The sequence below is a fragment of the Phyllobates terribilis genome, unplaced genomic scaffold (genome assembly GCF_046119375.1).
Source record: "Phyllobates terribilis strain yellow unplaced genomic scaffold, ASM4611937v1 Scaffold_11__3_contigs__length_659146591, whole genome shotgun sequence".
Classification (NCBI taxonomy): Eukaryota; Metazoa; Chordata; class Amphibia; order Anura; family Dendrobatidae; genus Phyllobates; species Phyllobates terribilis.
In genome coordinates, this window is record NW_027362771.1 from 479,537,921 (window position 1) to 479,608,294 (window position 70,374).

Genomic DNA, 70,374 nt, shown 5'->3' on the forward strand with positions numbered 1-70,374 from the left:
AAAGCGTCAAGACCGTAAACTTAAAGCAATATGTCTCCAAAACAGGAAATGCAGAACAAAACAAATGAGGAATGAATGGGAGGAAACTGGAGTCAATGTCTGTGACCGAACTGTAAGAAACCGCCTAAAGGAAATGGGATTTACATACAGAAAAGCTAAACAAAAGCCATCATTAACATCTAAACAGAAAAAAACAAGGTTACAATGGGCTAAGGAAAAGCAATCGTGGACTGTGGATGACTGGATGAAAGTCATATTCAGTGATGAATTGCGAATCTGCATTGGGCAAGGTGATGATGCTGGAACTTTTGTTTGGTGCCATTCCAATGAGATTTATAAAGATGACTGCATGAAGAGAACATGCAAATTTCCACAGTCGTTGATGATATGGGGCTGCATGTCAAGTAAAGGCACTGGGGAGATGGCTGTCATTACATCTTCAATAAATGCCCAAGTTTACATTGATATTTTGGACAGTTTTCTTATCCCATCAATTGAAAGGATGTTTGGGGATGATGACATCATTTTTCAAGATGATAATGCATCCTGCCATAGAGCAAAAACTGTGAAAACATTTCTTGAAAGAAGACACATAAGGTCAATGTCATGGCCTGCAAATAGTCCGGATCTCAATAAAATTGAAAATCTTTGGTGCAAGTTGAAAAAAATGGTCCATGACAAGGCTCCAACCTGCAAAGCTGATCTAGCAACAGCAATCAGAGAAAGTTGGAGCCAGATTGATGAAGAGTACAGTTTGTCACTCATTAAGTCCATGCCTCAGAGACTGCAAGCTGTTATTAAAGCCAGAGGTGGTGCAACAAAATACTAGTGATGTATTCTTTTGTGTGTTTGTTTTTCATGATCCCATAATTTTTTCCTCAGAATTGAGTGATTTCATAATTTTTTCCCTCTGCTTGGTCTGAAAAAAATTACCCTTACTGAGTACCACATTTTTTGTCTTGATTTCTTTTAGTGTTTCTTTAAGCCCTAAAGTTGCCATTTGAAATGACTTTAGCTTTGTGCCATGTCTGTGATCTGCTTTTTTTTAACAACATTAAACAACTGAATGAACATCCTCCGAGCCTGGTGATTCCATATTTTTTGTCAGGGGTTGTACAATATACTGCAATACAACATTATTGCAGTATATAATATAAATTGCGGTCTCCTCTGAAGCTCAGCCTATAGCTCAGCTTCAGAGGAGCACAATATGGCAGCAATGGGGGACTTTAGCAGGCCTCTGGGTGCCATGGTAACCCATTGGTCCCATACGACCTACACTGAGCACATGTAGTAGAAATCGTGCTATTTAAATGCTGCTGTCATTAATTGACAGCGAAATTTAAATAGTTAAAGAAGCACTCCTCCCATCAAAGTTTTTATCCTCTTAATATATTGCAGTCATCAAATTATATAGCACTGTGTACTTACAATTGCTCATTTTGCCTTTCTACCCAGTTAACTCTTCTCTTTTCTCTGCTCTATGTAGAAACTCTTTTCCCTGCATGAGTCATCCCCCTCTTCAACTCCTGACCCAGCTGCTATCTCCTTTCCCCTGCCATGGACTTTGCAGTGACTTTTGACCCATACAGGGAAAATTGACCTCCTGTTTCTATATAGAGCTTAGAAGGATTCAGCTAGTTGGTTTTTAATCACGTGATGTCTTGACCTAATGGAAAACAGGGTAGAAAGGCAAAATGAGCAATTGTAAGTGCTATATAATATGATGATTGCAATATATTAAGAGAATGAAAACTTTGATGGGAGGAGGAGTGCTTCTTTACACTGCTGTGATCACTGCTAGTGCTGATCACTTCTGTTACTGGCAGATGCTAACTATGTAGGACAGCCAACATGTTTCCAGTATGCAGCGGGCACAGCTCCTGAGCCCGCTCCATACTTGTGCACCCACGCCATGATGTACATGTATGGCAGGGTGTTTGAAGGGGTTAGAATTTATGATCATTGATATGTAATATGTGAATATGATAACTCTCTATTACAGCGTGCACCACTGCTCATCCAACCATTCTGGCAATAATACACTAATTGTAGACAAATATTTTATATCCTCCTCTCACTTATCTGTTCTAACACAACTTCCCTCCAACAGTAAAAAAAGAACATACGACTCTCCTTTCTTTAGTTGGGCGATACGACATGACTGCTGTAAAATTCCCAATGCTCATAACATGATATAAAGTGGACAAAGTGACTCTACATAAAAATACGTAGAGTGAAAGAGCATATAGAATTTAGGTTTCTTAGATACATTGTTCGTGACTGCTTTATATGATGCAGAGCTGAAGTGGACTGTGCCTTTAAGACCTTTTTTCTTTAATTTTGAGGTCTTCTCCTTTTTCAGGAGACTCAGGGGCATCCAATGAGAATGAGCAAGAGGATAACATAAATGAGCCTATCGTCCTTAGGGTATTTGCACACTTTCATCTTTTTTCAGGCAGCAGAGCTCCTGAGTTATTGTGCGTGAAGCCGCTTTAGGAAACTTCCAGCAATCTTTTTCCTGAAGCGGTTTTGTTGGTTGGTTCACTCAGCAGCTATTAGTCATTTACAGGACCCATTTACAGTTTCCTATGTTACAAAATTGCAATATATCTGTAAAAATCGCATGGTATACCATGCCATTCGATTTTTTTTTGTGCACCTGTAGTAGAGGCGAGAGAGTCTTTAAGAGAACTCTTACATGATGCTTCAAAGATGGAGAGAGACTGCCATCTGCTGGCCAGACACAGTCAAGCGGAACCAAGATATACAAGAGAAGTTGAAGGGAGAGTAGATTTAGACGCTGTACCCGGTCAGGTGACTTCCAGGAAGGAGTTCCTGGAGATAAGAGGCCAGCGCGCCAAGCCTGAGGAGTTTTGGGCGCCAAGCAGCAGAGAGGAGCAGACATGCTCCCTGCATGCTGAGAATCCCCGCGTGGCAGGCCTAAGCCGGAGGCCTGCGAGGTACCACAGCCGGGCGCCGGTGGATGAGCTCTGGATCCCTCACAGATGTGACCCGAGTGCTGTACCTACTGAGGAAAGTCGGAACCTGCTTGCGGTGCTGAGTGAGTTTGCGGAACCCGACATTGCCCACCGACAGATGAGGTCTGGACCCCCCTATCCCCGGCTTGAGAGACTGCCTCCAACGGCCAGGAAGAGAGGAGTTGAGAGACTGCTGAGCCAGGAAAGTCACGCCAGTGAAAGCAGAAGAGCTGCATACGTGAACAGGGCCGTCACTTCTTCTGTTCACTCACGGCACCTGGGCCAGTTGGGTTTAGGTACTCAGGTTGGGAGGGGAACAGTTGGGGCGGAAGAAGCTAAACTTGCTTTAATTGATCTTGTAAGGAAAAGACTTGCGGCCTAGCGGGAATAACCGGTGACCCCCGCTAGAGCCATATACAGAGATAAAGAACTATGTGGTGACTCCCCTGACTGGGTGCACCACATTACTTTGAGAGACTTCGTATTTTGCTAATATTTCAAATTACCGTTCAATACCCTTGTTTTTATCCCCTTGTTCAAAATACCTGTTTTATATATACATAAACTGTTTATAATCATCTCCGACTGTCCCTGCCTTGTGTCTCTGTGCGTTGCATTCCGGCACCTGCATTACATTTGGCGTAGTCGGCAGGATGCCACATTCAGACGCAGAGATGGCAGATCAGCCTGGTGCTGGGTCTGGCCGGAACCATATACCCCTGGGGGCTATGCTCAATCATCTTCCCAAATTCACGGGGAATGGCATGTCACTGTGGGACTGGGTAGAAAGACTGAGAAGTATGCTACGTATATATCCCCTCGATCCCCCAGCCCAGGCGGAACTGGCCCTCCTAACCCTTGATGGGGAGGCCCGGCAAACTGTGATGTACCGCCCACCTGGGGACCGTGACACCGTGGACAAAGTGATAAAAATCCTAGAGGACATGCACGGTGACACCACAGATCTGGGACACTTGCGCCTACGGTTGTTTCAGCGGGTCCAAGGGGAAAATGAGACCATAAATCAGTATGTTAATGCATTACAGGAAGTGACGGCCCATATCACTAAGAAGGCTCGAGATGGGAACCGAGGACTGGGACCATTGGATGAAGTGTTGCGTGACCAACTGATTGCTGGCTTGAAAGACCCTTCCCTGAGGCAGATCTTGAAGGAGTGGCTGCGTTTGAGCCCTGATCTGGGCTTCTTGAGGTAGGGGCTGAAGCTAGAGTCCTGGAAAAAGAAGTTCCTGTTCTCAAAGCCACAATTAGAAGTCATGAGGCAATTACCCCTGGATTCACCAACAAGGAGCCTGATTGGGTACGGGAGATACGTCAGGAAATTCGAGATATTCGGGGTGAGCTGAACACTATTAGAAAGGCCCCTGCTGCCTCCTTGCCGATGCATCCTACTGCCCAATGTGGGCGGAGACCAGAGCGAGAAAGACGTTCCTACCAGGCCCCAACACGTCATGTACCCGACCTATCGGTAGAACGAGGACCAGAGTGTTGGACCTGCGATGGTAGGGGGCATATCTCCAAAGACTGTCCAAACCGAGAAAGGAGGAGGCGGGGGCAGCCGTTAAACTAAGATGCTCCACGGTTGTGGAGCATACCGTGGGGTCTCGAGCTTCAGAGAGTAGAAGAAGGAGCTCTGAAGACATTGACTCTGAGAGGCCCATTAACTGGGCTGAATTTAATGGGCAGAGGATCTGCTGCCTAATGGACACTGGGTCTTAGGTGACCACTATGCCTGAGGCGTATTTCCAAAGCCACTTTCCTGAAGTTGCTCGTTCCTGGCAGGAACCCACTGTCAAGCTGGTGGCTGCTAATCAACTACATATCCCAGTAGCGGGAGTAGTATGGATGTCTGTCTGGGCATGTGGAAAGGACCTCGGTCGGAAGGGGATAGTACTGACCACAGGGCCCGAAGGCGATGGGCCCATTGTAACCCTGGGCATGAATGTGCTGAAGGAGGTCGGACAGTTCCTGGCCGAGGGCTGTAACAAAAACAACTGGACCCGCGCCACTCGTGACCCAGCTAACAAGAGAGTATTCCAGCATCTCGTGCGGGTCAGTCAAATTCAAAAATTGTCCGCTACCCTCTCAGTACCTTGGTAAGGTATCGATACCACCCGAAGCCACAATGACACTGCCAGTGGGACAGACTGTACTCACTTTACCGGTGCTGGCACATGTGTCCTTAGAGGGCGTGGACATTCAAATTGAACCAATGGAGGGAGAGGAAGCGCCCTCAGGGCTCTTGGTTGCTCGGACCCTGGCCACCGTGCGGCAGGGTCGAGTGCCCGTGCGCTGCATCAATCTAAGTGGCAAGAGTTTACAGTTGTTGCCCCGACAAGAGGTGGCGCGAGTCTGTATAATGCCAGAGGCCCTTACTAGAGCTGACGCTATAGGGCTGGCACCTGTGGAAGGAGAGCCATGGACCCTGGAAGTGTCCCTCAACAGCCAAGATAATGGAAGAGAACCGTTGGCTGGGCGTCACCTCTTGGAGTAAATGGAGGCTAATCTTACCGAGTTTTCTGCTGGACAAGTAAGGCAGATCGAACAACTTCTACAGCGATATCAGGGAGTGTTTGCACAACATGAAGACGACTTTGGGTGCACTCAGCACGAAATACCCATCGGAAATACTGCTCCCATTCGAGAGAGATATCGGCAGATCCCGCCTCAAATGTACCAGGAGGTGAAAGAGCTGTTGGCCCACATGTTGCGGAACGGCGTGATCCGCGAAAGTCAGAGTCCTTGGGCGGCTCCTATCGTGCTGGTCTGGAAGAAGGATGGTACCCTGAGATTCTGTGTAGACTATCGGAAGCTGAATTCCTGTACAGTACGGGACTCCTATCCACTCCCCCGAATTGAAGAGTCTCTATCTGCGCTAGGAAGTGCCAAATTCTTCTCTTCCCTCGACCTGGCCAGAGGCTATTGGCAGGTCCCAGTAGCTGAGAAGGATCATCCGAATACAGCTTTTGTTCTCCCTATGGGCCTGTTTGAGTTCAATCGGATGCCGTTCGGGCTAACAAATGCGCCACGAACCTTCCAAAGACTGATGGAGAGATGCTTGGGGGACCTCAACTTTGAAGCCACTTTAATATATCTGGACAATATCATTATCTATTCCGCTATGTTTGAAGATGATCTCCGCCGACACTAACAAGTGTTAGAACGGCTTCGGAGGCACGGTCTGAAGATTAAGCCTCGTAAGTGTTGTCTCTTCAAGCGGGAAATTGAATATCTGGGGCACACTGTGTCCAGTGAGGGAGTGCAACCCACTGAAGAGAAAGTATCTGCCGTGCAGAAGTGGCCCACCCCCACCAATCTAAGAGAACTGAGAGCATTCCTGGGGCTCGCTGGATACTACCGCAGATTCATTAAAGACTTCGCTAAGATTGCGATCCCGCTCAATGAATTGCTGAGAGGAACGGCTGGAGGAGCCAAGCGGCAGCCCATTCAGTGGGGCCCACGACAAGAAGAGGCATTCCGAGCATTGAAAATGGCGCTAACGGATGCCCCAATTCTGGCCTACGCTGACTTTTCGCAGCCTTTCGTGTTGTACACTGATGGAAGCTTGCATGGACTGGGAGCAGTGCTGGCTCAAGTGCAAGGAGGAAAAGAGCGGGTGACTGCGTATGCCAGCAGGTCGCTCCGCGATACGGAGAAGAATCCGGACAACTACAGTTCGTTCAAGCTGGAGCTACTGGCACTGGTGTGGGCCATGACCGAGAAATTTGCTGAGTACTTGTCAGGGTCAGAAGTGCAAGTGCGGACAGATAACAACCCTTTGGCCCACTTGAAGAACTCCAAGCCGGGCGCGCTAGAGCAGTGGTGGGTCTCAAGGATGTCCAAATACCAGTATAAGATCGCCTATCGGTCCAAGGCTCTGAACACTCATGCAGATGCCCTGTCCTGGGTTACTCAGACGGGCCCGAAGAGGGATAGAGATGAGGAGCTAGAAGGTGACGAGATTCCAGATTTCAGCCAGTTTGCCGCTGCTGTGGTCGACGCCCAGGATACCAGAGAGGAGCCGAGGCCCACTCAAATCCTGGGCCGCTCAAGAGACGAGTGGATACATTTGCAACAATCTGACCCAGAGCTGGCAAAGCTGAGAGAATGGGTAGCCCTTGGTCAAAGACCCGACCAGGAGGCCAGGGCCGCTTCCCTTCCAACTACCCTACAAATCCTAGGCCAGTGGGAGAGGCTCTTCCTGAAGGATGGCTTGCTATGCCGAAGAATCCAGCTACCTCGAGAGTTTGATGTTACCTGGCAGGTAGTAGTTCCAGAGGTGCTGGTAATGCAGCTAGCCCAGGAGGCTCATAGAAGAGGTGCTCACTTCGGTGTGGAGAAGTCCTTTCGGTGGTTGCAACAGCTGGTGTATTGGCCTCAACTGCGGCAAGAAGTTGAAGGGGTCTGCCGAACATGTCGCCAGTGTGAGTTGAACAAACCCCCGGAACAAAGGGCTCCCATTCGGGCCATCCGAACTTCTGCACCCTTGGAAGTCCTGATGATTGACTATCTGATGATCGGAACTTCATACAATGGTTACGGACACTGTTTGGTAATGACTGATCACTTTACCAAGTTCGCAGTAGTGACGCCTACCAAAGACCAGACAGCAGAAGCCGCAGCTAAGGCCATCTGTCAGGATTTCATCCGGATTTATGGGTGTCCGAAGCGAAAACATTCTGACCAAGGGGCCTGCTTCCAAGGACGAGTGATGGATGAACTATACCGTATCTATGGGATCGACTGATCCCGAACAACGCCCTACCACCCTCAAGGGAACGGCGCATGCGAGCGCTTCAACCGAACCCTGTTGCAAATGTTGCAAACGCTGGAAGCGGACAAAAAGATGAAGTGGCCCGAATTTGTGTCCGAGCTGGTGTGGGTGTATAATAATCGAGTTCATGCGACTACTGGCTACACCCCTTACATGTTGCTGTTTGGAAGGAGTGGACGAGAAATTACTGAACTAGAGCTAGACTTAGAAGACTCCGGCCCGGGCAGTAGCCCGAGTACCTGGATTCGAGAGCACAAGCGCCGGCTTCATACAGTGAGAAGATTGGTCGCTCAGAAGTTTCAGGAAGTAGAGCATGCAGATCGGCCCCCGACCTCAGGTGGATCACTCCAGCTAGGAGACCGTGTGCTGGTCAGGGCCAAACGATTTGGGAGTAAACTGGACCATCGTTGGGAGGCGATACCATATCGGGTGGTGAAGAAGATTCACCCCGACAACCCAGTCTACGAGGTCAGGCCCGAAGGGGATGACGCCCCGACACCCAGGGTGTTGCACCGTAATATGCTGTGATCTTGCTCTTCTGAAGCAGAGGCCTGTAACGAAGTTGGGCCTTCAAACAAATTGGCTGAGGTGCCGCATACAGGAACCTTGGGGGATGAAGGATGGGCCACAATGCAGTTGGGTCTGTCAGAACCGTCGATGCCAACCCCGAGTGGGACCCAGAATGAATCAAGAAGTGACTTGCAATCCCCAGAGGTTGATTCATCGGATATCCCGGAGTCACCTCCGCAGGAGGAGCCCCGCAGAACTGAGCGGGCTAATGCCGGAATTCCTCCTAACCGGTATGCTCAAGAAGAGTTTATCTGGTCTCAGATCCAACAGAAAACGGAGGAGTGTGCCCAATTCCTGTTTGAGCTTGCATTGCCTAGAAAGAGATGTCAATCCTGCAAGAAATCCACTCGCCCGAGGACTGGCGAACAAAAAAGAGGGAGGAATGTAGTAGAGGTGTAGCATCTGCATCTCTGCCCCCTGCCCGGCAGAGACGCCATCCCTCTCACCGCCCGGCGTCCTCCAGCGCTCCTCTTCCTGCTGCTGCCGGCGCGCGCAGCTTCCTGGGCTCTGTGCTTAGGGCGCGCGCTCCCTCCCTCTTACAGGGGCCGTGCGCACCGTCCTAAGGAGTCCCCGGCCAATTGCCGGAGGTCCTCCCATATATAAGGCACCTCCTCCAAAATGGAGGTGCCCGAGCAATAGTTGTTGCACAGTGTACTTACCTCTGCTTCAGCCCTCAGGTCCCGCTGCTAGCCTGACTACTAGTCCTGCCCGCCAGCCTGACTACCAGTCCAGTCCGCCAGCCTGACTACTCTCCAGCCCGACAGTCTGTCTTCCGTTCAGTCCGCCAGTCTGTCTATGGGCTTTGCCCATCTGCTTACCTGAAAGCACCTGCCCGCTACCTGCCGTGCCTACCTGGAGGCTCCTGCTTGCTATCTGCCGTGCCTACCTAGAGGCTCCTGCCTGTCACTTGCCGTGATCACCTGTCAGCCTACCTGGAGGCTCCTGCCTGTCACTTGCCGTGACCACCTGACAGCCTACCTAGAGGATCCTGCCCGTCACTTGCCGTGACCACCTGACGGCCTACCTAGAGGCTCCCGCCTGTCGCCTGCGGTGTCTGCCAGTCCATCCACCCGGATCACTCGTCAGCCTGCCTGCTGTGCCCATCTGCTATACCGGTCAGTACCTGTCATCTGTACCTTGGGAGTCACCTGCTACCTTACAAAGTCGTCCCTTGAGTAGCACCTGGTCCCTCTGCTCGGATCCTCCCTGGTCACGGAGTCGATTGAGCCGCCGTACGACCTAGGTCGCTCCGAGTTGATACCTAGTTATGCCCCTCTGTGTCCCTCCTTGCACCGCAGCACAGAGGTTCCACCATCCGGATCCATAACAAGAGGCGAGAGAGCCTTTAAGAGAACTCTTACATGATGCTTCAAAGATGGAGAGAGACTGCCATCTGCTGGCCAGACACAGTCAAGCGAAACCAAGATATACAAGAGAAGTTGAAGGGAGAGCAGATTTAGACGCTGGACCCGGTCAGGTGACTTCCAGGAAGGAGTTCCTGGAGATAAGAGGCCAGCGCGCCAAGCCTGAGGAGTTTTTGGTGCCAAGCAGCAGAGAGGAACAGACGTGCTCCCTGCATGCTGAGAATCCCCGCGTGGCGGGCCTAAGCCAGAGGCCTGTGAGGTGCCACAGCCGGGCGTCGGTGGATGAGCTCCGGATCCCTCACAGATGTGACCCGAGTGCTGTACTTACTGAGGAGAGTCGGAACCTGCTTGTGGTGCTGAGTGAGTTCGCGGAACCCGACATTGCCCGCCGACAGACGAGGTCTGGACCCCCCTATCCCCGGCTTGAGAGACTGCCTCCCAACGGCCAGGAAGAGAGGAGTTGAGAGACTGCTGAGCCAGGAAAGTCACGCCAGTGAAAGCAGAAGAGCTGCATACGTGAACAGGGCCGTCACTTCTTCTGTTCCCTCACGGTACCGGGTTTAGGTACTCAGGTTGGGAGGGGAACAGTTGGGGCGGAAGAAGCTAAACTTACTTTAATTGATTTTGTCTGGAAAAGACTTGCGGCCTAGCGGGAATAACCGGTGACCCCCGCTAGAGCCATATACAGAGATAAAGAACTACGTGGTGACTCCCCTGACTGGGTGCACCACATTACTTTGAGAGACTTCGTATTTTGCTAATATTTCAAATTACCATTCAATACCCTTGTTGTTATCCCCTTGTTCAAAATACCTGTTTTATAAACTGTTTATAATCATCTCCGACTGTCCCTGCCTTGTGTCTCTGTGCGTTGCATTCCGGCACCAGCATTACACACCCATAGACTTCAATTGGTGAGTTTCATCTTATTTACTGAAGAAATTAATGCATGCCGCAACTTTTTTTTAACACGCATATTTGGTCAGTTAAAAAAAAAGATCGCTCATCAGCACTGCCACATTGAATAACATTGGTTCGAGGGCTGTCCGTTTTTTTTTTTATGCACAGCACTCGGTCTGAAATTACAGTTGTGTGAATGAGCCCTTATAGTGACAAACGATTTCCTAGCAGAAGACACTCAAAGAATGAGTGTGCAACTTTTATTCACTTCAAGATTTCTGAACCCTGAAGAGGTTAAAAGAAGTAACAAAAGACTGAAAATATGCACAGCAATGTCGTTTCTACATTACTGTACACTATGTTCATTTTATAAGGCAGCTTTGCAGCATCTTTTCTGGTATTTGAAAAAGACGTTGTGTGCACATACCCTTAGTAGTACTTGCCTACTTTTCAGATTATAGAGGAGTCTAACAATACAGGTGTACTCCTGATGGAGATGGCAGGTCTCCTGGCAGGTGCCAATAAGGAAAGCATTCTGCAAATGTATATACTGTACATGGTTTTCATATAGGAGTTGTATAAATATTAGTGTTGAGCGAGTATGTTCTATTAACCCTTTCGCCGAGTATGCTCGGGCCGAGCTCCGAGTATTTACAGCTGCTCGGTGATATGGTTGAATCGCTCCCGTGTGCATGATTTGCAACTGTTTGACCGTTTTAGTACATATGAGGAATGTGTAAGAAATAGACATTCCTCACATGTAATAAAGCTGTCAAACAGTTGCAAATCATGCACAGGGAGCAATTTAACCTTATCACCGAGCAGCTGTAAATACTCGGAGCTCGGCCCGAGCATACTCGGACAGAACATACTCGCTCAACCCTAATAAATATCTATGCCCTGAGCTCCTCTCAGGATTTTATCACTGTATCCTGGTTTACAGCCCAGAAAATTATTGGCTGCTGTAAATGTAAAAGTGCTGTGTTTCTAGAGTACACTCTGTTGGCGCTGTCAGGGCATGTGCCCATGGCGAATATGCAGTATATTAACCTCCCATCTCTACCGGAAGGAAAATCCACTGTGTATTATAGTAGCAATGTTGTGAATGAGATTTAAAGAAATCCCTGGCTCACAATGCAGAGGAAATCCACAGCATAAATTGACCGAATTTAAAATACAGCACATGGCAATTTATAGTGCGGATCTAGTTTTGGATTTCATTATTTGCAATGTAAAGGATAAAGTGGCAGAAGTATTTACCACTGCAGACTTTCTATTATTATTATTATTATTTTTTATTATTATATTTATAGTGCCATTTATTCCCTGGCGCATTACATGTGAAAAAGTGGTGTACATAGCAAACAACAAGTACAATAATTTGAACAAAAACAAGTCACCGACTGGTAGAGGAGGAGAGAGGACCCTGCCCGCAAGGGCTCACAGTCTACAAGACTGTGGAAATTCCCAGTGTGCATGTACCTCAAATGCGAAACAAACTGCTAGCAGTAATGCTTATTGAGCGCCGGGGTCTGCTGGGTATGACTGTGAGCCACTTCGATGACTCTATTGTTTATGGGGGTATTTGGTTGTTTGGTTTAATCTGCCAATACTGTTTATGGGGGGCACTCTACTGGCATTGTGAAGAGCCACAAAAATCACACTGGCGATGCTTCAGGCTGCGTTCACGAGATACATTTTTTTTTCTGCAATGTGTGAACACAGCCTCAAAGCATTTTAAATGTCATCAGAGGTGAATGACCTACACTGGTGACTGGATTTAGACAGAGAAACAATTTCCATGGCATGCAAAGCCTACTTGTAAATGATTCTTAAAGGTCGGCAAATATGCTATTAAAGTGGCTGTACAAGATTAGAAAGACATGCCACAACTGCCCTCAGGTTATGTGTGATATTTCATATCAGTCCAATTAAAGAAACACTCCCAGTAAGTTTTTTTATTAATTAAATGTGTGTATAATTGCATGTACTGTAGTGTGAGTGTGTTAATATACTCACCTACCGCTGCCTTCTCTGGTGTCCAGCGCTGTTCTGCTCCTCTTCTCAGTAATGTCACCGCTCTTCAGACTCTCCGGATCACTCTATTTTCTATGTGTGATCCAGAAGTCTCTTTTACAGTGTAAGTCTATGGGGCCTCATTCTGACTTTCCATAGACTTACATAGTAAAAGCCACTTCTGGGTCACGCGGAGCGCAGCGTGACCTGGAAACTCTGTAGAGTGGTGATGTCACTGAGAAAAGGAGCAGAACAGCGTTGGACACCAGAGAGAGCAGCGGTAGGTGAGTAAATTAATAAACTCACACTACATTACATATACATATACACAATTAATGAATGAAAAAAAACTTAGTGGGAGTGCTTCTTCAGACTGATATGAAATATTACACATAACCTGAGGGCAGTTGTGGCATGCCTTTCTAATCTTGTACAGCCGCTTTAATAGCATATTTGCCAACCTTTAAGAATAGTTTTCAAGCAGGCTTTGCATGCCATGGAAATTGTTTCTCTGTCAAAATTCAGTGGCCAGCGTTTCTTTAATTTCAAAGGAGCTGGACCACATTTCTAGACACACACAACCTGTGGACAGTTGTTGTGCTGCTTTTGGAAAATCTAAATTTTTTTACATCCCATACAATCACATTAATCAATTAGATTATTTATTTAGATGGCTCCATAGGATTTTTTTCTAATTTTTTTTCCAAGTCAGTGGTCAACTACTAGCTGAGACCTAAGGGTAAGTTTATGTAACATACCTGGTGGCGTCCTTGCATAGTGGTCCATCTCCCACTGTGCAAGAGTGTGCACTTGATTTCCAGTCCAGACTGCCACTCTGGCTTCTTTCCATACTGTCTGCTTTGCTCTGCTCTGGCTGCTTAGGGCGACGCCCGCCGAACTTCTTGTTTCTTGTAGCTGCTGCAGACACACCCCTAATGCGTCCTCAGTCTATTGCTGTCTGTCACCTGGTATTTAAACCAGCTCCTCCTTGGAATCCATGCCTGAGCATCTTGTTCTGTCAGTTGGCTTCTAGTCACTGATGTGCCAGGTTCTGTCTATGTTTCCTGCCTTGCGGTATCAGTTCCCGTGTCTGAACTGCATCCTGTCTGTGCACTCTAGCCAGCTGTCTTTCTGCCTTTCCTGGAGGCTGTATTTCCAGGCCCGTGTGAACACGCTCTTAGCCTGTTCGTCCCGCCCTCTGGGGGCCGCATACCCAGACTCGCTCCAGTATCTCGCTACAGTAACAGTTCCTGTCTGAACTGTCTCCTACCTGCTTCCTGTTTTTCTCTATGCCCGTACCTTCCCTTTCTCCTGCATTGTCTGAACCAGCACTTGGCTTTACCTTGGCTCGTTCCTGTATTTGTTGCAGTAACGGTTCCTGTCTGAACTGTGTCCTAACCTGTCTCCTGTTTTTCTCTATGTCCGTACCTTCCCTTTTTCTGCAGAGTCTGAACCTGCACCTAACTCCTACTTGTTGTCGCTGTACTTCCGTTTGTGAGTTTAGAGTCCACTCGCTACTTCATTGCAAGTATCTTGTGTGTATCTGGTTCTGCCTTTCCCTTCCTGTCTGTTCCGTGTGAACAGAGTCCTGTTGCCTGCTCTGCCTTGCCCACCGCTCCGGCGGTTCTTGCCTGCTCTGCCTTGCTCACCGCTCCTGCGGTTTCCGCTCTGCTCTGACCCTTTGCTCACTGCTCCGGCAGCCTCGCTCTGCTCTGACCCTTTGCTCACTGCTCCGGCAGCCTCGCTCTGCTCTGACCCTTTGCTCACTGCTCCGGCAGCCTCGCTCTGCTCTGACCCTTTGCTCACTGCTCCGGCAGCCTCGCTCTGCTCTTGCTCACCGCTCTTGGCGGCCTCACTCTGCTGTGTTTGCCCACCGCATCTGCGGTTCTGTTCGTGAGTCCCAGTCTGTACTGGGTCCTATCCATTCTGTGCTCCAACCTGTCGTACCTGTCAGTACCTCCCTGCCTGCATACCAGTCGTGCTTACCAGCATCTACCCGTCTGCATACCAGCCGTGTCTGCCTATACCCACCAGTCTGTGTGCCAGCCTAACCTGCCTGTTCCTGTATTCCCCGGTGTGGGTCAACAGCCGTGTCCGGGGTCTGACCTGGAGTAGCACCGGGTCCCTCTGCTCGGTTCCTCCTTGGTGCACTGGCGTCGTATGCCGTCGTGCGACCTTGGTCGAATCGGGTGGATAATTAGTTACGCCCCTCCAGGCATTCACTCTCCGGTACGGTCCAGTGGAATCACTACATATACACGCACACGCCAGTCAGTCCAGGCGCGTGCATTACAGTTTACACTACGTTTGTTTTTTTACAGCAGTCAAACATGTTTTTCAAGCAAAAACAGCTTTAGGAAATGCCAATGACTTTTTTTTTTATCATAAATTGTTTTTGATACCATTTCCTTGTGTTGTTTTGTTCTGTTTTGTCTTTTTTGGCATTTTTTAGACATTTTTTTTTTTTTTTAAATCCACTAAAGCAATGAATAAAAGGCTAGTATTTTTGAGCCAAAAACACAAAATGCTCAAAAAGTCCTACAGGAGTGTTCCAGGCAGTTGTTAGCCTTCCAATGGAATTCTATTGTAAAGTATGGAACATCTTCCAACCGGAAAACACCTGCAGAATTTATGTCGCTTCTTTTAAATGCTTGGCCTGAAAGCTTAAAAGACATTCAAAAGTCTAAACATATGAACAGAAAGTTGATTTTCCATATAGAAGAATAGGAAGGTTCTTATGTGCGTTTGTCAGCCCTTTTTCCGGAGTTCTACGGAAAGGACCTCCTCAAAAAACGCAGAGTAAAATACGTAATGTTGACATTCCCTAAGGTTATGTGCACATAGTCTTTTTGCTGAGGTTTTGGAGTGGAAACTGAGCAAAAACGCCAAAATTTTTGAGTTTTTGAGGAGGATATGAAGAATTTCTGCTCAGTAGTTTCTGCTCCAAAATGTCCTCACATACTCAGAAGGCTAAATTCACACAACTTTTTCAGCCGAATCCGCCTGAAGAGGCGCCACAAAAACATCCCATAAAATAAACATAATGTGTACATGTTCACCAACTTTTAACCGCTTCAGGGTTCAGAAACCTTGAAGAGGTTAAAAGAAGAGACATGCTCATTCTACGGGCGGCTTCCATAGAGTAAAAGATTTCAGCAGCAGAGCCGCCGTAAGAACGACAGCAGTATCACCGGTGAAGCCGCTTCAGGAAAATGACCTCCTAAAAGATGTCGTGTGCACATAGCCTTAGCAAATGTTCACACATTACGTTTTTTGCAGCTTTTTGAGAGTTTTTTTTTGCGTTATTCTTTGAAAGACATTCATAAAACTATTCAGGAATTGTTAAAAAAATCTTTTAAAAAAACTGCTTCTGGATTAAAAAAAAAAAAGAACACCAGCATTTCCTGAAGCAGTTTCCACCTGAAAAATGTTTTGTGTTCACTGGCCTGAAAAATAGAAACTTTGTGTGAATATAACTTAAGGGTATATGCACACAAAGTCTTTTTCAGGCGGATTCCTATAAAAAAAGAATGAACATAAAGTATAAATTAGGCAGGGTCCACACTGAATCTGTGCCCAGTGTCAGGTTCATATGCTCAGGAGGTATGCGCCCGACGTAGACCACAGTCAGGATGGATGCTGAGACACGTCTCCATCATAGGGTCCCACTATAAAGAAACGTATGCCACATGTATACGTTTCATTGCAGTGGCCCTCTGTACAATATACAGGCTCATACTGGCCAGACAAAGGCAGAAAGAACACAATGTTGTCTCCGCCTGGTGAATGTTGACCAAAGGCAATGTTACAGTATAGTTAGTAAAAGCTCCTGATGTATATAGTAGGCTAAGTGTAGGGACGCAATGTGCGCCTATCCTTAGGGTATGTGCACACATCTTTTTCAGGTGGATTTTCCACCTGGAATCTGCCTGAAAGGGATGCTTCAGGGTTCGGAAACAGTGAAGTGGTTAAAAGAAGTAGCAAGTTCATAGATTATAGATAAAATACAAAGGCGGCAGAGCCGCTGCAACAGGAATGATGGCAGAGGGACATTGCCTAGAAAAAGCTCGGTGGGTGCGCTGGCATTTTATGGACGTCATACCCTTATAATCTGAATTTTTCCCCAGAAACATCAGCACTCTGTGAACTACATGAATGAGGCAGAGCTGCAGTAACACTCACAAACCAAGGAGATGGGATGAAGTTATTGTTTTTTTTTTTTATTTCTGGTGTTCACCTTAATAGATGGCATAACTTTATACTACATTACAACATGTGTATTTTACTGTCTTGGTTTTTTCTTTTATTTTATCAAATAAAAATAATTTATTTTTAGATAAAATGTTTATTTTTTTTGTATCCTTGTAGTAGAGTTTTCACCAATCCTGGTCTTTTTGAGGGAATGTTACTATGATTTAGGTCATGTTGACACGTTGAGTATTTGGTCAGTATTTTACCTCAGTATTTGTAGCCAAAATCAGGAGTGGAACAATCAGAGGAAAAGTATAATAGAAACACGTCACCACTTCTGGATTTATCACCCACTCCTAAGGCTGTGTGCCCACTATGCGTTTTTTAAGCGTTTCCACAGCGGCAATTCCTCTGCAGAAAAGCTTAAAAAACGCTTGGTAGAAGGCCTGCCATGTTCCCCAATGATAATCCGCATGTGCTGTGCACATGCTGCGGAAATTTCCGCTGCGGATTATCATTGCGGAAAAATCCGCAGCACTACCAAATATTTTGCGGAATCGTGGCGTTTTCGCCGCCATTGACTTGCATTGGAACGCATAATATCCGCATCACTGCATCTGCAGATGCGGATTCCATGCATTTCAATGTGCGGATGGTACCCGGGTCTGGAGAAGAGGAGACTCTCCTCCAGACCCGGGTACCATAGGACCTGTAAAAAAAAGAATAAAATAAAAAATAAATATTATACTTACCTTCTGATGGCCCCTGGTGTCCTTGTCTTGGCTCACAGTAGACTAAAGGACCTGCGGTGACGTTATTTAGTCATGTGACGGGTCACGTGACTGCTGACGTCGGCAGGTCCTTTAGTCTACCGCGAGCTGCCAGCAAGCCAAAACAGGGACACCAGGGGCCATCAGAAGGTAAGTATAATATTTTTTTATTTTTTGACATTCTCTCGGGTCACACTATATAAATCCATACCGTTTGCATGGATTTATATAGTGTGACCTAGTTGTCAAGCACTTTCCAAGTGATGCTAACATCGCTTGGAAAGTGCTTGACAACCCGCATGCGGAAATGCAAGTGAAGAACGCTTCACATCCACTTGTCCCTGGCAGGAAAACGCATGTACAATCCGCATGTACAATCCACATGAGTTTTTTCTGCCAGGGAGATGCAGAAACACTCAGGAAAAATCCGGAGCATTTCTGCATCGTGGGCACGTAGCCTAATTTTAACTTAAAAATACTGATGTAAAATACTGACCAAATACTGAACGCGTCCTAACTGTTAACCCCTTCGCGACATGCACCATATATATACGGAACTGCGGGAGTAGCATTTCTGCAAAGCGCCGCGATAGCACTGGCTCAAGCCCCACTGCAACGTCAACGATCAATTGCGGGCATTTAACCCCTGTGATGCCACTGTCAATAGTGGCAACAACATTGCAGGGCATCGCACAGGGAGTGAGCTCCCTGTCTCCTTCCATCAGAACAACGCAATGTGATCGCGTTATGCTGATGGTCTCCATGGTGACCCATCGTCCCAAGATGGCCGCAGGGTCCTTCAGGGTCCTGCAGGAAGGTGGCCTGTCGCCGCCTGCTCAGAGAGCAGGAGCTGAGACGCCTCCTTCTTGTCTGCCAAACGCTGATCTGATGCTCTGCAGTGCAGATGCACTAAAGAGTATTAGATCAGTGATCAGGGCAGTGTATAGTGGGACAATGTCATAAAGTAAAAAAAAAATGTTAATAAAAATTATGAAAATATAAAAAAAAATAAAAAAAGAACCCTCACAAAATAAAGAGAAAAAATAATCCAATAAATACATTTAGCAGTGTGTAAAAAAAAAAAAAAACTCGACCTATAAAACTGTCACGCTAGTTAACCCCTTCACTGAACACTGTAAAAAAAATAAATGAAAAACAAGGCAAAAAATGATGCTTTATCATCATACCACCGAACAAAAAGTGGAATAAAACGCGATCTAAAAGACAAATGTAAATAAAAATGATATCGCTGAAAACGTCAGCTTGTCCTGCCAAAAACAAGCCACCATACAGCTCCGTCAGTAGAATAGTCACAGCTCTCAGAATAAAGCGATGCAAAAATAATTATTTTTTCTATAAAATAGTTTTTATTGTTTAAAAGCGCCAAAACATAAAAAAAACATATAAATGTAGTATCACTGTAATCGTATTGACCCGAAGAATAAAGCTGGCTTATCAATTTTACCACACTCGGAACGCAATAAAAAAACAATTCCTGAATTGCTGGTTTTTGTTCATTCTGTTTCCCAAAAAACAGAATACACTGTGTTCCAAATTATTATGCAAATAATATTTTCTCAGATTTTCCCAAATTACCTATATGAATTGCAGTCATTGTAATTTTCCAGTCAAATAACTATTAGAGTACAATTGAAAGGTTTTTGTACAAACTGCCTATGATAACAGTATATTTTTAAAAAAATAAAAAACTCAGACTGCACTCAAAATACATGTTCCAAATTATTATGCACTGCAGAGTTTTCAACCTTTTCATTTTAATAAAGAACAAAAAAATGGTCATTTTTGAAATTATAAGCATTAGCAGGTTATTACAAACTGAAATCAAACAGTTTTCAACTCAAAACTTTATTCTAGGTGATGTTACATTTTCACATAGGACCCCTTGTTCGAAAGGAGCTTCTGAACTCTCTCGTCCATTGAATTTGTCAGGTTTTGGATGGTTTCTGCTTTAATTGTTTTGCATGAGGACAGAATACCCTCCCAGAGCTGTTGCTTAGATGTGAACTGCCACCCGCCATCATAGACACTCCTTTTGATGATGCTCCAGTGGTTCTCAATGGGGTTGAGGTCAGGGGAGCATGGGTGCCACACCATAAGTTTGTCCCCTTTTATGCCCATAGCAGCCAGAGATGCAGATGTGTTATGTGCAGCATGAGACGGGGCATTATCATGCATGAAAATAATCTTGCTGCGGAATGTACGGTTCTTCTTCTTGAACCATGGAAGGAAGTGCTGTTTGAGAAACTCAACATACATTATAGAGTTCATCTTTACCCCTTCAGGGATCCTAAAAGGGCCGACAATCTCTCTCCCCATGATTCCAGCCCAAAACATTACTGCACCACCTCCTTGTTAGCGCCGTAGCCATGTTTGCATGGGGTGTCCATCAACCAACCATCCTCCACTCCATCCATCTGGACCATCGAGCGTTGCACGGCACTCATCGGTGAACAAAACAGTTCGATGGTCCAGATGGATGGAGTGGGCATAAAAGAGGACAAACTTATGGTGTGGCCCCCATGCTCCCCTGACCTCAACCCCATTGAGAACCTCTGGAGCATCATCAAAAGGAGTGTCTATGATGGCGGGAGGCAGTTCACATCTAAGCAACAGCTCTGGGAGGGTATTCTGTCCTCATGCAAAACAATTGAAGCAGAAACCATCCAAAACCTGACAAATTCAATGGACGAAAGAGTTCAGAAGCTCCTTTCGAACAAGGGGTCCTATGTGCAAATGTAACATCACCTAGAATAAAGTTTTGAGGTGAAAACTGTTTGATTTCAGTTTGTAATAACCTGCTAATGCTTATAATTGCAAAAATGACAATTTTTTTGTTCTTTATTAAAATGAAAAGGTTGAAAACTCTGCAGTGCATAATAATTTGGAACATGCATTTTGAGTGCAGTTTGAGTATTTTATTTTTTTTAAAATATACTGTTATCATAGGCAGTTCGTACAAAAACCTTTCAATTGTACTCTAATAGTTATTAGACTGGAAAATTACAATGACTGCAATTCATATAGGTAATTTGGGAAAATCTGAGAAAATATTATTGGCATAATAATTTGGAACACAGTGTAGAAAGCGATCAAAAATGTCATTTGTCTGAAAATGGTACCAATAAAAACGTCAACTTGTCCTGCAAAAAACAAGCTGTCACATGACTCTGTTGGCAGAAATATGGAAAAAATTATAATTATCAAAATATGGCAATGCAAAAACTTGGTTTTACAATTAAAAGCGTCTTTTAGTGTGTGACAACAGCCAAACATAAAAACCTGATATGAATCTGATATCGCTGTAATTGCACCGACCCGAAGAATAAAGTCGTCAAATCACTTATACCGCATGAGGAACGGCGCAAAAAATAAATAAAACCAATTGTTCACCTGCTGTTGATCTGTTCATTCTGCCTCCCAAAGTTTGCAGTAAGGCTCAGCTCACATTTATCCAGAGCTATACTCTGAGCGCTTACATCGGGGTTTCCGTGCAAATCTCTGAGATACATGATTCAGATGGAACGCCTGGCGGAAGATTTCCTATAATGAGGCAGATGGAGGCACTGTGGACGCCATCTGCCCTGTGATCCGGCGGTGTCCGTCTTTTTATTAGGAGTGCATAAAAGTGCCATCGGCCACAGTTTTGTGCACTTCTGAAAAGAAGGAAGATGCTGAACAGAGACCAGACGAAGTCCAGAATATCTCTGCTGCCTCATTATAGTGAATGGATCCCTCAGGGGTTTCATCTGAATCACGTCACTTGGAGATTTAGATGGAAACCCCGATACAAGTGCTCAGCGTAGAGCGCAGGATAACTGTGATCCCAAATGTTAAGTAAAATGTTCCCAATAAAAGCTTTAACTACATTCACAAAAAAAGCAAGTCCCCACTCAGGTCCGTCATCTGTTATTGAAATATAGGGGCTTCCATGTTACTGGTAGCACAAAGGCTCTGGAAAAGAGAAATGGCTCCTCGCCCTCCAAAAGAAATCCAGCGAATTCTGCACTCCCAAATCCAAATGCCCACCTCACTTCTGAGCTCCACACTGTGCCTAAACCGCAGTTAGCGTCCACATGTTTGGCTTTTCTGTAGCGATGAGAGCCAGCCTAATTTACGGGTGCATGTCTCCAGAACATGAGCTGGGCATAACGTACTGGTCACTAAAGCGTACTGGTCACTGCAAGGGCAGTTTGCAATCTTCACTTAGCAACATCCACTGCTACTTGTTTCTGGAAAACACACATGGAGTCAAAATCATCACTACACCTGCCTGTAGATAAATTCACAAAGGGGTATATTTAAAAAATGGGGTCACTTGAGGGGGGATTCTGCTATTCTAGCACTTAGGGGCTGTATAGGGAGTCCGCAAACTATTCTAGGAAAATCTGCGCTCCAGGAGGCAAAAAGTGACCCGCCCCTCCTGAGTCTCGCCATATGGCTAAGCAGTAATGCACAGACACATATGGGATATTTCTAAATTCAGCAGAAATTGTGGGACAAATTATGGTGCAATTTTTACCCATTTCTCAGTGTGAAAATGTGAAATCTGGGGCTAAAACAATTTTGGTGGTAAAAATTTAATTTTTTTTTCTTCACTGTCCAATGGTATAAAATGCTGTGACACACCTGTGGTGTCAATCTGATCCCCTAGATCAGTGTTCCTCAACTCCCATCCTCAAGGCCAACCAACAGATCATGATTTCAGCATTTCCTTAGTATTGCACACGTGATGGAATTATTGCCTGTGCAGGTGTTGTAATTATCACCTGTGCAATACTAAGGAAATCCTGAAAACATTACCTATTGGTGGGCCTTGAGGACTGGAGTTGGGGAACACTCCCTGGATGAATTCATTGAGAGGTGTAGTTTTTAAAATGGGGTCACTTAAGGGGGGTTTGGCTGATCTGGCACATCAGGGGCTCTACCAATGTGACCTGGCACCCTTAAACCAGTCCAGCAAAATCTGAACTCCAATTTGGCGCTTCTTCCCTTCCGAGCTTTGCACTATGCCTTAAAAGTAGTTTTCTACCACATATGGGGTATCTGTGTACTCAGGAGAAATTGCACATCAAATTTTAGGGTCCATTTTCTCCTGTTACCCTTGGGAAAATGCAACATTTGGGGCTAAAAATTATTCTTGTGGGAAAATGTGATTTTTTTTTATTTTCATGGCTCAACATTATAAGCTTCTGTGAAGCACCTGGGGTTTCAAGGTGCTCACCACACATCTAGATAAGTTCCCTGAGGGGTCTACTTTCCAAAATGGTGTCACTTGGGGGGGGTTTCCACTGTTTAGGCACATCAGAGGCTCTCCAAATGTGACATGGCGTTCGCTAATTATTCATGCAAATTTTACATTCAAAAAGTTAAATGGCTCTCCTTCCCTTCCGAGCCCTGCCGTGCGCCCAAGCAGTAGTTTTCCTCCACATATTGGGTATCTGCATACTCAGAAGAAATTGCACAACAAATTGTATGGTGCAATTTTTCCTGTTACCCTAGTGAAAATGCAAGATATGGGGCTAAAATATTTTTTTTGTGGAAAAATGTGATTTCTTTATTTTTATGGCTCAACTTTATAAACTTCTCTGAAGCACCTGGGGGTTCAAGGTGCTCACCACACATCTAAATAAATTCCTCGAGGAATCTAATTTTCAAAATGGGGTCACTTGTGGTGGGTTTCCACTGTTTAGGCACATCAGCTGCTCTCCAAACACGATATGGGGTCCGCTAATTATTCAAGCAAATTTTACATTCAAATAGTCAAATGGCGCTCCTTCCCTTCCGAGCCCTGCCGTGCGCCCAAACTGTGGTTTTCCCCTACATATTGGGTATCTGCGTTCTCAGGAGAAATTGCATAAGAAATTTCGGGGTCCATTTTCTCCTGTTAACATTGTGAAAGTAAAAAAATGGGTCTAAAATAAATTTTTTGTGAAAAAAAGTTAAATGTTTATTTTTTTCCCACATTCCATTAATCACACCTAAAGGGTTAAGAAACTTCTTGAACTTCTGTCGACACACAGGAAATGTAAACATGTACTGATGGAAATGTAAAAACGATCCAGATCTCAGAAAATGGCTACAAAAAAAACTATTTTTTTTTTTTTGCAAACCTCTGAGTTTTTCCCCCCCCACCACTTAAGTAAAAAAAAATATATATATACATATGCAAATTTCGTATTGCCATCATCACACTGACCTGGAAATTCAGGTTTCCTGGTTATATGTACCATAAAATGAATGCCATAAAAACAAAACCCAACGAACAGTGGCGGAGTTTCATATTTTTCCCTATTTCACCCCATTTGGAATTTTTTTTCCGTTATTCGGTACATTGCACAGTAAAATTAATGGTGTCATTCAAAACTGCAATTCGTCTCACAAAAAAACAAACCCTCGTAGAGCAGTCGACAAAAAATAAATTTAAAAAAAAGTCATGGCTTTTGGAAGACGATAAGGTAACAAAAGCGCAAAAATGAAAATTTGCCCGGGAGTGAAGGGGATAAGATATTTATAATATTCAGTTTTGGGGAATCATATAGATTTCCCACTGGATTACCTTTTGCTGCACAACTCACTTCACGGCATGAATCGCAAGGCAGAAAAAAAGATGAAAATCAGTGTAGGAAATGGAATAAAGAGTTTTTATGGCAATCAGCAGCTGCAGTTTCTGGTATTGGCATCAGCGCTTCATCTGCCCGTATTTACTGCATTTCTCATCATCCCATGATCTGTCCATAGTATGGGGAGTTTAGCCTTGATAAAATGCTGAACAGGCAGAACATACCCTCATGTCTTACTCTGTCCTGCTGACTGATATCCTGTTTCCCTTCATATCTTATACCTTCAGCACTGCTGGCCACCCGCCCATTGTTTGATCAGAAATAGTATTACGTAGGCTGAGTTGACAATGGTAGTTTTTGCAAACTTTTATTTAACCACTTAAAGGGGTAATCCACTATCTGGCCAACTCCTTTTCAAATGAAGTCGTCCACCTTGTAAAATAAAAACACCATATTCTCACCTCTGGCACTGGTGATATCAGTGCCAGGTATCCCATTACATTATTATGCCACGTGAGCCCTGCAGCCAATCAGAAGCCGCTATTGGGCAGCAGTTCTGTCACATCCCCATGATCTTTTTTTATTTTCTTTTTAAAACTTTTTTTTTTACCTTATTTTTGTAGTCCCCGTAAGGAATGTGAACCTGTGATCGTCTGATCACTTATACTATATATTACAATGTATAACAGTACACAGGGTGAATCCTGGTCTCTTCCCGACCAGGCGATTTTACGTATTTGTGCTTTCGTTTTTCCCTTCTTCCAAGAGCCATCATTTTTTTTATGTTTCCATGGACAGAGCCATAAGAGGGCTGTTTTTTTGTGTTATGAGTTGTACTTTTGAATGACACAATCCATTTTATCATGCGATGTACTGAAAAATGGGAAAAAATTACAAGTGCAGCAAAGTAGCGAAAAAAGTGCAATCCTGCAATACTTTTTTTATTTTTTATTTACAGCATTCATTTTACAGCAAAAATGACAGGGCAATAAGATTCTCCAGGTGAGTATGATTACGCAGATACCAACCATGTATAGTTTTAATTTTTTTAAGTGGTGAAAAAAAAATCAGAAATATGTAAAAAAAAAAAAATTTTGCTTGTGTCAGCAGCATTTTCTGAGAGCTGTTATGTTTTCAATTTTTGGGATATGTAGCCGTGTGAGTGCTTGCTTCTTGTGCCCCAAGTCAATGTTTTTATTGTTATCACTTTGGGGTAGATAAGATGTTTTGATCGCCTGCCATTACATTTTTTGTGTTGTGGGGCTGAAAAAAAGCAATTCTGGCGGTTTGATTTTTTTTTCTTCTTCGTACACCGTTTACCAATTGCATTAATTTATTTTATATTCTGCTATATCGGACTTTTACAAACATAACAATACCAAATACGTGTATTTTTTTTTATTGATGGGGGGGGGAGAGGGGGCGATTTGAACTTTTATTTTTTTTCATATTTTTTTTTTCACTTTTCACTGTATTTGTTAGGGGACTCGAAGCTGTGATCATCTGATTGCTTGTGCTATAGACGGCAATTCCACAGTATTCATGTATATAGCAAAAAACCAAAGTCTCTTATGAACGCCAGCTACAGGCTAGTTTTCACAGGAGTGCTGTAATGACTTATTTAAGATTCATCCAGTACATCATGTCGGTAAAGGGTTAAAAGGACTGTCAGCACAGAATGACTGTTCAAACCAACAGGCGCATGGTGCGTTATGGCGCGGCCAGACATTTAGGCCACGGCCCCACTATCAGTATTTGGTCAGTAATTTTTCTCAGGGGTTGGAGCCAAAACCAGGAGAGGAACAATCAGAGAAAGGTATAATAGAAACACGTCACCACTTCTGTATTTATCACCGACTCCTGGTTTTGGCTCCCACTCCTGAGAAAAAATACTGACCGAATACTGACCAAATACTGAAGTGGGGCTGTGGCCATAGAAGGATTACCTGGTCTGCATATTGGCTACAGGGCTCACATGGCATAATAATGTCATGTGATCCTAGAGAGACCAGGCCCCGATATTGCTGGAACGGCACCGTTCCCAGAGCTGGGCATTTTCGTTTTACGCAGAGTTCCACTGGGTCCCCTGTTGCACACTGAAGCACCTGTGCTTTGCTACCAGCATCCCCTGATGGACCCCTGAAACAGAGAAGGGGGAAACGCGCCGGCTGTCTTTAATGGGACAAAATAAGATAAGTGGTGACCTTCATTTTGAATCTTATTAAAGAATCAATGCACATATATATGAAAAAGGACACTGTATCCTATATGTGAGTAAAAATGACTGCAATATATTTTTCAGCTGTGTGAGGACCAATGTGTAAAGCTATGTGCCCACGATGCAGATTTGAAGCAGAAATTTCCTGAGCATTTCTGCATCTCCTTGGCAGAAAAAACTAATGCGGATTTTACATGCGTTTTTTTTTTTTCAAGCGGTTTTCCAAGCGATTCTGAGCATCACAATATACAGTGGTGGCCAAAAGTATTGGCACCCCTGCAATTCTGTCAGATAATACTCAGTTTCTTCCTGAAAATGATTGCAATCACAAATTCTTTGGTCTTATTATCTTCATTTAATAAAAAACACAAAAGAGAATGAAGCAAAAATCAAATCATTGATCATTTCACACAAAACTCCAAAAATGGGCCAGACAAAAGTATTGGCACCCTCAGCCTAATACTTGGTTGCACAACCTTTAGCCAAAATAACTGCGAACAACCGCTTCCGGTAACCATCAATGAGTTTCTTACAATGCTCTGCTGGAATTGTAGACCATTCTTCTTTGGCAAACTGCTCCAGGTCCCTGATATTTGAAGGGTGCCTTCTCCAAACTGCCATTTTGAGATCTCTCCACAGGTGTTCTATGGGATTCAGGTCTGGATTCATTGCTGGCCACCTTAGAAGTCTCCAGTGCTTTCTCTCAAACCATTTTATAGTGCTTTTGGAAGTGTGTTTTGGGTCATTGTCCTGCTGGAAGACCCATGACCTCTGAGGGAGACCCAGCTTTCTCACACTGGGCCCTACATTATGCTGCAAAATTTGTTGGTAGTCTTCAGACTTCATAATGCCATGCACACGGTCAAGCAGTCCAGTGCCAGAGGCAGCAAAGCAACCCCAAAACATCAGGGAACCTCCTCCATGTTTGACTGTAGGGACCGTGTTCTTTTCTTTGAATGCCTCTTTTTTTTTCCTGTACACTCTATGTTGATGCTTTTTCCCAGAAAGCTCTACTTTTGTCTCATCTGACCAGAGAACATTCTTCCAAAACGTTTTAGGCTTTCTCAGGTAAGTTTTGGCAAACTCCAGCCTGGCTTTTTTATGTCTCGGGGTAAGAAGTGGGGTCTTCTTGGGTATCCTACCATACAGTCCCTTTTCATTCAGACGCCAACGGATAGTACGGGTTGACACAGAAGTACCCTCGGACTGCAGGGCAACTTGAACTTGTTTGGATGTTAGTCGAGGTTCTTTATCCACCATCCGCACAATCTTGCGTTGAAATCTCTCGTCATTTTTTCTTTTCCGTCCACATCTAGGGAGGTTAGCCACAGGGCCATGGGCTTTAAACTTCTTGATGACACTGCGCACGGAAGACACAGGAACATTCAGGTCTTTGGAGATGGACTTGTAGCCTTGAGATTGCTCATGCTTCCTCACAATTAGGTTTCTCAAGTCCTCAGACAGTTCTTTGGTCTTCTTTCTTTTCTCCATGCTCAATGTGGTACACACAAGGACACAGGACAGAGGTTGAGTCAACTTTAATCCATGCTAACTGGCGGCAAGTGTGATTTAGTTATTGCCAACACCTGTTAGGTGCCACAGGTAAGTTACAGGTGCTGTTAATTACACGAATTAGAGAAGCATCACATGATTTTTCAAACAGTGCCAATACTTTTGTCCACCCCCTTTTCTAGGTTTGGTGTGGAATTATATCCAGTTTGGCTTTAGGACAATTCTTTTTTTGTTTTTTCATTGAAGACAAATTAAATGAAGAAAATAATACCAAAGAATTTGTGATTGCAATCATTTTCAGGAAGAAACTGAGTATTATCTGACAGAATTGCAGGGGTGCCAATACTTTTGGCCACCACTGTAAATCCATGCAACTGGCAAGGATTAATATTGTGTGACCAACTTATGAGGAGATTTCTGCTTCAAATCGTGCATCTAGTGTAAATAAAAAGAATTAAAAAGTAAGAAAAAACCTTATACTCACCTCTCCTGCAGCCCCCATTCTGCTCCAGGCGGAGTCCTCTCTCCTCGGCGGCCTGCGGTGTACTGGCAGGACCTGCGGTGACGTAATTTAGTCGGCTGATGGTCACACGACCGCCGACGTCAGCGGTCAGCTGATGGTGACGAGACCATCAGCTGACTAAATGACGTCACCGCAGGTCCTGCCAGTACACCGTGGGCCACCGAGGAGTGAGGATGGCTGGCGGGAGGAGACCGGGGGGCCGCCGGAGAGGTGAGTATGAATGATTTTTTTTACTTTATAATTCTTTTTTCACTTGCAGGTACCATGGTACCCGGGTAGGATGAGAGTCTCCTCTTTTCCCAACCCTGGTACCATCCGCGCATTGAACCGCATAATATCCGCATGTGCACATGTATACATGCGGATGTTATGCGGTCCAATGCAAATCAATGAGCGCAATTTTGCAGCGAAATCGCGCCCAAAATGGTTGGGCTGCGGATTTTTCCGCAATCATAATCCGCAGCGGAAATTTCCGTAGCATGTGCACAGCACATGCGGATTATTATTGGGAAACATGGCAGACATCTTAACAAGCGATTTTAATGCGTTTCCGCGGCGGAAATGCGGCCGCGGAAACTCATTAAACCTGCATCGTGGGCACACAGCCTATCCCTATACCTTTTCTTTAATTTAATTGAAACACCTGTACCATTATCGTAAATGTGTCTCTACATTGCATACTAATAATGGGAGTGGAGATGTTGTGTTACTGTTAGCCGGATAGGCTACTAATCCATCTTTGTTCCATTCCATTTTAGGAGATCCTATCCCTGAACCGCGTGAGGGCCTGGTAGGGTCGACTAGAATCAGCTGACGAGGAGCAGGGGCACCAATAAACATTAGAGTGTTAACCTCTGCTGACAGGCAGGGATTTTTTTAGGACATATTTAAACCCCAAGAAGAGAAATTATTTACGGCATATGTGTCTGTCTCCATTTCTGCCTTTACCATCTTAACTCTAAGCAGGACTAGATACAGTAACACCACGACAAAGTGTATACATTTTGAGATAAGGCAATAGGGATAACTAGGGAACCATAGTGTCAGCCTACGATGATCGGGGGCGCCAATCTCGATCATCTCTTAGGGTGCCAACCTCCGCAGCAAGGTAGGGGTAATAATAGGGTTCCTGGCAGGGACCTTGCAGTATATTTAATGACCCTGTTAATAATTAAATCACTATTTTTTGTTTGTCTATTTATGTGGGGTGATTATTAGTAATTTAAAGAAGACTTTAATAAAGAATATTTTTAGAAAGGGTTTTTTTCTGGATTTTGGTTCACTAGAGTAAGGCCCCTGAATTTATCTACTCTGGTTTTGTCATTTTTGTTTTACAGAGGGGAAAGTTTAATTTAAAAATATGGCCCATTTTGGTACTTAAATGCTGTTTACCTGCTGATATAGAGGGTAATATGTAGGTAACAGTGTTAGCACACACACTCTGCAGAGCGAGATGTCAATATTCCAGAGAGTGATCACAGCGCACTCACTGTATGGTGACCGGTGACTGCTCCCTACACCCCCGATGACTGGGATGGAGCAGCTGCAGGGAGAATATAAATTTATTTTATCCCTGTGTCTGTTGCTCCAATAAGTTGACCAGGCAGGATTTTAACCCTCTATCTGCAGGTAAACAGCATTTTTATGAAAAGGTTTGCTTTATAAGAGCATCCCAGCCTAAAGAATTTATCAAATAACCACCATATAGGTGATAACTGTTATATTGTGGGGGTCCTACCACTAGAACGTGTCTCCCGTTCTCCCCTGGTCACAAGACCATGGTTAGTAGTTGAATTGAGCGGCAGGTCACACAGCTCTGCTCTCGTTGTCAGCGTCATAGGGTTGAGAGCGTCGGGGCCCTAGGATTGGCTTAGGAAAAATAAAATACTCCTCATCTCGCTGTTCCCATTCTGATGCTGCCCGGTTTCCCATCAATGGCTTCTAGAGATGAGCAAAAAGATTTTAGCTACCCAGTTCCAACCTCAGGTCTGGTCCTCTGCTGTAGCTAGATGTCATTTCTGAAGCTGGCATCCTCTATCGCTTCCTTGGCCATGCAACATCATGGCGTTGGGCAAGGCCTAGTGACAAGGCCTAATATGACGACATGGAGTCTAAGAAGCAGCAGAAGGGGCCAGAAGATGCTGCCTGCAAGGACCAGACCAGAGGTCGGAGCTAGGGGTTGAAACTGTTTGCTCATCTTTAGGCTATGTTCCCACATGTTGTGGTTTTTTTTACATCAGAAATCTGCAGCAAAACTGATCTCTGGCAGGAAATCAGCTGTGTCAAAAAAGCAGGTTTTGCTGCGTTTTTTGATGCGTTTTTTCACTGTCCTTCAGTCTCTATTTATGCATGCACATAAAGTTCTGTGAAAAAAAAGAACCCCATTCTATTTTGCCATCAAAAACGCTGAAAAAAGTTACCTGTGTTTTTTCAGTGTTTTTTTCACCACCCATTACTTCCTATGTATGGAAAAACGCTGAAAGAAGTGACATACTCCATTTTCCAAAAACCCAAGAGGCACAAAATACGTAACAAAAAAAAAACAAGATGTGTGAACAGAGAATTCTGGTTTCTCATAGACTTTGCTGATACTGCAAAACGCAGCTGAAAATATGCATAAAAATCTGCAGCAAAATACGCTGAAAACCCCAATGTGTGTGAACATAGCCTTGGAGTCTTATCTACTCTCCCACTCTGGTTACCAGCTCCAGACAGTGATTGGCTGCAGCGGTCGTATGTCCCTGTGTTAGGACAGGCGACGTAAGGTAGACATTGGAAGAGAATAGGGCACATTGGAATGAGGTAGCAGAAGATACATTAAGTGACACAGATGGTGTTGAATTTTTTAACCTATTGTTAGCGTTTAGTTACAAAATAGTTTAACTCCGGAGAAAACCCCTTTTCATGTAATCTTGTCAGTCACTAAGGGCGTTGCTGATAATTATCTGAGCAGGTGCAGAGCCGGATGCAGGACACCAGTGCCTTTCGATGGGCACCGATGATGATCAGGTCGCGTCACGTGCTCAGGACACCCTGATGACTTGGCACCATTTTTTCATGTACAGTACAGACCAAAAGTTTGGACACACCTTCTCATTTAAAGATTTTTCTGTATTTTCATGACTTTGAAAATTGTACATTCACACTGAAGGCATCAAAACTATGAATTAACACATGTGGAATTATATACTTAACAAAAAAGTGTGAAACAACTGAAAATATGTCTTATATTCTAGGTTCTTCAAAGTAGCCACCTTTTGCTTTGATGACTGCTTTGCACACTCTTGGCATTCTCTTGATGAGCTTCAAGAGGTAGTCACCGGAAATGGTTTTCACTTCACAGGTGTGCCCTGTCAGGTTTAATAAGTGAGATTTCTTGCCTTATAAATAGGGTTGGGACCATCAGTTGTGTTGTGCAGAAGTCAGGTGGATACACAGCTGATAGTCCTACTGAATAGACTGTTAGAATTTGTATTATGGCAAGAAAAAAACAGCTAAGTAAAGAAAAACGAGTGGCCATCATTACTTTAAAAAATGAAGGTCAGTCAGTTCGAAAAATTGGGCAAACTTTGAAAGTGTCCCCAAGTGCAGTTGCAAAAACCATCAAGCACTAGAAAGAAACTGGCTCACATGAGGACCGCCCCAGGAAAGGAAGACCAAGAGTCACCTCTGCTTCTGAGGATAAGTTTATCCGAGTCACCAACCTCAGAAATTGCAGGTTAACAGCAGCTCAGATTAGAGAGCAGGTCAATGCCACACAGAGTTCTAGCAGCAGACACATCTCTTCAACAACTGTTGAGAGGAGACTTTGTGCAGCAGGCCTTCATGGTAAAATAGCTGCTAGGAAACCACTGCTAAGGACAGGCAACAAGCAGAAGAGACTTGTTTGGGCTAAAGAACACAAGGAATGGACATTAGACCAGTGAAAATCTGTGCTTTGGTCTGATGAGTCCAAATTTGAGATCTTTGGATCCAAACACCGTGTCTTTGTGTGACACAGAAAAGGTGAAAGGATGGACTCTACATGCCTGATTCCCACCGTGAAGCATGGAGGAGGAGGTGTGATGGTGTGGGGGTGCTTTGCTTTTGACACTGTTGCGGATTTATTCAAAATTGAAGGCATACTGAACCAGCATGGCTACCACAGCATCTTGCAGCGGCATGCTATTCCATCCTGTTTGCGTTTAGTTGGACCATCATTTATTTTTCAACAGGACAATGACCCCAAACACACCTCCAGGCTGTGTAAGGGCTATTTGACCAAGAGGGAGAGTGATGGGGTGCTACGCCAGATGACCTGGCCTCCACAGTCACCAGACCTGAACCCAATCGAGATGGTTTGGGGTGAGCTGGACCGCAGAGTGAAGGCAAAAGGGCCAACAAGTGCTAAGCATCTCTGGGAACTCCTTCAAGATTGTTGGAAGACCATTTCCGGTGACTACCTCTTGAAGCTCATCAAGAGAATGCCAAGAGTGTGCAAAGCAGTCATCAAAGCAAAAGGTGGCTACTTTGAAGAACCTAGAATATAAGACATATTTTCAGTTGTTTCACACTTTTTTGTTAAGTATATAATTCCACATGTGTTAATTCATAGTTTTGATGCCTTCAGTGTGAATGTACAATTTTCATAGTTATGAAAATACAGAAAAATCTTTAAATGAGAAGGTGTGTCCAAACTTTTGGTCTGTACTGTACGTGTTTCAATTCGGATGTGTGACTGAGGCCTAAAACGTGTAATAGAGATATACAGGTGATCTATGAGCGGACCCTTTAAGTGTTCGGAGCTGTAAAATGTTATTGCTGCGGTGTGAGGCGGGGGTAATGGTGTCGCATCCTGTGACTGTGGGGTCTGCACCATTCCCAGCAGCAGTTATCACAGCCGACTGCTGGACGCTTCTGTCATCTGAGGGAATCATACAAATCATTTAAAAACCCAGCAGAGACTGCGATGCTCAGGACATGCAGATTGTAGCTACAAAACTCAGCCGCTGGGGAAGGAAAGAAAAGGTCAGGTCCCACCGAGATTTGAACTCGGATCGCTGGATTCAGAGTCCAGAGTGCTAACCATTACACCATGGAACCGGTGCAGCCAAACCGCTGCTCTCCTGCCCAAGTCCCCGCTCTGCCCCCTTTCCTCTCAGCCCTGTCAGCCTCTATGGGCGCGAGTCTCAGGGTCTGCTTCCTCTACCAAAGACTGAGCGCATACGGAGCAACTGCTCGTGTTTCCTTCCGTGCCCGCAGTGTCATAGCGGACAGCCCACACCCCGCCATACTGCAACACCCCCTGCAGAACAAAGCGCCGCCATTTTGCGCCTCTCACTGCGCTCTATTACGCCGCCCTTGCAGCCACTTTAAGTGATTTATTTCAGAAACTACAGATATAAACTAACTCAGTATTCCATAATAAACCGGCAACAAGAACCGGGATAACGGAACAAAGCCGCAAATAGCCCCGCGACCAGGGTGTACAAAGATGGCGGCGGTTTGCTCCATTGAACCCGGAAGTGCTGCATGCTTGTTTCCGGTTGGGACTGGGCGGAAGCGTTGTTCCTGTTTCAGGGAGGGGTTCGGTCACAGCCGGGCTTCCTGGAGATTTGTCGGTTGTAGCCGATAGCTGCAGATCCGGAGCACTACACGAAGCGCCAGCATGGGAACCCGGGACGACGAGTACGACTATCTGTTCAAAGGTAGAAGCGGGGGACGGGGGCAGCTGTGGGGGAGACGGGCTGTAATGACGGCGGAGATGGGGTGCAGATGACGGATCTCTGGCGGCGGGGACACATAGACTAACGTGGAGGGGCCGAGAGGAGGGGCGACTGTCACCGCACAGAGGAGACTGGAGGAGCAGGATGGCGGCGGCGGCAGGGCCGGGGGATGGGGAGCCGGGCTGTGCCTGTGTCACACACAGCAGGGTACATGTACCACATACAGCAGGGCATACACACACACATTTTATATATATATATATATATATATATATATAGGTCATATGTACTGTATACTGCAGGGCACATTGTGTGTATATATGTATTACACATGCACTGTATACAGCAGGGCACATATATATTATATTTTTATATATACACATATAGGGACTCATGTACAGTATACAGCAGGATATATATATACACACGGACACATGTATAATACATGTATATAATGTCACGTATATGCCTTGTATAATACATGTGTATATATAATGTCACTTATAATATACAGATGTAGCTGAGCTCAGATCCTCGGACATGCGGTGTTACATAGGACCTCAGGTAGACCTGCTGCATTATCTGCTGATATACAGGATCAGGTACCATGTCGGCTCTGCTACCTCAGTGTACACGGTGTTCGGTGGTCAGGACCCCGATTCTCATCTCTGAGGTTGAGCAGTCTCTTCTGATGTAACCTCACAGAGCGCTTTTTAACCCGTTCTCACCCGCAGCAGTGTGGCCTGTGGTTCTCCACTGTGGTCAAAGTGCAAACCCACCACCTGACTTTATGGTGGTGGTTTCAACCTGTGGCTCTCCAGCGGTGATGATGCTGCTGGCCGAGTCAGATTTTCATCAGTGTTTGATTTGTGTCCACTTTTACTGATAATATTTCAGGTTTTCTTACATACTATAAAAAGTGTGCTGAGCTCCTTCTATCTGTTGAGACGGGATTCACACCTGAGTTTTGCCATCCGAGTACGGGCCGTGGTGTATGGTGGCGGCCACTAGTCTCCTGACCCAAATTCAGCAGCTTCCTAGACATATACCAGGCTGTCTTTTTGAGGTCCGGTGACCCGCATTCGCTCCGTGCATCCGGACTACACAGTAAAAAGCCGATATAATTGGGATACAGCACACGTGGCATGTTGGCAATCTTCTCCCCCACCCTCTCTCAAACCTATAGATGTCGGTGAATGTGATCTATAACTCGGATCAAAATCACAATTTTCTCTTTTGTGGGCGCTCAGTCTGCAAAAAAACAGACGCATGAACAGCGCCATAAATGAGTACATGTTCTGTGAAGAATTAACAATCTGATGTGAAACACAAGTGTGAGGCCTTACAAGCTATGGCTGGGAGTTGTAGTTCCACTAGAGTAGTAGTTTGCACCCTGCAGCTCTCCAGCACACAGCAGTACGGGCATTCTGAGCATTTGCTCGGTGGGGTTAGTACTCAACATGTAGCCGTGGATAGTGTGTGTTCACTGCCGTCATACTGGTGTGTATCGGGCGATGTTCTCACTTCCTACGACCTTTCCATCCGGTTTCCTTTCTGCCGGAATCTTTTGAGTGATCTTCAGTAATCCTCTGGGTTGTTTTTCTTAGGTTTCATATGTGCCACTTCCTGCTTTGGAATTTTGAATTGGAAGATTCCTTTTCCTAATTTTTTAGAGGAAATGAATGGGAATTGGCGTCTGATTATGAACAGATCATCAGACCAGAGATTCCCTCTCAGCATCAGTGGCTGAGTAATTGGCATTCTTTGACTTTATGGTAAAGCGCCCTCCCACGGCGTACTGTAAAATACTGGGGTGCACCATAAGTCAGTATGTTGTAGAGGAGGCCGCCGCCCTGCTCTTCTTCTTCCCAGCAGGTCCTCCATGGTGGACAGACGTGTTGCAAAGCAGTCACCTGAGTGATTTTGGCACAAGCTTGGCTCCTACACGGATTACTCATTGGGGAGTGTGAGCGACTCCTTAATGAATAAGTATTGTGACCTGTCCTGGTTTTCCGTACAACTCAAACTTTGAAATCGCGCCAAGTTCTTGTCCCTGGTTTTGGCTTTTACTTTTGAAACGCTGAACAAGACATTTTTTTTTTAATCCTGCTGTTCACTGCTATCATCCGTTTTTTGTTTGTGTGAGGCTGATTTATGTTCTTTATTGTCCAGATACAGACCTGCCCCCATGATCACTACTACACCTATCGTGTATCCCCATGTACATATACATATGTATGGATTTCATCCAGTGGAACACGTAGTAGAGAATCGACTCTCAATACCCGGCACACCGGCCATGTCTGTGATCTGTGGTCACCCTGAGGACAGCCTTCCACCTCCTGGCATGTGCAGCGCTTCTTGATTACCTGTCCGACTTCTTCGTTGCTGCATGACACGTGACGTCTCGCCAGGCTGCAGATGCCGGGAGGTTGGGCTCCCATTCTGCAGCCACATGTTCCTGACACAGCCAATGCACCAACCCTAACATTCAGTCATCTCTAGCTCCTTAAAATCCTTTTCTGGCAAAATCACAAGTTTGCTGTCCCATCGTTAATTAGTATAGACCCACATTATTATTATTATTATTTATAGCGCCATTTATTCCATGGCACTTTACACATTGTATTATTAACTTTTTTGATGTAATGTACTATAGTTGAGCAAAAAGATTTGCAGATCCTTGGTCCAGAACCACATTCTTAGTCCACAGACACTGGACCAGCGCTCTGTTCCTACCTGACGGGGTCCCCGGCGTCTCTTCTGATTGGTAGGCCCAGCACAATGCTTGGGCTACTAATCAGAAGCAGGGCCGGGCATCCCGTCAGGTAGGAGCAGGCCACAGGCCACTGTCTGCGGACTAACATGGCTCTGGACCAAGGTCTGCACATCTTTTGCTGAACTATAATGTACCTTTTACCTGTCATTAGATGATTTAGAGGGGCTGCAAACACAAAGACTGTGGCTTCTTATAGTAAGAGCTGCTGATATCACTGGCACATGAATGTATCTAGAGGGGGAATCACAGGAGATGACGTACTGGTCATGGGGGCCGACATTGTTCTTGCTTTCCTGTTACTAATCCTTTTCAATAACACCACAGTCAGCCTCTCCCTGGCCTGAAATGGCTGATAACAGGGAGAATAGAAGGCCTCTGACGATAAATAACATGGCTATTAGACCTGGTGTTCTTTTAACTGCCTGGTTAGTGAGTAAATGTCCTACCGTCTGCCCCACAGTATCAGTGCCGTGTGCCGCCATCACCTCTGGTGCTGATTAATGATCTGGGAAGTTTGCCTGTTACGGACTTCGAGTTGTGTTCAGGGTCAGTAGTCGGAGCACAGTTTGACCTCTCAGGAGTCAGGAATGTCTGGTAATGTGTGGGGGGCGAGCTGGGGGTCCGGTGTCCCCTGTGCAGTCCTCCCAGGTCTGCTGTTACATACATATACATTAGGCTTGTTAATGCCATGCCTGATGTCTGCTGACCCCCTTCAGTGCATGGGATGGTTAAACATAAACTATTCATAGGGCCTAATATATAGTCGGCCTGCCTGGGCGCTCATCCTAATGGGGACCTGAGAGTCCTACCCTGCGTATAGCGGTAACATACAGAGGATCCGGTGCTTGCAGACATCACTAGTTGGTCACCCATACTATGTATTATGCAATACAATTGTAATTCACCCTTACAGGAGAGTGACTACATGGACCGGCGGACCTGGTTGGCACCGTCTTTGTCAGCATTGATAGGTGTGGATCCAGCAGTGAAGATGGCACCAGTGACGTGTGATTCCTTGGCAGACCCTTATGATGGCTTCCTTTTGTCTGTGTAGTTGGGGTTTCTGTATATTACATGTTTGCTGTATTAGCTGGTGACATTGTAGGTTGTCTTTCAGAGTTTTGTTCTTTCGGCTGCAGTTTGCATATCATTGTTGTGTAGGATACACTTCAGTGACCATTTCCTTCCATATTTCTGCTTCTTGTGAGCTTTTATTTTACTTCTACATTTATGTTGGCAGAAAAGTCACCTGGAAATGTAATTGAAGTGACCCTTGGTCCAGGGAGACTTTTTCATGGCTTATATTGTACTCTGAGACACATGAGCTGCACTGGCCGGTACGAGAGCAGGGGGGATGCGGCATAGAGGGGACCCTGATATGACAGATTCATGACAGAGGATTTCAGCTAATCGCACCCCCACCAATCTCCTATTCATGTCCTATCCCATGAAATAGGCTTCTTTGTCGGTCCCCCCAGACTGCCTCTTTAAGATTTTTAGCCATATGTTTAAAGGGATCTGTCACCTCTCCTGGCTTGTCTATTTTAGTAAATACTTGCACTGCCCATGATATAACCATTCTGGAGCATTTATAGGTCTTATGCTGTTCCCCCTAGGAGAAAAGAGTGTCAAAGGGGTGTGTCTAACTCTGCCAGCACTGATTGGACAGTGAGTGTCAGATGATGTATGGACACACCTCCCAGCTGGTAACACCCAGGAGGAATAACAGAGGAACGGCTCAATGAAGAAGCGTTTTAAGAAAAGATACTCTAAATAACTGCAGTCCCCATAATGTAACTAATATAATCAGATAGACAGGTCAGGAGAGGTGACGGATTCTGTTACACAGGCCACACAAGGCTTGATACAGAACAGCCGTGGAGACCTGGAGTCTGTCTGATGGGTGCAGCACTAGTACTACAGTGTAGGTGCAAGGATTTGGCTTTCGAGGCTCAAACACTTGGTTAAAACACCCAAGCGAGCTATAGCGGAGGCCTTAAGTTGTTGCCTACCTTCAGGAGAAATGGTTAATATAAAGAGGATCTATCACCAGGTCAAAAGTGTTTTTGTTTTTTTCTTATTTTGTTCCGGTATTTTTTTTGGGGGGGTCAAATACACCATAAGGTTTCAGAGAGATGGGCCTTTTAATTTTTCAGTGTTTTTTTTTTTTACAAAGAGGTGGTGCTCATAGGATCATCAGGGGTGTCTTTAGGCTGCTCTGAATTATTACCCTATGAACAACGCCTTTGTGTAAAGACCTCCTATAAAAAAAAAAAAAGAAAAAAAAGCACTTAATAGAAAATGCCTATATATCTGGAAACAACTGGCAGATTTAAAAAATTAAAAAAAAAACCTGAATGCTCGGGAACAGCGAGAATAAAAAGGCATATATCGACCACTTTTAACCTGGTCTTCTTTAAAGAATCGTCCCAAAATTATAATAAATGTGATCAGCCTGATTGCTGGTGGTCCCATGTCTCCCATCTTTATGGAGTGGTGCTCGCACATACAGGGTGTCACGTAGTCTCCAACTCACAGAATAGGTGATAGGAGTCTGATTGAAGTACCTGCTACTGTGACACTTAAAAATCAAGAGAATGAGAAACCCTTGTTCCCTGTGTGACTGCAGTGGTGACTGAGCACGTGCAGTGCCGCTCCATTCTTGCAGGGAACAAGGGATTCCAGCTCCTGAGTGGTAGGGCCACAGCAGCGGGGCGCTCGGTGATCAGCCTCCTGTTACCCCCTCTGTAGTTAACTGATGTATTACGATTGTGCCACAACTTCCTTTAAAATATGAAAGAAGAGAATCAGTAGAGGACTTGTGGATTAGTTTAAGGGATGTGCTGTTTACTATTGGTTCAAAGGTCGCAAAGAATCGTATGAGTTTTTGTAAGCACGCTCCTTCCCAATGTATCGGACATCTGTTTGTCGGGTGATTAGATCTTTTATGCCGGCATAGAATGCTCTATGGGGACTTTTCTTGGGTCTGTGTAAATGAGTGCCGCCATGGCCCGCTCAGTGCCGCCATGGCCCGCTCAGTGCCGCCATGGCCCGCTCAGTGCCGCCATGGCCCGCTCAGTGCCGCCATGGCCCGCTCAGTGCCGCCATGGCCCGCTCAGTGCCGCCATGGCCCGCTCGTCACACATCAGTGGGCTGAAACTGGCACATCTAAATGGACCTGAAAGTATGAATATCTAGAATGTGGTGCAAATTGTGTGTATGTTAAGGTGAGACCAGAGCCCTGGGCTGATCGGAAAGTGCAGGGCGGCTACTATGTGGTGAATCACGCAGCACGCCCTGTGAAGTCACTGCAGTCTCTGGTGCACAGCATATTGCGTCACTCCTGCAGGCTGAAGTCTTCACAAGCTTTGCAGGACAATACTTGTGAAACCCAGTGCTAAGGCCAAAGGTGATGTCTCATGGCAGCTGGGAGTTCTCGGTGGTACCACGCTTATTTGGGACGTCCCGCTTTGTTGTACACCTTCTTTATGGAGGAGAAATCTGTTTACGTGTACAAGGCTCTCCAAACATGACTTCCTCCCATTATTGCATGGAATGTCTCTCTTGGCAGGATGACACGTCTGAGTGCGGTGTACCGAGCGGGCAGTATAAGGAGATACCCCCAGGGGCAGAGTAGTGAGCTCCCTCCAGAATGTCTGCACTTACTTGTCCTGGCGTGCTTGAATGTCTGCTATGGGCTCCCGCACCCTAACCGTTTCTCCTTGCTCGCCCTGTGCTGTATTTGTAGGTTTAGCTCCTGACCTGTAGTCAATCCTTTGTTGGATAGTGGGAACCTGCAGCACAGAAGTCTGCTGCTACTGCATACTTTTATCCTGAGTCTTTCCTGGTTTGGGGGAGGGAAACTGGAATGAAAATTCCTCATAAATCTGCCCTGATAACCCAAAATATGCAGAGCTGCTTATCTTCTGCATTTCTTCCATTGCTCCTGCTTTTCTAGTACCTGCGGGTAGCATAATACTGTATATGTACCTGGCGAGGGATCACACCATTGAGGGCAGATTTATCAATACTGTCAGCGACACAGGGTTCAGTGCAATGTGGAAGCTGTCAGTATTATGACCGATGTTTGCAAAATATTACTCAAAATGTCTTTCCAATCATGATAAATGTCTCTAATATTACCAGCTATGCAGAGCCGGGCACAGCGCTGCACCAGATCTGCTGTGTCCTACATGTTCTCAGCAGTATACGATGGCATACATATTTTGTCACTAGGCGCACCAACACTGCATCCCTGATATTGTCCCTATTGGGATCCATATGGGGACGCACTTTTGCCGGTAGGTAGATCTGCCTCTTTGTGTTCGTCATTACAATGGCAGTGTTAAATGGACTTGTCTATGGCAGTTTGTGCTTTGCATGCCGGTGTCCCGCCAGGTAAAGGTTAAACCCTGTGCTATGGGCTGACATTGGCCTCTCCCTCTTCAGAAGCATTCAGGCTTGCTGAAGGGCAGGTCTCCTTCATACGTCACCTGAGTAGGAAGTGTCCCAGGAGCAGGGAGACCTGTCAGACGGGTGCTCCTGGGTGTACGTGATGACTTATGGTCAATGATACAGAGGTGAGCCATGATGATTCACGTCGGGGCAGAACTGCTCCCACTCCTCCTCCTTCAGGTTCTCACAGCTGGAATGTGAGCAGATGTGATTACTGTACATTGCCTGTAATCAGCACCAGGATTCCTATAACTGATTTATACGGACAGCCAGAGGCATGATGTAGGGGCAGAAACCCTGATTCTTGTTGTATATCACTTACTGGGCTGCTTGCTGTAGTTTTGATATTATCAGCTGCAGATCTAGCAGTTCTCTGAACGCTGACCTGTGTATAACTCCGCCCACACTACTGATTGGCAGCTTTCTGTGTACACTGTGCATAGGCAGAAAGCTGCCAATCAGTGGTGGGGACGGAGTTATACCAGCTAATGGCTTCAGGTTTACTAGTCCTCTAGGGATCTCTGATAAAACTGATTTTATGAAAACTACAGCAAACTGCCTGGTAAGCAGGGCTGTGGAGTCGGCAAGCCAAACCTCTGACTATTCAATTTCCACGACTCCGACTCCCTCATACATGGCTCATTTTTAAAGTGATAAATTTACTGTAGCACAGATTCATCTCAGGTAAAAGTCTAGACCCTTAGATCAGGAATAGGACAGACATTTATAGGACATTTCATAACTTTACCAAATTCATATGAAAAAAATATTCCCCACAAACTGCATTGAACTACTGTACCCAATTTATTCTATATTGTCGGAGTTGGTCCATTTTATACAGACTCCACCAAATGGGCTCTGACTCCGACTCCACAGCCCTCCTGCTGGTAAGTAACACGTCCTGTAGCACGATGAGATTATGAAATGTATTCTGGATTTTTTTTTTAGACTCCTACTAGCTCCTATTAAAGGGCATTCCGATCCCATTGAATATTTTTTTTAAACAGTAATACGGTACTTGCCAATTACTTTCTGTTCCCGGCAGGGCTGTGACTTCAGTAAGCCAAACCTCCGACTCCTCAGTTTCCCTGACTCCAACTCCACAGCGCGGCCTCACTACTGAGCGTGTACATAAAGTGCAGCACAGATTCATCTCAACTAAAAGCCGAGATCCTTACATCAGGAACAGAACAGACATTTATAGGACATTTCATAACTTTCCCAAATTCTTATGAAAACATTTACAGCACATCCTGCATTGTGCTACTGTACCCAAGTTGTTATATGCACTGCTCAAAAAAATAAAGGGAACACTCAAATAACACATCCTAGATCTGAATGAATGAAATATTCTCATTGAATACTTTGTTCTGCACAAAGTTGAATGTGCGGACAACAAAATCACACAAAAATCAATGGAAATCAAATTTATTAACCAATGGAGGCCTGGATTTGGAGTCACCCCCAAAATTAAAGTGGAAAAACACTCTACAGGCTGATCCAACTTTGATGTAATGTCCATAAAACAAGTCAAAATGAGGCTCAGTATTGTGTGGCCTCCACGTGCCTGTATGACCTCCCTACAACACCTGAGCCATGCTCCCGATTGAGGTTGCGGATGGTCTCCTGTGGGATCTCCTCCCAGACCTGGACTAGAGAGTCCGCCAACTCCTGGACAGTCTGTGGTGCAACGTGACGTTGGTGGATGGAGCGAGACATTGAGCACATCTGGGACATAATCGGATTCAGGTCTGGGGAACGGGCGGGCCAGTCCATAGCTTCAATGCCTTCATCTTGCAGGAACTGCTGACACACTCCAGCCACATGAGGTCTGGCATTGTCCTGCATTAGGAGGAACCCAGGGCTAACCGCACCAGCATATGGTCTCACAAGGAGTCTGAGGATCTCATCTCGGTACCTAATGGCAGTCAGGCTACCTCTGGCAAGCACATGGAGGGCTGTGCGGCCCTCCAAAGAAATGCCACCCCACACCATTACTGACCCACTGCCAAACCGGTCATGCTGAAGGATGTTGCAGGCAGCAGATCGCTCTCCACGGCGTCTCCAGACTCTGTCACGTCTGTCCCATGTGCTCAGTGTGAACCTGCTTTCATCTGTGAAGAGCACAGGGCGCCAGTGGCGTCTTTGCCAATCCTGGTGTTCTGTGGCAAATGGCAAGCGTCCTGCACAGTGTTGGGCTGTGAGCACAACCCCCATCTGTGGACGTTGGGCCCTCATACCACCCTCATGGAGTCGGTTTCTAACCGTTTGTGCAGACACATGCACATTTGTGACCTGCTGGAGGTCATTTTGCAGGGCTCTGGCAGTGCTAGTCCTGTTCCTCCTTGCACAAAGACGGAAGTAGCGGTCCTGCTGCTGGGTTGTTGTCCTCCTACGGCCCCCTCCACATCTCCTGGTGTACTGACCTGTCTCCTGGTAGCGCCTCCAGCCTCTGGACACGACTCTGACTGACACAGCAAACCTTCTTGTCACAGCTCTCATTGATGTGCCATCCTGGATGAGCTGCACTACCTGAGCAACTTCTGTGGATTGTAGAGTCCGTCTCATGCTACCACGAGTGTGAAAGCACAACCAACATTCAAAAGTGACCAAAACATCAGCCAGAAAGCATTGGTACTGAGATGTGGTCTGTGGTCCCCACCTGCAGAACCACTCCTTTGAGGGTGTCTTGATAATTGACAATAATTTCCATCTATTGTCTATTCCATTTGCACAACAGCATGTGAAATTGATTGTCAATCCGTGTTGCTTCCTAAGTGGACAGTTGGATTGCACAGAAGTTAGAGTTATATTCTGTTTAAGTGTTCCTTTTATTTTTTTGAGCAGTGTATTTTAGGAGTCGGAGTTGGTCCACTTTATTCCGACTCCACAGCTCTGGTTCCTGGGCAGACACATGTATTTGTGAATAGGGCCTTACTCATTTTGTATTTTACTCCATAACCTTTAAAGGGGTTTTCTGGTTTCCAAAAATGTTGGTTCCTGGGCACAATTGTTTTACAAAAAAAAAAAAAATCCAGACTGCTTTACTTATCCATCCCGTTTTCAGCGTGAAGTCTCAGCTGCTGTTCCCAGTGTCTTTTATTGTCTGCACCACTGACATCTTTTCAACAGCACTGCAGCCAATCAGTGATCTCAGGTGCTTGTGCCGTCTACTCCAGCACAGCCGCTTACCTCATTTATGGGCCACAGTGCTGTCAATATGATGTTGGCACTGCAGACAGCATCAGACACTGGGAGCATTTGCAAACACTGGACCTGGGCAGGGTGAGTAATGACTTTGTTTTTTTTGTTTGTTTTTTTAAAGCAAACTGAGGGCATTGCTTTTCTGAAACCAGAAAACCCCTTTAAAGGGGCTGTTATATTATATTTATGATCTATCACTCCACTGGGAGTGCGCAACTCTGTATCCCCACTGATTAGCTGCTATTCACACCAGCGATGGCCGGATATAGACATTAAACGGAGCTGCAGTGTGTATACGTAGCGGCCCCTGCCCAGTGCTGCAGATCAGCTCCTGTTCCCTTACATAGTAGGTCACACTATCAGTTGAGTTTCAGAAGATTTATTGTATCTCTGCACATTGTGTCTGAGCTTCTGCTAACAGAAGAGATTTTGATTCCTTAAGCCATGAGTCCTAGAAAGCCGCAGTCTGGAGACTCATTGACTTCTAGAAGGAGTATATTCTAGGCATGATCTGTGCAGGGGTCGTAAGGGAGGATGGGGAACTTTTACCATCACCTATCGTGAATGCTGGTTCCTGTGTGATCTACTGTATAAAGAGGTGTTACCTTTTATTGCTTTCCTGCCTGTGATGATAATAAGATGACTGCTGAAAAATCATCTCTACAGAGCAGGAAATATCAGTTTGGTTTAGAGGCCAGGAAAAAAAAAAAAAAACATTACCTTTAGGAATTTAGGTTATTAAATAAATGTGAATATTCTCTACCTCCATGCCAGCCAATGTCGTATGGAGATTAGGTTTTGGTGACATGTTTTCCTTTTCTCTACAGTGGTGCTGATTGGAGATTCTGGAGTTGGAAAAAGTAACCTGCTGTCTCGATTCACCCGCAATGAGTTTAACTTAGAGAGTAAAAGTACCATCGGGGTGGAGTTCGCCACAAGAAGCATCCAAGTGGATGGGAAAACAATAAAGGCTCAAATCTGGGACACAGCTGGACAGGAGCGATACCGCGCCATCACCTCTGCGTGAGTCATCCATATGTTAGTGGAGGGAGGGTTGCTGTTGGGTAAAACCTGTCTCCTTATGTATTAGAAACAGCTGTAGGGAATAGATTAAAACTTGTCCCCATCATATTAATGGAAATTCATGTTGTAGATTGCAAGTCTCCATGGCTGTACTTGGACTTCAATTGAAGCCATGTAATACTACATTTCCATTTATTGCCGCTGAACACTGGGGTTTGTGCTAGTTGGCATCAGCTCAGTTTGGAAGAAACTGCTGCCCTAAAACGGGTCGTCCCGACTAATGTTACTCCTCTTTACCAAGCAGGGACATATAGGGACACCGTTATAGACTTTCTCACGTTCACAGATTTGCATCATGTAACTTGCTTCTCTAGGTTTTTCCTTCATCCGTGTCTGACATGTTATCTTCTCCCAACAGGTATTATCGAGGAGCTGTCGGCGCTTTGCTGGTCTATGATATTGCCAAGCACCTCACTTACGAAAATGTGGAAAGGTGGCTAAAGGAGTTGCGGGACCACGCAGACAACAACATAGTCATCATGCTGGTGGGCAACAAGAGCGACCTGCGTCACCTGAGAGCTGTGCCCACTGACGAAGCCCGTGCTTTTGCAGGTCCTTTTTGTTATCTAGTCATGCCATTGTATTTCTAACATATCAGGATATGATGTGAGAGGTTGTAGTTGGGATCCTGTATTTGTGGCCATGTAATGATCAATTATATTTCTAGGTTTACCACCTCCGCCTATGACTATATAAACCCCTTCTCCTATAGTGAGTATAGGGTCCAGTGACTTCACGCATCTATTACTAATCGGCCCTTACAGTACATTCATATGTCCCATGTCTGCAGAGACCACCAGCGTCTTATAAAATTACACAGCATAGCTTACATTTTACATAATATATTTATAGGCTCAGGATCTGCGCTCAGTGCCTCCATGTAAATCAGGCATACAGAAGATTCAGTTTTATGTATGTCATGTGGCTTCACTTACTTCTTGACATACATGTGGTCGTGTTTCTGATTTTATTTTTTCAACAGAAGATCTTTGTACTAGACTATAGAGAATGTAAATCCCAGCCATTTACAAGCTTCCTTTTAGTTCTTGATGAGCATATTTAAGCTCCATATTGCAGTATGTATATGTAGTTATATCAGTTCTGCAGAAAAGGAGTTATCTATCCATGATAAAGATGACCACTTGTAGACGGTGGGAATCTGACCTCTGAGACGTGTACTGATCAAGATGGGGTACTTTTATCTATTAAAATGAAGTGCCAGTGCACATGTCCAACTGCGGCTCCATTCATTCTCTAGGTGATTGCCCAGCGCTCAGTTTTTTCCAGCAGACTCTTAGATAGTGAATGCAGCAATGGTTGAGCATTATCTTACTTGACAACACCTTTACGTTATTTATCCTGTTTAGATCCTCCGTTGCAGTCTGCGTTTGCATTGACAGTTTTGCAGGCTTCAGAGCTGAAATTTTCTTCCATTGCTTGCTGGATCAGTGCTTGCAGAAAACCCCATCATCTTTACCTTATAATATGTGTAGCTAAGTCACTAAACAGTTTCCGGGTACTGGAAATCCAAACTAGCCCTCTGCATTATGGGAACATTGCTGTACTGCTATGATGTGTCTGACAAACATGACCACTGTTAATGACAACCAGCAGAATTCTGATTGCAGCTCTGTAGCATTAGGGTTAGCACAAAGTAAATAATATAATAAATTTGCTAGTGAAAGGGAAATTGACAGCTTGGAAATGCAGTGCAATCGGCCAGCAGCGTGCTATAGAGCTGAAGCTGAGCAAATTGAATATATAGTTTTGTGGTGAAAAACTCAAGGGCGCCGTCAGATGGCCGTAAAAATCGGACCACAAAGCACAGACTGGGCGGCGTCTCTCTTGGCCCAAGTTTGACAGTTTCAGGTATTTCAAGGCAGCTGTCACGCTTCGGTCCGATTTATACGGCTGTCTGACAGCGCCCTAACTTGTATTTTATGTAATGAAATCCCTACTATTTCTGTGCAGTCCCGTGGACGGTTCTAATCGGTGGTTGACAGCTATCTCTACATGTACACGAACACAGGAAAGGTCGTCAATCACTGCTCAGCCCACTGGACCCCGCAGCACGATATAATTAAGCTGTTCAGCTCCTCCTGCACTTTAGCATGCTATTGGCAGATTGCACTGTATTTCCCTTTTTAGAGAGTCGTTTCCATCTTATAAAGTGATGTTATGTCGTTTGGATAGGTCATGACTTCCTGATCGGCGTAGGTTTGACCTTTTAAACCCCGTCCCAGAGCATGAAGAGGCTGTACCACTAATTCAGTCCTGTGACCCCCTTCGCAGCTGTTTTCTTGCACAACTGCCCCCCTGTGCAGAAGAACTGTAATATGGCGGTATTAATGTGAATTGACCTGGCTGCAGTTCTTCAGGTGGCCGGGATTGACATTGTCAGAAAGAAAATCACAGCATAAAGCATTCTCGGGATCGGTGCGAGTCCCATATTTCAGACCCCACCAATATTAACGTGATGATCTATGCCATCGATGGCTCCGCTGCAGACTCTGGCACTCTAGGAAATGGGGGGCATGGAGCTTAATTTTTCCCAGCAGAACAACAGACTGACAAATCTGCGAAGTCTGGGGTCTGTCAAGTTCCAGAAGTATTAGTAATGCAAGAAGCGGCACTGCAATATGGTTTGTGTAACTGGAGCCTAACTTACAATAGAAAAATTCTAATTACCCTATAAAATATTATATGTGGGTTTAGGTCTTTGGGCTTGTTTTGTATGTGAAAGGTAGTACTCCCCATACTGCTGCTGGTACTGTGCTTGGTACGCCCATGCTTATAACAGTATAGTGTCACTATGTCAGTTATACGTGTATTTACAGAAAGATGCAATCCTACAGATCCTTTCCCTGTGGCTCTTAATTTCTTCAGTTACTCATCACTACCAGCTTCCATCAGTGCAGACCAGGTCACGGTAGCGCATATATCTCAGCATTTAGCTGTGAGTCTCCTTACAAGATGTTCCTGGTCTTCTGCAGAAAGCTGGGAATGTCCAGAAGATACTGTGCACCACTGCAAGGAAAACTACTGTATTACTATTTTCCCAAAGTTAGGTTTTGGCATTAGCATTTTACACCTATAGCCAGATAATGACACTGAAAAGTTTCCCATCACTAAGCAAGGAAATAGTCGGCTTTTCTTCACTGTTGGCCTCATGATTGTCCAGCCATTCCAAAAACTGCAGGCGCCAACCATGTGGTGGATGTGACAAATTGCTGAATGCTCACCTGTTACCTGCGTGGATCCAGTGTCAGACACTCCGATGGTGTGCGCTGGATTAGAAGCCATGATGTCTCCTTTCTTCTGTCTCACGGCCCCTGAGGCATGCCACAGAAGAGCCCTGATACCATTGCTCCCGGTCCAGGAGGAGTTAACAGAAGAGCTTCTTAAAGTGTCATGTATATTGCAGATATGGGTGGTAAACTGCTGGGCTAAACTGTCAGGAGAAACATCTGACAGGTCCACCACCTACAGGGCTCAATCATATCATCCTGACCTTCTTTCAGTTTTAAAGAGAAGCGATCATCAGAAAATGACCTATGGTTTACATCAGATTTTATTGTTACATGTGTTTTTAAAAAAAATTGGGCAATCTATTTTTTTTTTCCATATCATAATCTATTAAAACAAAATTGCAATCTTGCGGTTTTCACACTGGCCACTGGGGCTTTTTTAAACTCCTACTTCCTGTCCTTTCAGGAAGAGTTTTCAGCAGGCTCCTTATCATCAGAGGCAGGATGACCAGTAATGCCTCTATACACAGCTGATAACACAGGATCCACCAACCTCAATAGGCGATGGCACAACTGACCCTGCTCCCCCTCCCTTTTTAGTGACCTTTGCACACTCTCATTAGATGCTCCGGTACAAAAGATGGAGTCACATTCTGACCATTGTGGCTAATGTACATGTGTTTTTCATGTCTCCCAAGTCTAAAAAAGCCCCAAGTACCAGTGTGAAAATTGCAAAATTTAATAGTGTGATATGTGGAAAAAAAAACCTTGCCAAATTTTTCAAAAATTACTTTTAACACAAAAGCTAGAATTAAGAAATGGGTAATTTTCTGATAAAATTGCAGTTTAGAAATGTTAAAAGAAAAACCTGGGCAGTTGTCAAATGAGAGACAACGTAGCAGCCATTGCTTATAATTGTAAATGGTCTTATGTTACCAGGAAAAATGAGACATATGAAAATTGCCGGCTCTTCAAGGAGACTTATAGGAATTCCTTAGGTGGTCAGAGAAGAATGAAGGTTCTAAATAAGACCAACTAAAAACTGGCGAGTAACACTGGAAAGGGGGAGAGGTGGGCTTCTCTTGTAGGGTGGTCTCTCCAGAGAGGCAGATATGGTTGTGAAGAGGGGTCGTCTTGCACTCCTCCATTATATTGAGACCTGTTTTCTGTGTTGAGGTGGAGGGATTTTTTCTATCCGGGGGTGGGGGCCAGAATGTCAGAAATGTTTCATGGCGGGCTGCCAAGTTGGAAGTTGGTTTTTCATTTATCATGAGTCACATTGTCACCTTAGAGAAGTTTTCAGTGATTTTCTTCTATGCATAAGTAATTGTTTGCGGTCGGGTTCTTTTTTAAGTCTCTTTAATTTAAAAAGGTCCTCACCTTAGTCATATGTTATGTTGTAGCCTGTACATCTGGGAGCACAGACAAATCTATAGAGACTCTGCATAGGCAGGCAGGTCCTACAGGTGTGCAACATGTCTCCAGGTGATTGGCACCACCTGGAATAATAGATGGGGTAGTCAGGTACCATTTCTGCTATTCTGGTACGTTTTGGAGAGAACTTTCAAGTATGTTTGGAACATCAGCATTCTTCCAGCACTATTACACATAGACTCCTAGATCTGTGGAGACCAAATCTGATTTCCCACATATGCAAGTTATTTGCTTAAAGCAATTATCTGGGACTGTTTTTTTTTTTTAACGATGTGCCCAAGAACTAACAGGGAAGTAGTTGCTACCTACCTGCCTGTTGTGCTCAGTGCAGATCTCTGCCGGCACACAGCGGTCACAGACTGCTCGTGTAGCGATTCAGCGCCTTCAGCTAACGCCACGTCGACGGAGCAGCGGCTTCTCTTCCGCTCTGTCGACAGGATGTGACTGCCGACGTCAAGGTGATTAACAGCCAGCTCCCTGCTGCCTAGCTGCAGGACACCGGCTGTCAATGAACATGTCGTCGAAAGTCACACCCTGTCGACAGGGCAGCCCCGAAGAAGAACTGGTCTGTTGATGTGGAGCAGCAGAATCGCTGGTTGCAGTGGTCTGTGACCGCTCTGAGCTGGTACTAGGTACAACAGGCAGGTAGTTGCCTCAGTTAATAACTACCTGCCTTTTTTTAGTTTTTAGGCCCATAGTAAAATAAAATATAACGTCCTAAGGTCAAGATGTTCTCTGATCACTGAAATTAAGATGCAACTTCAACGCCCATGGCGCTGAGGTCACTAGGCACCCAAACTGCCCGGGCCTCATAGTTACTATGAATTGCAGGGTGACATGCCTGCCATGAGCTTCTCCTGATAGGAATGAAGTCTCTGCAGCTCTTGTATCCTAAGAATGCTTGAGGAGTGGCATACTACACCCAAGGTGAGAAATTGGGCAGTGAATCCCTACTTAGTATGGAAATGAGGGAACACCAGGCTAGGGTGGTGAAGATCTTATAGCTATCCAGAGAGAGCAGCGGGGGGAGAATGAATGGGTGAACTACATGAGGTGTGTTATCTGACAGCTTGTGACAAAATATTAATATAAGAAAAATGAGAAGTTTGTCCAGAACATGTAGTTTTAGGAGTCAATAAGATGGCTGCTAGGAGGAAAACATACTGCTAGTCATCCTCACATTGCACTGAAGTATTTATCCAGATGAGAACTGAGAATAGAAGAAAACTTTATGTAAGACCAAGAAGCAAACTGGGCAAGGATTTGGATTTTAATGGTCTGCGGCAGTCTCCACATTGCCTGGGTCAGTTAATGTGTTGGAGAATGGGAAATGTGACTTTCTGCAGATAAGAAGAGATAGTTTGGTGACTATAAAGCGTTGGTCAGAATAATTCCTTGCCTGGTATAGAGCTTAATGGAAGGGACATGTGGAGATGTTGCAGCAGAGACTCGTGAGGTCGGCTGTAGGAGGTTTAATATTCCAAATGTAGTATCGCTGGCGGGACCAACATTTTACTTTTGATAGTGTCTAAGTCTTAAAGGGTTGTTCCACTGCTTTCATACTGATTACTGCAGTTGGGTGGATCTATTCAAGGGACTTGGGTTAATCAGCCAGGTCAGTAGTTTTTTGCCGCTGGACCGGAGGCTCACAAATCTCTTACCTTCTAGGATCCCCAGCGTGGCTTTTGATTAGCTGGGCTGGCTGCTGACCTGACTAATTAACCAGAGTCCCACAAATCGATTAGCCCAACTTTACTTATCGCTTATCCACAGGATAGGACATCAATATCAGATCCGTGGGGGGGGCCAAGAATTGGCAGGCCTATGAATAAGCTATTTACAGTGGCAGAGCTGAACAGCACAGCTCTGTAAACTATGTAGTGCTCACTGCTGGGTAATGCAGATTTGCCCCTATTCAAATGACTAGGAGTGATCTGCAGCATCCACTGCATGACTGACTGGGCTGTGTTGCTCAGCTCTGCAACTAACATGCAGCCACCAGCGATCACAGGGCTGTGACGTCAGTAACCCAAACCTCCGACTCCTCACTTTCCCTGACTTCCAACTCCACAGCGCGGCCTCACTACTGAGCGTGTACATAAAGTGCAGCACAGATTCATCTCAACTAAAAGCCGAGATCCTTACATCAGGAACAGAACAGACATTTATAGGACATTTCATAACTTTCCCAAATTCTTATGAAAACATTTACAGCACATCCAGCATTGTACTAATGAATCCAATTTATTATATATTTTAGGAGTCGATCCATTTTATACCGACTCCACCAAAATGGACACCGACTCCACAGCCCTACTTAGTATAGCTGATTGGTGGGGGTGCTGGGTGTAAGACCCCTACCGATATGATATTGGTAACCTGCCTTGTGAACATGTCATCAGTATTAGGGTATGTGCACAAGGTCCTTTTTTTTTCTGCAGTTAATTTGTGTGGAATTTACCCCAAAAACACATTGTAATCCTTATCCCAGCATTTTCTATGAGCATTTGGAAGATCTGTGCACATGATCAGGAATATTCCTGACAGAATTTCATGTGCATTTAAATAAGCAGCAGGTCCATTCTTTGTGTTTTGCCTGCGTTTTTCCTATACAATGCATTGGAAAAAAACGCTGTGGTATTTCCGCAGCGTTTTTGCTGCCAAGAGGTGCAGAAACGCTGCAGAAATTTCTACAAGCAAATACTGATCGTGCACACACAGCCTAAAAGTACTGGAACAGCCCTTGGATTTTGATTGGGGGATATTCTTACTGGGGTTTGGCGTTTATCTGTAAAGCTTGCGATGCCCACTATACGGCTGTCAGCTCATCGTTGGGACAACAGCCATCTCTGCCGACTGTCCCACACACAGGAGAACTCACACGGCCGAGCGCTCCTGTGTCCTCTATGAGAAAGCTGCAGGCTGACACCGGTCGGAGGCTTAACTCAGGGAGAACAATGCAACAGGCAGTCCAGAATCAGACGTGTGATCGACATCTCTCCCAATCATCAGCCGGCCGGTGCCCCCAATCATATTAGTTAGTCTATCGGTGGGTTCTGCCAATTTAAGTCTAATGTGCATTGGGGCCTTTACTCTTTTTTTAATTTGTCTGCCTGATGGCATCGAAGTTTAATCCAATGGCAACAGTCGTGCCCCCTCCCTCTTTCTTTGGGGACTGGTGTCCGGCTCATATATTCCTCTTTTACAGCACTCCTATTTGAGCAACCTTTATCATTTAGCAATATAGCCCTGTTTGGTAACTGTATATTACTGCTATTCAGACACCATATGGCAGTAGTAGACATGTTAGCACTTGTGTTTGGGCAGTATTATGGCAGGGTGGTCCTCACTGATAAATCTATTCTACATTCTCTGATAGACAGAGATATATTTTTATATTCGCTTGTATTCATTAGTATATGGAGGAAATATGGAAGGCCGAATAGCTGTGACTTTTTTCCCTTTCCTCTGTGATCTCTCATGATTTTCATTGGTAAGTCTCCAGAAATGCTTGGCAGAGAGTCAGATGTACAAGCAGTGACCTAGGTAAATGAAGAACACGCAGTATATAGTGAGCAGCCGTGTGGCTGGTACTGACTGGTTTCATAGATATGGCCGTGCTGACATTGCGGCTTCTCCCAGCCGTGCATATGATCAGAGGGGGCATCATTGTGACCCTTCACGTTCAGCATAAAACAAGGCAGCCTGTAAATAGGGGTTTCCATATTGATGTCTATCGGTTTACATGATGGAAACTGCCAGCAAGCAGTAATGTCGGCGGCTGATGAGTCATATTGGCAGAAAGTGCTGATGGCAGAGGAGGAAGACTCGCACATCGCTTACATCCATCCTCAGAGCTTGGAGATGCAGGAAGATGCCGAGCCCCCGTCTCCTGGGTATAGCCGGGGAGCTGATAGGAGTAATACTACGGCTAAGTGATGTAACGTTTATTAAGAACTACCGTCCCTTCTCTTTTATAGATCTGTTTATTCTTAGTCATGCCCTAAAATATAATGTTCATATTTCCTATTCCTCAGTTTAGACATTAAAGCAGAATTTGATAAATGTTTGAGTAATAAAAGTGACGGTAAATCTCACGTTTACAGTTGTTGCACCATTTATTTTTTTATATCTCTGGTGTGCACAGTGTGGCGCTTTTAATTGTGGCAATCATGTATGGATGCAATGGTTGAAGCTCCTTGTTTTATGTCTCTTCACATCTCGTTACAGAGAAGAACGGTTTGTCCTTCATTGAGACTTCAGCCCTGGACTCTACAAATGTGGAGGCTGCTTTCCAGACTATCCTGACAGGTGAGAAATGGCTGCGGATTACTGATAAGTGTCACGTGGTGACAGGTCTTTATGTTCTCTAATAATAGTGGTTTTATTCCCGTAGTCCCACTGATATATAACTGGGTGGCTTTGAACACCACTTTCCCCTGTGTTGTCGGCCAAGGACATTTCCCTATTCCTATAATGGCAATGTTTGGGGTCCAGTGTTTAGGTATGGCTGAAATATGAGGTGTCATCCTTGAGAAGTATTGCAGGGCGTGGGTATGGTGTTGGGGGTCCGGTACTGCTGCAGTCATAACCTTCTATGGTGCATGTGTGTCATATGCCTTGTTGTAATAAGCTTTCTGTATCTGAAACCCCAAAAGCCAATATTTCCAAGGCCATAGGATAATGAGAGCAAAGTACACAATGGCGGTGTCATTATATATGTGCTGTACTGGCTCTGCCATGTTTATCTCATTCTTCCATAAATCCTATAGTAACTGGCTCAAGATGATTTACTACAGGCATCATTATTCTCCTGATGCAAGTTGGTAACTTCGCAGCCAAGGACTATGAGATGCATACATCTTCTGATTAGTAAGTCCTGCGTGGCGTCGTGCGTGCACCGCTCCGCAATGAGGAGGAGATTCTGGCGGGTAGGAGGCGGGTTGCCTTGATCTTGTCCAATGGGCAACCAACATGGTCACTGGATTAGGGTCCTGTCCATCAATGGCCATATATTACACAGGGACAGTTTCTCTTTGACCACGCAGCTCTCCTTCTCCTTTAGACTGACTGAAGTCAGGAGGGCGGGTAAAGGGGCTCATTTTAACAAGCTGTATCTCACCCTGGGATCTGAGCTTCAGCAGCGACTCAGTGCTCATTTTAAGGCTAGGGTCACACGACCGTATTTTATCTGAGAAAATCGGGCCAATTATGCTAATCACACTCTGATCAGAGCGACCATAGTGTGATCCGATTTTCTCGGAAGTGGGGAGGAATTTCAATCTTCTCCATTCTGTCACTTTGTGAAAATCGGACTGTGCTCAGATGTCATCCGATTGTAGTCCATTTTTTTTTTTTTTTTTTGACGAACACATTGACTTGCATGGCTGAGTGCAGTCTGATTTACGGATGCAAATAGTGCATGCTGCTGTGTGTACAGTCCCATAGAATAACATGTTTTGTCTGACTTGTCTGTACGAGCCCTATAACTGAGATTCTGATATCCCAGCCCGATATATCCTTGATTATAGCAAGAGCTGCATGCGTCTGCAACTCACACTCTCAACACTCTGCTTTAAAACAAGCCCTAGATCGCTGCTGCAGCTGTGATGCTGCCTGTTAAAATGTGCGCCTCCACCCCCCTGACTTCAGTCATTGTGAAGGAGGAGCAGACACTGCAGGAACAGATGAGGGATGTGTGATCGCCTCCTCTCCCTATATAAGATTAGCTTTTCTATGCATCACAGCAGCAAATTTAAAAAAAAAAAAAAAGTTCAAAAGAATTTAAAAAATAAAAATAAATTCCTTTTTATGTCTTTGCCTATAACAACCCGAATTCTGAAAGTAGCTTGTCACTTAGTTTTCTCGTGTAAATGTAAAAAATATATATATATATATATATATAGCTTTTGCCCTGTAAAATTGAATAAAAATCGATAAAAAAAATCACTAGCCCAAAACTTTATATAAACTAAAATTACAGTACATCCCCCAAAAAATATCATGTGTGACCCACAACATTACACTTTTTTTTTTTTTTAGTTAACTTTGTGACAAATTAAGATACAATAATCAGTGCCTATTTGGTATCATTGTCTGTATTGAGCCAAACTATAAGGTGAGCACACTAGTGACGCCAGTGTTTATTATAAAATACAATGCCAGAATTGCTATTTTTTTGTGTCCTTTTCTCACAAAAGATGCCACAAAATGGTACCAGTACAGACTTTTTGTTGGGCAAACATAGTGAAACAGAAATAAAACTTTAGAAATTTGGTATCTTGTTAATCGTACAGACCCACAGAATAAAGTTAATATGTAATTTATAGCACACCGTGTCAGGGGGTAAAAAAAAAAATTAAATGTTCACTTTTTGCCTTTTGATGCACATATATTTTTGACTCTTTTGGGGTCAAAATTGTGAATGCACCAATAAATAAATTTCTTACAGGGGTTGTCTACTACTCGGACAACCCCTTTTCAATTACCATCTCCCCCCTTATAAAATAACTATACTCCCCTCCGGTGCCGGTGCTGTTCCAGCTGTGTCGGCACTGGCTCTCCCGAGGCTTGCGTGACGTTGGCTGCAGGACTCTTGCAACATAACAACTAACGTCTGCGTCACTCTCTCCTCCTTTGGACAAATCAGACATCCAGAGTTAGAGCTGTAGCTGTTCTTTTGTCATCTGAATGTCAGATTCACCGCAGAAGGAGGAGAAAGTGAAGCGGCCACTTATTGGCTGCAGGGATCATGTGAAATAATGTCAAGAGAGCCCCGGGAGAGCCAGTGCAGACACTGCTGGAACAGCGCCTGCATCGGAGCTGAGTATAAGTGTTATTAGTTCACTGGGGGGAAACATGGGGATTAAGAAATGGTTGTCTGAGTAGTGTACAACCCCTTTTAGGGACATTGGGGTCACTTCTGGGGGTAGGGGGTAGGTTATCTGTTCTATACCATACATTATACCCCGCAGAGACCAATGACACTGGTCTCCTGCATGCTGGTTATAGTGACACCTTGCTGCTGCCGGCTTATTACTATTCATGTATACAGACAAGAGAGCGGATACTGAGGGAGACACTGCACAAGGGAGGCACTCGGGGGCAGCGCAGGAACAGCACCGCCCCTGAAATGAGCGTCACTGATGGCTCTTCACTTCAGGGAGGGGGCAGAGGCTGTGTATTTTGATTTTTTTTTGGGGGGGGGGGTTTATTTTGAGTTGGGCAAAAAGGGGGGTATACAATTTATTTTTTTAATATTTTTAAACATATTTTTTTTTATTTTTACTTTTTTCACTTGCTTCAATAGTCTCCTTAGGAGACTTGAAGCTGGGATCTTCTGATCGCCTGTGCTACACATAGCAGGGCTTCAGTGGCTGGCGCTCATAGCAGATGGGCAATGACCAGCGCGGGGGTCTACTGCAGACTCCCAGTTGTCATGCCGATCCATTGACGACAGAGGCGCCGATGGGTGGGATTAGTGACGCGCTTCCGGCGCAGCCATGTTAAATGCCGCTATCAATAGTTTGACAACGGCATTTAAGATGTTAACAGCCTCGGGTGGATCGCGATTCCACTCATGGCTGTCAGGGGCACATGACAGCTGATGTGATCAGCTGTCATGTGCCTGAAAATATGCGGGCTCAGCAGTCAGTCTATGCTTGATGTTTTTATTGGAGAGAAGTGGCTTCTTTGCTGCCCTTTTTCACACCCGGTTAGCCTTCACCTCACTGTGCAGATGCATTGATACCTGCCCATTGGGTTTGTGTGTGGCGGGGGGGTTTTCCAAGGGAGTGGGCTCATTCACAATTAATTTTGGCTGAGAACACTGTCATGTATGCAGAATAGGATCTAAATATCCTCCAAAAGCAACTTCTCCAAGATCCAGGACCAATACGGTGATGGAGAACCATACTCAACTGCAAAAGTGATAATGAAGTGGCTCTGTGAACAAAACATTGATATTATGGCTCCATGGCCAGGAAATTCCCCAACTCTCAATCCTATTGAGAACCTGTTGCCAAACAAAAATGCAGAAGTTGTGATATGAGACACTAATGGTGGTCATTAGTGATGAGCGAGCGTGCTCTTTTAACCCTTTAAATGAGCACGCTCGGGTACTCGCCGAGTAGTTTTGGCGTGCTCGGCATTTCAGTTACAGCCACCGCGGCTGCATATGTCGCGGCTGTTACGCATGTAGGGCTTGCCTGACAAACAGGCAATCCCTACATGTGTAACAGCTGCGACACGGGTGCTGTAACTGAAATGCCGAGCATGCCAAAACTACTCGGCGAGTACCCGAGCATGCTCGTTTAAAGGGTTAAATGAGCATGTTCGCTCATCACTAGTGGTCATCAGTCCGGATCTGTCCCAGAAGCTGATACCCAGCTGCCAGGCCAAAATGCAGAAGTCTTGAAAAATAAGGGGAAATATTGAGTCTTTGTATAAACTTGATGTATTTGTAAATAAAAGTGTAAAAATGTATAAAATGCTTTTAATTTTACTTGAGTAACGTTTCTGTTGGTCTCAAAACTTTTGGCCACCATTGTTGTAGCCACAGTAGCCCCATGAGTCTTCTAGTGAGGACATCCATGTCTCCTGCTTGTCCTGTAAGTTCTCCTGGCCAGACGCTTCTGTATGCCATATAAACACTGTGTGGCTGTTCTTACTCCATTAATATTTGTTTATTCCTTGTTTTTCAGAGATTTACCGCATTGTGTCCCAGAAGCAGATGTCTGACAGACGTGAGAATGACATGTCCCCCAGTAACAACGTAGTTCCCATACATGTCCCACCCACCACTGAAAATAAACCAAAGATGCAATGCTGTCAGAACATATAACGGCTGCTGCCTGCGACGTGCAAGGCTATGAATCCCTGTGTCCAGCTCTGGAGGGGCCAGGCTCTGTACCTGACCAGCCGTAGAGGTGCCAGGCTCTGTATATTCCCCCTGTCCTGCACTGGACTCTTTTGAATTCTTTTTTTTTTTTTCCCTCCCCCTTTTTTTTCTTTTATTTTTGTTAATATATTTTTTGAGTGTATGTGTGTAAGAACTTTAATTTTACTATTCCATCTGGATTTTTACATGTCTTAAATTCTTTTGATTTTCCATCTTCCTATATTAAAGAAACAATCTAATTCTTTCTCTTTCTCCCTCCCTTTGCTCTGCTGCCTTCCTCCTTTCTTCTCTAAAGATAAGATGATTCCAGGTCTCTCCTAACCCCCCATCCTCCTCTTCTTCCTCTCCACTCAGATATGTCTGTATAATATATGAAATAAAAGCATGTTGTCTGCTGGAGGCTTATTCTCCTTCACCTTGTGACTCAACAGATCTTTTTTCTGTTCATGGGTTGTTTTTTCTCACTCTAATCTAGTAATAGGTAATGTCACTTGTATGTCACTCATTGCTAGAACTGCTGTTTTGATCTATAGAAACTACATGGAAAAAAACAGGTGTGATGTGTAATAAAGTGTTTATACTGTTAAACCTTAAGTCACGTTTTTCTCTTCATGCTCTGCAGACGTTTGGGATAAGACATCCTTCAGTGGTCATCTTAGCGGTGAGAGGGTGCAGGACCTTGGGTGCTACTGGGTAAATTGCATTCGAATAGAAAAAAAACACATTTTTGTATTTAAAGGGGTTGTGCAATTTTTAGAAGGTGACCTAAGCGCAGCCAATTATGGAAAGTGAAAAATTCCCCCACTGCTTCCTTGGTTGCTTCTTGTTCTCCAACGATGGCTTTGGATACATCATTATAAAGTGGCCTCTAAACCTGTTTTTCTCCAGTCTAGATGCCTGACTTCATATGTTCTTCAACATCCATACTCCATCTCTATGTGCTTGGAGTATGGATTTTCTTTGTAGAGGGAGGCACCTTAGGACTGCACTCGCTCTCTAACAGAGTCACTTGGTCTCCTGCATTGTGATATCTGCCGTAGCACGCTTCCCATGGGCCTGTAGCACCCCTCTCTAGTTGCCGTATGGAGTTTGTTTTTGTAGTACTCCTCGGCACCATAGGCGCAATGAGGAGCGCCGCCACAGAAAGAGGGGAGGACTGGGGGTTTGGGTAAAACGTGTGCGGCAGATGTCACAATGCAGAAGACTAAGTAACTGCACTATCTCGCTAGAGAGTGAGTACATACCTAAGGTGCCTCCACTCTACAGAGAGAGTCCATACTCCAGAGACTGAGACATTGAAGCCAGGCACATACTCTGGAAAACGGGGGTTTAGAGGCTTCTTTATGGTTACTCTTGACCAGAAAAAAAACAAAATCAGTTGATTAAGTGAATTGGAAACTTGGTTAACGTAACGTGCTGGACACAATTATTTAAAAAAAAAAAAAAAAAACACAAAACATTTTACTCTTAAATTACTTTATAGGACTGTCTGGATCAGTGGGAGTTGGCAGGTGAAATGCTGTTAACACCTTTAAAGGGAGTAGAAACCATTTATTTAAAAAAAACAAAGTCTCAACTGACCATGCTGCACCCTGTTTCTGAGCATCCCAGTTCATCTGTAATCTGTGATGATTTGATGTAGTTCTGATTAATAAAGCGCACTCCTCTCCATTTATAGTAAAGACCTTTTTTACATGTAGGTTTTCTAAAACCGAAAACCATATAAAAATAAGGGTTATTCTGGATCCAAATGTAATATTTGCTACAGTTCAATAATTTGTTGTTTATGCTCAAAACTTTCTTCTAGCTGATCACTGTACATACAGTTGTAAACCCTGCTTCCCACGTAATGTAAACTCTACCGTTTTTTTTTTCGTCTACCACTTTTTTTTGTGTTTGCAGAAAGCGCTCTTCCCCACTGAGTGTTTAGTCTGTTCAACTGTGCGTTTTGGTGCATTTTTTTTCCCGTCTAGGCTTCTGTCGGGAATCTGAAAAAACACATTAGAAATAAAGTTGCTTTTTGTAAGTGCAGAATTACAGCAAATCTGCATAAATAGCTGAAGTCGATGTAGATTTTTATTGCGGATTTTGGTGCAGACGACAAAGCAAAAACTACAAAATGAGGTGGAAAGTAAAAAACAAAAACCTTCTTTTTGCACGTGAGAACAAGGCCTATGATGAAATGGTGATGGAATCAGAAAATATTTTTGGAATTGGCAAGGTGTTTTACTTGTGGTGATGGGATTTACTGTAACATGTTTTGGCTTGTGGTATTCATTGACTTTTTTTTTGCGCCAAATTCTCCAATATGGCACACTTTGTTCATGAATTTTGCAAAAAAGTAAAAGTGCTCTTTATTTTTTATTTTTTCCAAGTTTTTTATTGTGATTTCAGAAAAAGGAGACGTATAACTTTGACTTAGAGGGAAAAACAGTTTGGTTTTAAACAATCCAAAATTCTTTATCATATTGGTTAGTAGTATATAGTTATATGAAAAAGTTTGGGCACCCCTATTAATCTTAAGCTTAATGTTTTATAAAAATTGGTGTTTTTGCAACAGCTATTTCAGTTTGATATATGTAATAACTGTTGGACACAGTAATGTTTCTGCCTTGAAATGAGTTTTTTTGTACTAACAGAAAATGTGCAATCTGCATTCAAACAAAATTTGACAGGTGCATAAGTATGGGCACCTCACCAGAAAAGTGACATTAATATTTAGTAGATCCTCCTTTTGCAAAAATAATTGAGTGATCTCCGTAAATGTTCAGCTTGTTAATTAGGCCCCCTTTCTTGTTGTTTGTCACTAGGAAAGGCCTACAACAAGCCAGAGCAAAAAAGGAAAAATGTGCGCTGTGCTGAACCCTGCTATCAGGTGCCTGGCAGAAAAAGCTCTGTTTAGCCTGTATTCAAAAAACCATTTGTGAAGAAACTCCTGACTTTGCGGTGAGTCTAAAAACGGTCATCAGAGTAGAGGTTGAAGGTTCTCAAAAATCCCTCATGAGGAAAGGGAAGAAAAAGTCTATAGATTTATCCTCTGATTCAGATAATTCCCTCGGGTCTGAAGGTGAATGTAAATCTGACTTCTCATCCTCTTCAGCTTCTGATAGCAGTACGGAGGGGGGGTTAGACCATGCTTCCCCATGGAAGACAAGCTGATTAAAGGCGTTAGAACAACATGACCCTTGAGGGAAAAAAAAAACACCAGGTCTCTAGAGGACGTTATGTTTGGGGGTATAGAACAGAGGAAAATACGTACATTTCCTGTCATTGAAGAAATACAGATGCTTATTAAGAATAAATGGAAAATGCCAGAGAAGAGAGGTGCTCTACCCTCATCTTCAAAGGGAAGATACCCCTTTGAGGAAAAAGAGGAATAATTATGGGACAAAGTCCCAAAGATAGATGTTGCGATGGCGAAGTCTTCAAAAAAAAATCTGCCCTGCCCTTTGAAGACACGGGTGTCCTGAGGGACCCTCTAGATAAGGCAGAGGGGTATTTGAAGCACACCTGGGAGGCCTTGGCAGGTGCTTTAAAATCAGCTATTTCAGGGACCTGCACTGCCAATTCAATGATGATCTGGTTACAACAACTGGAAGACCAGTTACAAAATAAGACCCCAAGAGAAAAGTCTTCCCAATGATGCCATTACCCAAGTAGGGGGAAGGCTTTCCCTCTTCATCCAGACCTCGAAAAAGATCTCATCCAGTGGCTGGATTCTAGGAGTAGTAGAAACAGGGCTGAAATTAGAATTTCGAGATTTCCCTCAGCTGACCTTCATGTTGACACCCCCAAGAAATCATACGAGGAACAGCTAGCGATAGAATCTGAAGTTTTGGGTGTAGTCCAGAAGCAGGTTCTTGGTGAAGTACCGGTAGAAGAAGAAAGGAGATTTTATTTCCCTCCTTTTCTTGCTAAAAAAAACAAAACAAAAAAACGCACGGTAGGTTCAGGACGATCATCAATTTAAGGAGTCTGAAAAGATTCCTAGGGTACTGACCTTTCAAGATGGAATCGATAAAGACTGCTGTAAAACTGCTGTTTCCAGACTGCTACATGGTTGTTCTAGACTTAAAAGATGCGTACTACCATGTCTCAATGCACACAGATCATCAAAAATTTCTGAGGGTGACTTTGTTTATGCAGGGGGAAATAAAGCACTTTCAGTTCAAAGATTTGCACTTCGGTCTATCAATGGCTCCAAGGGTTTACACCAAGGTTATAGCCGAGATGACAGCATCTTCGGGTTCAGGACACTCTGATTGTTCCTTATCTGGACGGTTTCCTGATTGTGGGAAGATCGATGGAACTTGGCAATACACAACTGGATTGAGTCAGAAATATCTTAGAGGAGCTGGGCTGGCTACTGAATATAAAGAAATCAAAACTAAAACAATTAAAGATTCAGTCCTTTTTAGATCTTATTTTGAACTGTGAGCCAGGATTGTTTTCTTCCTGAAGAGAAGGTCAAAGTAATATCCCTGGTGTGAGCAACAATCCAGAGATGACATTAAGGAAAGCAGTGTCATTGTTGGGGACTCGGACTTCATGTATCCTGGCAGTGTCATGGGCCCAGCTACACACCAGACAGCTACAATGGGAGATATTGTCAGCCCTAAAACGTTTAGGATGGTGTGTACAAAGGAAAGTAAATCATCAGTAACAACAAATTCTCCCTCATGGTGGCTAAACATAGAAAATCTGTCATCAGGGGTCCCATGGATATCTCAAAGCGACATCATTACCACAGATGCAAGCATGACCTGTTTGGGGGCGTATTTGATCGATTGTGCAGTACAAGGTCCTTGGTCACTATAAGAGAGAAGTTCTTCCAACATGAAGGAACTATTGGCGGTAGAGAAAGCATTAAGAGTTCCTTACCTCTCTTCAGGTGCCATATATCAATCCCACTCCCTGCTTAAGGCAGTGGGGTACCTTTTTCAGATAGCAGAGCAGCACCTTCTTTCTCTGACGGAGTTACACATAAAGTGGAAGGAGAACAACTGGGCAGATTTCCTAAGTCGCAACCAACTGAGGCAAAGGGAATGGGCCCTGAATCAGATGGGTTTTCCAGCATATAGTAGACCTGTTGGTAAACAAACAGAACAGAAAGGTGGAAAAATTCTGCTCCCTAAACCCAAGAAAAGGTCCTCATGCAGTAGACACCTTTCAGATTCCATGGTATTCCAGGCTGGCTTATACGTTCTCTCCAGTGGTCATGATTCCAGCAGTACTGAGGAAAATCAGGGAGGATCTTGCGAGGATAATACTGATTAGCCTCATTTTTGCTCAAAAGACCATGGTTTTCCTGGATGAGGCTAATGTCTATTTCTAATCCTTGGATCTTGCCGGAGATCCCAGATCTGCTCACTCACGGTCCGATCTGTCATTCCCAGGTGATAGGTTTCGCATCTGACAGCCTGGAATTTGAAAGGTCACTATTGAGGCAGAAGGGATTTCCCCCAGGTTTAATATCAACTTTACTTTATAGTAGGAAACAGGTAACAACAAGAATATATGGACTTGGGGGGGCACTTCGGGAAAAAATTGGAGGGTAAGGTCCCGATAAAATCTATTTTGGAGTTTCTCCAGAAAGGGCTAGAGCTTGGGTTAGCTACCAGCATCCTTAAAGGCCAGATATCAGCTCTAGGAGCCTTGTATGATTGTAATCTGGAAGCCAGTTGGTGGATAACTAGATTCATTAGGTCCTGTGATCTGTCTAGGCTGATCTCCACCCCGAGAATTACTCCCTGAGATCTAAATTTAGTTTTAGAGACATTAACCAAAAGTTACTTTGAACCATTTTGGGGAATTATCTATTAAAAACCTTACCTTTTTAAAATTCTGGTAGCATTGACCTCAGCCCACAGGGTTAGCGACATCCAGGAAGTTTTTAAGGATAGAATTGTGTTAAAACCTGATCCGGCCTTTCTCCCAAAAGTAGCCATGATATTTCATAGGAGTCGGGAAATTGTGGTTCCATCATTCTGTGATAATCCTAGAAACCCAAAAGAAGAGAAGTTCCACAAGCTAGATGTCAGGAGCATATTGGTTGAGTATAGATCAGCAACAAGTCTGTGGAGGAAGAGCCAGTCATTGTTTGTTTCCTTCCAGGGCTCTAGGAAAGGGTTTAAGGTATCAAAAAGTACCCTAGCAAGATGGATTAGAGAAGCCTTGGCTTACTTCGCCAGTGATATTCCAGTTCCAGAGGGCATAAGGGCTCATTCTACCAGAGCTGTCGCAACCTCTTGGGCGGAGAAGGCGGATGAAGCCATCCACCTAATATGTAAGGCGGCAACATGGTCCTCACCTTCAACATTCTTTAGACACTATAGACTGGATTTATCCTCCTCTGCTGAACTAACCTTTGGTAATAATAATAATTATTATTTTTATCGCGCCAACATATTCCGCAGCACTTTACAATTTTAGGGGGGACTTGTACAGACATTAAAGACGTTACAGAATAAGCATAACTCTGTTATCAAAAGGAATGAGGACCCTGCTTGCAAGCTTACAATCTTATGAAAAGCATTCTGTAGGCGGTGGTCCCTCCTTAAGGTGGATTAGTTTCTCTATAAATCTCTCAGGTGGTGCTGTCATGGGTGAAAGGAAAATACTAAATTACTTACCGGTAATCTGTTTTCCCAGAGCCCATGACATCACCCTTATATTACCTCCCTGTTACTGGGTTTGGTGTACACTCTAGAAATTAAGCTTATGTTTGGTTGTAAATTTAGTGTTGGTTTGTACATATACAGTTATATGAAAAAGTTTGGGCACCCCTATTAATCTTAAGCTTAATGTTTTATAAAAATTGGTGTTTTTGCAACAGCTATTTCAGTTTGATATATGCAATAACTGTTGGACACAGTAATGTTTCTGCCTTGAAATGAGGTTTATTGTACTAACAGAAAATGTGCAATCTGCATTCAAACAAAATTTGACAGGTGCATAAGTATGGGCACCTCACCAGAAAAGTGACATTAATATTTAGTAGATCCTCCTTTTGCAAAAATAACAGCCTCTAGTCGCTTCCTGGAGCTTTTAATGATTTTCTGGATCCTGGATGAAGGTATTTTTGACCATTCCTCTTTACAAAACAATTCCAGTTCAGTTAAGTTTGATGGTCGCCGAGCATGGACAGCCCTCTTCAAATGATCCCACAGATGTTCAATGATATTCAGGTCTGGGGACTGGGATGGCCATTCCAGAACATTGTAATTGTTCCTCTGCATGAATGCCTGAGTAGATTTGGAGCGGTGTTTAGGATCATTGTCTTGCTGAAAGATCCATCCCCTGCGTAACTTCAACTTTATCACTGATTCTTGAACATTGTCAAGAATCTGCTGATACTGAGTGGAATCCATGCGTCCCTCAACTTTAACAAGATTCCCGGTGCCGGCATTGGCCACACAGCCCCAAAGCATGATGGAACCTCCACCAAATTTTACTGTGGGTAGCAAGTGTTTTTCTTGGAATGCTGTGTTTTTTTGCCGCCATGCATAATGCCTTTTTGTATGACCAAACAAGTCAATCTTGGTTTCATCAGTCCACAGGACCTTCTTCCAAAAAGAAATTGGCTTCTCCAAATGTGCTTTTGCATACATCAGCCGACTCTGTTTGTGGTGTGCTTGCAGAAACGGCTTCTTTCGCATCACTCTGCCATACAGCTTCTCCTTGTGCAAAGTGCGTTGTATAGTTGACCGATGCACCGTGACACCATGTGCAGCAAGTTGATGCTGCAGCTCTCTGGAGGTGGTCTGAGGATTGTCCTTGACTGATCTCACCATTCTTCTTCTCTGCCTTTCTGATGTTTTTCTTGGCCTGCCACTTCTCGCCTTAACAAGAACTGTCCCTGTGTTCTTCCATTTCCTTACTATGTTCCTCACAGTGGAAACTGACAGGTTAAATCTCTGAGACAGCTTTTTGTATCCTTCCCCTGAACAACTATGTTGAATAATCTTTGTTTTCAGATCATTTGACAGTTGTTTTGAGGAGCCCATGATGCCACTCTTCAGAGGAGATTCAAACAGGAGAACAACTTGCAAGTGGCCACTTTAAGTAGCTTTTCTCATGATTGCATACACCTGGCTATGAAGTTCAAAGCTCAATGAGGTTACAAAACCAAAAAAAGTGCTTTAGTAAGTCAGTAAAAAGTAGGTAGGAGTATTTAAAACAAGAAAATGATAAGGGTGCCCATACTTATGCACCTGTCAAATTTTGTTTGAATGCAGATTGCACATTTTCTGTTAGTACAATAAACCTCATTTCAAGGCAGAAACATTACTGTGTCCAACAGTTATTACATATATCAAACTGAAATAGCTGTTGCAAAAACACCAATTTTTATAAAACATTAAGCTTAAGATTAATAGGGGTGCCCAAACTTTTTCATATAACTGTAATTGTCTCGGAGGTCCTCTCATGCTCTGTAACACAACTGGTGCGGGGGAGAGGTGCCGCCCTTTTATTTCAGTAGGTCTCCTGTCCTTGATGGGCGGATCCCTCTCTCAGGTGTGCTGTCATGGGCTCTGGAAAAACCTATTACCGGTAAATAATTTAGTATATTCCCCCCTGGCAGAGTTCGGCATCCAGTCATAGGGGCGGCGCCGGCACTGGTTCAGTCACTGCTCTGTGCATATAGAGCGGCGACTGTAACTGCGTCCCCGGCACTGACTCCGCATTAGCGCTGTTTTCAGGTGACAGGTTGCCTTTAATTTATATGTCCAGTGTCAAATACATTTAATCTAAACATAAAAACAAGCCCTCACATGATTGTCTGCAAAACAAATATAAAAGTAAAAAAGTGAAGAAAAAAAAACTGAAAAAAAGTTCATCAATAAACCAAAACTGGCAGTGACACTATATGTTTGCTTTTTTTTGCCTATGTATAAAGCAGCACAGGCAAGTATTAATAATGTAGAGTCTCTCATATAAGCATTGTGTATAATGGTTTTAGTTCATATATCGTTTCTCAGTTGTTGGCCATCTTGATGTCGTCTTCCCCTCTGATATGGTTGCACTAATGCAGACATTTCCCATGATGCCTGTTGTCTTGCAGAGGGGACAGACTCTCTTCACATTGCACTTGTTCTGCTTTTCATACTGCTTCAGGGCGGCAATAATAGATCGGTAATATAGTGCAGCCGCCTGACTGACACTGCAGAGTATAAGGTGGGAATTAATCCGGACTGCCATTTTGTACAGCTGTCTTGACGCAGAGTACTCTACAGTAAGATTTACAAATTAATTAAGAGGCCGCTCCTCTTAACGAATTTAGCGCATGTTTCAACTTCCCATGTAACAGCATCAGAAAATGTACAATCTATTGGGCTGGGCTAGGCCCCCTCCACTTTAAGCTCCAACCACTATTCAAATAGTTGTCAAATCTGGAGAAAAACATCAAAACTGAAAATTTCTTTGCAACTTTAGCAAGAGAAAACTGGTGGAAAATGCTTCTTAAATTGTCCTCTTCTTGTATCCCATGTGATGCTGCTTCAGTGTGTTTTCCCTGCCTCTTGTTTGGGATAGATTTCTCCATGTCAGTTGTTACAAGCAGGAAGCAGAGGAGACAGATTGAATCTGCATCTCATAGAAAATACTTTAGAGTCTTCACGCAGACCTCATAGAGTTTATAGTGTGTTAGGAGAGCTGTATAACTCTTCAGCAGGTCAGTGTACGGACTCTCATATTACACTTCTTTTGTGTAAAAGAAGAAATAGTATCTTTAAGCTGCATTGGTGAAGTACAGAGAACAAGGTTGGTGGTGAAATCTTGGGAGTCCCTCCAGCAAAATATTTCTTAACCTTTATAAATTTACTAACTGCAATTTTATTATACCAATCAATTATATTTTATTAAACAGAACAAATTAAGTTAATCAAACTTCATTATAACCCAGAAAAGGGAATTAGTTAATGTTGGCTTCATGTGTCGGCCTATATACACTCATCTGTGTTCCCGAAGCTTCTACACATGAACGTTCTATTGAGATCTGGAGTCGGTGAGAACTCGCAGCCACTTACCTCTCCTCCACTCCCACTCCTTGTTCTAGCCAATCACACAGTTGCCATGCCCGATCACACAGTGCCCCTCTCCTCTACTACTCGTGAATTCTCCTCGAATATACCCGACCACTGCCCAAACATCACTTCACTGCCGCTTGCTGTACTGCTCACATGGCAGCTCCATTGCTCTATCAGGCCTCCAATGTCAGCCGGTCGGGCCGGCACACTGTGAATTTCTTTCAATAACAAATAAGTATTATTTTTCATTTTTAATGATATTCCTAAATAACACAATTCGCCTGACGAATTCACAAAAATGATTATCTGTGGCTCTCTTCCAAGTGTCCTCAAGATTCAGAAGATTGTTTCTCTTCTACAATATAAATTAATTGCTACATTCTAAGGAAAAATGGGAACAGTTTTTGAATGAAAGTCAATTTATTGTGTACATGGGAGTTGTCACAATCACGATGCATTGCATTACTGCCGGAAGAACAGTAATACTTTAGACAAGGTTTATACAGACCTGATATGTTTTTTTACACTGCTACTAAAAAACATTCTGCAAAACAAGCAAGCACTGCCCATTTCATCTGACCTGGGGGTAGGTTCACATGATGGATTTTTGTAGTGCATAAATAAATAAAATGTGCTTAGCAGGAATAGCTAAATGAATGAGATTTCCAAACTATCATGAACATGTTGAGTATATTTTTGGTGCACTTTTTAATTTTTTAAGAATACAGGGTGTCAATTCTTCCAGCATTTTTGCTGCGCTTTTTTACCCATTAAGATCAATATAATAAAAAAGAAGCATCACAAAGGCGCATAAAGTCGTCTTACTGCAAACACTCAGCGTTTTTATGTGAAAAAAAAGCCCAGCTGAAACTATACCCTCTGCACGGTGAGCAATGCTGCTTCACCTCTGTCCCCATCTTTGTTGACAGGCTGCAGTGTTAACTTCACTACTACAGTATACAACACCACTGCAGCCAATCACTAGGCTCTGCAGCTAGTTACTGTATGTGTGCACTGACATCACACTGAGCCAAATGATTGGCTGCAGTGGTCATGTGCATTGGAGATAGGAAGTCACCCCTGCATCCTGTCAACAAAAAACAGTAGCAGTGGAGAAGTGT

At 44.3% G+C, this 70,374-nt stretch overlaps 1 protein-coding gene and 1 non-coding gene across 2 annotated transcripts; one reads left to right on the plus strand and one right to left on the minus strand.

The window, feature by feature from the left end:
* Positions 1–33,428: 33,428 nt before the first annotated feature.
* On the minus strand, positions 33,429–33,500 carry TRNAQ-CUG (transfer RNA glutamine (anticodon CUG)). The gene has a single exon. It is a non-coding gene; the product is annotated as a tRNA-Gln (tRNA).
* Positions 33,501–33,921: 421 nt separating this feature from the next.
* On the plus strand, positions 33,922–59,819 carry RAB11A (RAB11A, member RAS oncogene family). Its single transcript, XM_073653437.1, has 5 exons — positions 33,922–34,105; positions 45,389–45,584; positions 46,003–46,196; positions 54,557–54,637; positions 59,029–59,819. The coding sequence occupies exons 1-5, from the start codon at positions 34,066–34,068 to the stop codon at positions 59,166–59,168; spliced, it is 651 nt and encodes a 216-aa protein (XP_073509538.1). The 5' UTR covers positions 33,922–34,065; the 3' UTR covers positions 59,169–59,819.
* The last annotated feature ends 10,555 nt before the right edge of the window (positions 59,820–70,374 follow it).

Excerpts from the sequence above, each read along its gene's own strand:
- RAB11A (XM_073653437.1), top strand. The coding sequence starts at position 34,066 with ATGGGAACCCGGGACGACGAGTACGACTATCTGTTCAAAG. Across the intron at positions 34,106-45,388 it reads GTACGACTATCTGTTCAAAG|TGGTGCTGATTGGAGATTCT; the intron begins GTAGAAGCGGGG and ends TTTTCTCTACAG. Across the intron at positions 46,197-54,556 it reads CGAAGCCCGTGCTTTTGCAG|AGAAGAACGGTTTGTCCTTC; the intron begins GTCCTTTTTGTT and ends ATCTCGTTACAG.